This window comes from Bubalus kerabau, chromosome X, assembly GCF_029407905.1.
Source record: "Bubalus kerabau isolate K-KA32 ecotype Philippines breed swamp buffalo chromosome X, PCC_UOA_SB_1v2, whole genome shotgun sequence".
NCBI classification, from domain to species: Eukaryota; Metazoa; Chordata; class Mammalia; order Artiodactyla; family Bovidae; genus Bubalus; species Bubalus kerabau.
Window position 1 is genome coordinate 138,933,859 of NC_073647.1, and position 64,954 is coordinate 138,998,812.

At 39.0% G+C, this 64,954-nt stretch overlaps 2 protein-coding genes across 2 annotated transcripts in view; one reads left to right on the forward strand and one right to left on the reverse strand.

Annotated features, from left to right (window-relative positions):
- Window positions 1–2,509, reverse strand: part of EIF2S3 (eukaryotic translation initiation factor 2 subunit gamma) — a 15,071-nt gene extending 12,562 nt beyond the window's left edge. The window contains exons 1-4 of the mRNA XM_055563080.1: window positions 2,359–2,509; window positions 1,761–1,824; window positions 687–814; window positions 475–596 (exon numbers count right to left, since the gene is read on the reverse strand). Of these exons, the coding sequence (XP_055419055.1) occupies window positions 475–596; window positions 687–814; window positions 1,761–1,824; window positions 2,359–2,427 (383 nt within the window). The 5' untranslated portion in view covers window positions 2,428–2,509. The remainder of the gene's footprint in view (window positions 1–474; window positions 597–686; window positions 815–1,760; window positions 1,825–2,358) is intronic.
- A 20,170-nt stretch (window positions 2,510–22,679) lies between these two features.
- Window positions 22,680–52,720, forward strand: KLHL15 (kelch like family member 15). The gene is made up of 3 exons (XM_055565637.1): window positions 22,680–22,818; window positions 34,958–35,669; window positions 50,559–52,720. The coding sequence occupies exons 2-3, from the start codon at window positions 34,965–34,967 to the stop codon at window positions 51,666–51,668; spliced, it is 1,815 nt and encodes a 604-aa protein (XP_055421612.1). The 5' UTR covers window positions 22,680–22,818; window positions 34,958–34,964; the 3' UTR covers window positions 51,669–52,720.
- The last annotated feature ends 12,234 nt before the right edge of the window (window positions 52,721–64,954 follow it).

Here is a 64,954-nt window from a genome sequence, read left to right on the forward strand (position 1 = left end):
TACAGCTTCCTTGTGGACATCCCCAATCACCATAAACATCACCAGGTGGATATCAGTATCCTCTGATAAAGAATATATAATCATATTCAGAAAATAAATGGGTTACAAGTCCTTGTATTTAAGAGAGGGGATTAAGAATGGCTTTGTTCCTTTATCTAAGACACAAAACCAACACTGTTTAAGAGAAATTTAGGAAGCCTGGCAAAAAGAATCCCTTAAATCCAATGAGCTGTGTTTCTGTCTCATTTTGCTTATGTGATACTTTTCCTTAGGAGCACTTACACATATGTGTCTTAAGGTAGTTTTAAATACTTGACTTTTCAAATTACTGTCATTATGGACCAGAAAAACAAAATAATGGAAAAATAAAGCCATTCAACAATTAGGTTCATTGTTTAACATCTCAATTAAATATCTCAAAAAGTACAAACCACACGACAACAAAATACGAAATGTTAAGTCAAAAAAGGTCACCTGACTAATTTGAAGTTCCCTTTGGTCCCTGGAATGTCTGTAGGAAACTCATCAGGTGTGCTACTTCCACAGGATCTATAACATTCTGGCCGAGGACAACTTGGGTCATCAAGTTTATAAATCTAAAAGTTTCAATGAGACAAGACTTGGATTTGTTATCTGCACACTCAACAATTAAAGTTGAGTTTTTCATTTCACTGTACACAGCTCACCTTAGCATTAGCATAGCCAAGTTTGATTGTAATATTTCTTTCCAGTTCATTTTTGAAACGGACAGTGTGGACTCCAGAAATAGCTTTTACAACTGTAGATTTCCCATGAGCTACGTGACCAATTGTACCTACAAAGTACAAAAAAATTAATTCAAGTGCATTCAGTTACACCACATATTTTTTCAATTTTAGAGTAGAAAACCCAAAGCCATAACTCACTGTCAATATCACTGTAAAACCAACAGTGACTGATTTTTCCTCTTACATATCCCTGATTACAAAAACTCATGATGATACAGGACTGAAGAGAACCTTCCATGTGACAACCTTGTTTTAAACCATACTGAGCATAATAAAAGCTATCCATCTTTAATCACAGAAAACAGTGCCTTCATTTAAAATAAACACTTGTAAAAAAGTGCATGAAACTTTGTATATCAAGGAACTTTTCAGCATTTTCAGAGCGAAGTAAGTATGAAGAGCCCTGACACACAAAAAAGGAATCCATGGAAACAAGAAAAAAACTCAGGTATGATTATAGTAATGCTATTAAGGCTAGTACGTATCTTACAACTTTTTTAAGAATCTCAAGGTACAGCCTTACTTTTAAGGAGGTTTTACTGTTTTTGTACAGACTCTCAAATACCCCAAATTTACACTAAGTCAACATAACTTCTCCTCCAAAGTTCCAGGTGCCAATTAAGGGGGAAAAAAAACCACCCTAATTATAGCTTATGCACATATCAAACAAACTTTCACAAACTCTGCTCTTGCAACATCCTTGTGTGGCAAGTACAATCACATTTCCCCTCTTCTTTACTAGATGACTACATATCACCTTATGCTATTAAAAGTTTTCTTTAAGTCTCTACCTTTTCTTCTCACCTAGTCTATAAGCTAGACATAGGCAACAGGGGCCTCCCACCAAAAATCTAGCAGATGCATTGCTACCAAGAGCTCAACGTCTATTTCTCAAATATCTGCATCTTCATGTAATTCAGGTACTTACACAAAGGCAAAGATTAAAATTATTTGCTGGAAATCAATCAAATCTCCAAGTTATTCTTATCTCACCTATATTAATTGTGGCTTGTCTGCTGATAACTTCATGTGAAAGTGGCGTCAACTTGGAAACATCCTGCAATCAAATATTTCTATGTTAAATCACTGTACATAAGATGAATCAGAATTTTGACTTTACATTGTTACCTACAGCTCGCTACCATTTGAATAGCCCTCTTCTACTTTTAAAGCGCTTTTCCTGTACAATCTTGCATTCTAGAAAGCACTAAAAGTCCTTCATCCTTACACACTGATTATGGGAGATGTAGAGGCTCTGGGTCCCCCAACCTTGAGAGCATTAGCACTAAGGAATGTGTAGATACTTCTTTCTCAAAACTTCCAAAGTGAAGAGCCTTAATGACACTTAACACTAAGTTTCTAGCCATATCATTCGGGAGGCTCGGGGCCCCACGACCGCACAGCCCCATGCCCAGCTCCCTGACAGAAGCGCGTGGGGCAGCGCGAGCGCGGCTTTGGGCGCCGGGCTCCAGGTCTCCCTCCTAACTCATGTTCCTGACCGCCCGGCACCGCCTCGTTCCACAGCCTTGCGGGAGGCCCGGTCATCCCCACTCCTGAGCGCATAGCGCATACTTCCAGAGCCGTGCCTTACCAAAGTGGCGAGATCTTGCCGAGAAAGGTGCGGCTGCCCTAAAGTCACACCAGCCTCACCCCCCGCCATCTTGCATGGAGAGGAAGGAAGTCGGCCGCGTCCCTGCCTGACCGCGCGCAGGACCCCTAGTGCAGGGCTGAGCAGCGGAGGCGGAAGGGCTGGCTAGGGCCCAGGCCTGGGGGAGGAGGATGGCCGCAGCAGCGGAGGCCTCACTGTTTGGACTTGTCTCTTAATTAATTTGTATAGTGCCTGCCGGCAGGCTGACTAAAAAACACAAGGCCAAGTTTCGGGATCTACTCGCGGCAGATCTGTTGGATATTTGTGCAGGCAACGGTGCGGGCAGCCCCAATAAAGGCCCCTAACGAGGCGGGCGATGCCACCGAGGCGCGCGCTGACTAGGGTGAACCCACTTCCGGTTCCCCTAGGGATGGCCGAAAGTTTCCCGGAACCTGGGATTCTTATCTGGGGTGTGAGGATAGACTGTTGGAGTGTCCTTCTTTACCGATTTCCATAATTTATTAAGACGAGATCAGCCCCGGGTCCGTCTCGCCTGTGACGGAGTTCTTGGCCGCGAGGTGGCCGCGTACCGAGCTGGCGGGCGGTGAGGAGGGCGCCCTCAAGCGGATGTTTTGCGACCCAGAAATGGCAAAAGCAAAGTCTCTAACTTGTTCTCACCGAGAGGTTTCTAGAGCCTAGGGGGTGGTCCATGGTGTAGGACTCCATGCTAATGGAGTTAGCACAGGATAGAAGCTAGGTGTCGTGAGAGCGCCCAAAGGTGTTTTGGTTTTTTAGCCGATCCGAATCTCTATTTTCTTTACTCTTTCTCCTTTCTAAATATTCATTGTTCTTTTTCTGCAGCTAATGAAAACTGAAGGTCTTCAAATGTCATGTTTGCGAATACAGACCGTATTCAGCGGAAATTGGGAATCATTTTTTTTTTAATCCCAAGAACATAACAGTCTGTACACACATATTTTTTGGAAAGCTTAAATATAAGAAAATATAATTAAAAGTCACTCTAAAATCAAAAGTAAAATTATTCTTTGGGGATTTGTTTAAAAAAAAAAACAGTGAAAAGCAAAGTGTAGTGAATGTACTAAAAGCTACTTAAAATCTCTTAATGTACTTGAAATTTTTTGTTAAAAGCTATTGCTTTTTTGTGTGACTTCCTGATTTTCAGTAAAATGTGCATATAATAACAATAAACTGTATTCTGTGTGAAAAAAAGATCTGAGAAAGCCCATTTTTTCACTGGACCTATTACCAATAAATCGGTATTTTAAAATTTAAAGATTTTTGAGACTTTCTTAATCCCTTTTTCAATAAGGTTCATTTCTGTTTAAGCATTTCTACACTTTGTAAATTTTCTCTCATGTACAGGTCTTCATTTCTAGCCAGAAAAATAGTGTAAGGAGAAATGAGTATGTATTTAGGTTATCTGTGGTCATTGACTATGTAAGCAAGATTACAATGAATATGTTTTCTATCAGAGAAAGACAAATACCACATATGGAATCTATGGATTCCATATATATGGAATCTAAAATATGACTCAAATGAACTTAGCTATGAAACAGAATCACAGACATAAAGAACAGACTTCTGGTTGTCAAAAGGGAACAGGGTGTGGGGGAGGGATGGTTTGGGAGTTTGGGATTAAATGTGCACTATTATATAGAGAGTGGATCAACAACAAGGTCCTTCTGTGTAGCACAGGAAACTATGTTCAATATCCTATGGTAAACCATGATGAAAAATAATACGAAAGAAGTGGCTCAGTTGTAGAGTCCGCTTGCAATGCAGGAGACCCGGGTTCGATCCCTGGGTGGGGAAGATCCCTTGGAGAAGGAAATGTCAACCCACTCCAGTATTCTTGCCTGGAGAATCCATGAACAGAGGAACCTGGCAGGCTACAGTCCATGGGATCACAAGAGTCGGACACAACTGAGCGATTAAACCTACCTACCTATATGCTGCTGCTGCTGCTAAGTCGCTTCAGTCGTGTCTGACTCTGTGCGACCCCATAGACGGCAGCCCACCAGGCTCCCCCATCCCTGGGAATCTCCAGGCAAGAACACTGGAGTGGGTTTCCATTTCCTTCTCCAATGCATGAAAGTGAAAAGTGAAAGTGAAGTCGCTCAGTCGTGTCCGACTCCTAGCGACCCCATGGACTGCAGCCTACCAGGCTCCTCCGTCCAAGGGATTTTCCAGACAGGAGTACTGGAGTGGGGTGCCATTGCCTTCTCCGACCTACCTATATACATATATATAAAACTGAATCACTGCTGTACAGCAGAAATTAATACATTGTAAATCAACTATACTTCAATAAAATCCATATATTTTTCTTTTTAAATTTATTTTTAATTGAAGGATAATTGCTTTACAATATTGTTGGCTTCTGTCATACATCAACGTGAATCAAAGGTATACATGTTCCCTTCCTTTTTGAACCTCCCTCGCACCTCCCACCCCATCCCACCCCTCTAGGTTGTCATTTTTTTTTTCTATCACACAAGTTTTGGATACAAGAGTTTACCTAAAATAGGAAGTTACATTTCAATAAATGTATTCATTGGTTGATGGTAGATACCGTACCATATATTGTATTTGGGCGGAGGCATTTGTTTCCTAAATTTATACTAGGAACCAAATGTCTTCAACAAAATATAACTTCTAAATTTATAGGTTCCTAAATTTAGAATTTTTATATTATATTCTAAATAGTTACACTGTACCAGCCAATTCAGAAAACCCACTGAGGTAATAAAGATGTGGAATTAGTGGTGATGGTTACACAATTACAAATATACTAAACAGTGAATTGTACTGCTTAAAAAGATGAAACTTATGGCATGTGAATTATTTTTCAATAAAAATATAAAACTTGTTGGTAATAATATATAATATGCTTCACTATCAGAAACTTTTATTGGAAGTAGAAATGTCACTGAAAATAATGCTATAAATAATAATAGTATTAATATTGGCTCCAACCTTGGGAATTCTCTGGCAGTACAGTGGTTAGGATTTGGTGCTTTCAGTGCCAGAGCTCAAGTTCAGTCCCTGGTCAGGGAACTAAGATCCCACAAGCTGTGAGGAGTGACCAAAAAAAAAAAAAAAGGTATACAATTCAGTGACATTTTAGTAAATTTACAGTTGTACAGACAATTCCATGGACAGAGGAGCCTAGTGGGTGACATGTAGTCCATCGAATTGCAAAGAGTCAGACACCACAGAGCGACTAACACACCAAGAATTGTGCAACCATCACGCCAATCCAGATTTCCATCACCCCAAAGAGATCCTTCATGTCAATCCCCTTTGCAGTCAATCCCCATATGCATTTCTGGCCCCAGGCAATCACAAGTAGTCTATCTCTCTATACTGATATGCCTTTTCTGGACATTTTGTACATATCATACAATATATGGTCTTTTTTCACTCAGCATAAGGATTCTGAGGTTCATCTATGCTGCAGCATCTATGAATAGTAGTTCATTCCTTTCTATTGCTCAATATAATTCCATTTCATGGACAGATCTTGATTTTTTCCACTTTTTGGGTGCTGTGAATAATATTTCCACAAACATTTTTATTTATCTTGGTAAATATCTACTTGTGCTATTGCTGAGTCCTATGGTAAACCTATGTTAAACATTCTGAGCAACAGCCAAATTTTTCCAAAATGGCTGAACCATTTTACATTCCCACCACCAATATATGAGGCTCCAGTTTCTCCTTACCAATGCCTGATATTGTCTCTTCTTTTTATTATAGACATTCTTGTAGATGTGGTTTTAATTTGCATTTCTCTAATGAATATATTGAGCATCCTTTCATGTACTTCATAGCCACTCAAATGTCTTCTTTGGTAAAGTCTTTATTTAAACCCATTTTAAAATTGGGTTGTTTATCTTACTGAGTTGCAAGAGTTCTTCATATATTCTGGATACAAATCTTCATCAAATGCGTGATTTGCAAATGTTTTCTCCCAGTTTGTAGCTTGTGTTTTCGTTTTCTTAATGGTATCTTTGAAGAACAAAAATTTCTACCTTTGATGAAATCCAATTTCTTTTATGAATCTTGCTTTGGTTGTCAAATTTAATAACACTTTGCCTAACCCAAGGTAATGAATACTTAGTCCTATGTTTTCTTCTTAAAGGTTTATGGTTTCAGTTATTACCTTCCAGATATGTGATCTATTTTGAGTTAATTTTTGTGTACAGTGTGAGGTAAGAGTTTAACTCCATATTTTTGCATGTAGATATCCAATTGTACCAGCACTATATACTGAAAAGATAATCCTTTCCCTATGGAATTGTCTTGGCATGTTTGTCAAAAATAAATCTGACCATAAAAATGCTTATTTTTGGACTCTCACTTCTGTTCCATTGAGGTACAAGTGTATTCTTATGCCAGTACTACAATGTCTTGACTTCTGTAGTCATATAATACATTTTTAACTATGTTCTTTTTCACAACTGGTTTGGCTCTCCTCGAGCCTTTGAATTCCCATGTAAATTTCAGGATCAGCTCGTCAGTTCCTGCAATAAAGTTTGCTGGGTTTTTGATAGGGATTGTTTTATTTTGGGGGTGGATTATATCCTTTTATTCCTTTGGAAACTCTCAGCGTACATTTCCTAGTAATAATTACTGTGTACTGGGCATGGTGCTGAGTGGTTTGCAGTCATTTCTGCATTTCTTCCTTACAATTACCCTTGGAAATTTTCTATATCCTTACAAAGGTGAAAAAAATTTTTTGATGTGTACAATGACATTTATTTTTCCACAAACATTTTCTGGCCTCTATGGCAGCATGGACAATAGTAGGCAAGCAGGTTCTGGAATCAGAACAGTTCAAATCTTAACTTCTTCATTTTCCATCTATGTAAACTTAAATCATGTACTAGCTACTCTGGGCTTCCCACATGGTGTAGGTGGTAAAGAATCCACCTGCCAATGTAAGACAGGTCAGTTTGATCCCTAGGTCGGGAAGATCCCCTGGAGAAGGAAATGGCAAACCATTCCAGTATTCTTGCCTGGGATATCCTACAGACGGAGGAGCCTGGTGGGCTACAGCCCATGGGGTTGCAAAAGTCAAACACAACTGAGCACGCATGCACCAGGCACTAGCTATTCTGTGTCTCAGCAACTTAATCTGTAACAAAGGGCTAGAAATAGTATTGACCTCAAAAAGGAGTAAATGAGATAATATACATCCAACATTTGACAAAAGTAAGCAAGTTAATACCTGGTAGGTGTTAAGAAGTCATGTATACCAGATTTTGTTCATGACCTTCTTTGTCAGGAACCCTGGAGTAACTGACTGGAGTAAAGGTTAAAGGAAATGAAATCTCAGTACGAACTGAGCGTAGTCTTACTAATTATAAATATCTTTCTTCTAAATATTTGCTTGTTTATCTTCACTTCCATCTTTGTGCTGTCATATAGAAAGGTACAATTATTGGCATGTACTGCTATATTTAAAATAGATAATCAACAAGGATCTACTGTATAGCATAGGGAACTCTGCCCAGCATTCTGTAATAACCTAAATGGGAAAAGAATTTGAAATATATACACGTCTATGTATAACCAATCACTTTTCTGTACATCTGAAACTAACGCAAGATTGTTAATCAACTATACTCCAACATAAAATAAAAATTTTTTTAATTAATTGCCCTAAGGCATAAAGCAAAGCAGTGGGTGATCTAGGATTTGAATCCATGCAGTCAGACCCAGAATCCATGTGTTGAAGCATCATGCTGCAAGTATCCTGCATGGCTCTCTGGTGAAGCTGACCCAAATGCCACAAGCACATGTTGTTTGCTTGTATAAGGAGAATACTTCTGATAGGGATTGCTTTGTGTGGGTATGTGCTCAGTTGTGTCTGACTCTGCGACCCCACAGACTGTGTAGCCTGTCAGGCTCCTTCATCCATGGAATTCTCCAGGCAAGAATACTGGAGTGGGTTGCCATTTCTTACTTCAGGGGACTGTTTTAAATCTGTAGGTAAGTTTGAAGAGAATCACCACCTTCTTGACCTTGAGACTTCCATTCCCAGAGGGCCATCTAGCCCCACCTATACGGCCCTCCCCAGTCATGCTTCCAGGACAGTGGGACTCTCAGCCAGGCCTAGGTCCTGGCTGTTCAAGTGTGCACCCTCTCACCAGCTTGCACTCTAGCTAACCCCGCCCCAAGCAGAAGAGGCCAAACTAACTTACCCAAGTCCCTACATGCCCTGTATGGACAAAGATATTTTGTCCTGAGACAGCTATGCAATCGCTGTGTTTTTTTTTTTTTTTTTTTCCCCAAAGAACTTAGAACCAATAAATAACCTCAGAGCCTAGATTCAATCTCGTCTCTATCCTTAACCACAGTCTCCAAACCCTAAAGCTGTGCTCCTGGCAACAGTCATTACTGGCGGCTTTTCTTCACTTCTTTCATCAAGCAAACACCATATAGCAGCTTTTCATTGCTCCCACTCACTCAACTCGGCCACTCACACTTGGGACGTCAGTGTGTGTGTGTGTGTGTGTGTGTGTGTGTGTGTGTATGCACATCTACTGAAATGCAGAACTGGTGAATATGCGGCTTGTATCGTGAGGCTTCTGAAGTATAGTGCTGCTTTTCACTGATTTATAAAGAAGATAAAAAAGATTAGGAAAAGGGTTCATTCTTTTTAACATTTTCATTTTCAAAGAGGCATTGTCTGTACTGTGTTTCAAAGTAAATATATTTCATTAAAATGATGACATTAATTTTATCTTTGCTTGATAGTGGATGTTTAACAAATTACAGTACTTTTCTAGCTAGACTAGCATATCACACTCTTTGTTTTACTCATCTCCCTGGCTATTCCTTCTCTGTGACAGTTCTCTACTTTTGCTTGGATGACTTCTGGTGCTCCAGACCCCAGACCTTGCTCTATTTCCCCTCAGTCCCTTGGTAATCTCCCAAACACGTCATGAATATTTGGCTTCCATGCTGAGGCTTCTGAAACACAGTGTTATTTTTCACTGGTTTGTAAGGAACACAAAAGTGATTAATTTCTTTAAAAAGTTTATTCTTTTTCATGTTTTCAAGAGGGCCTTGTCAACACTGTATTTCAAGGTAAATATGTTCAGTTAAAATGGACCTAGAGATTGCCATAATGAGTGAAGTAGGTCAGACAGAAAAAGACAAATATCATGAGATCAATCACTTATATGTGGAATGGTACAAATGAACTTATTTACAAAACAGAAATAGAGTCACAAATGTAGAAAACAAACTTACAGTTACCAAGGGGGTTTGAAGGAAGGATAGGGATAAACTGGGAGATTGGGATTGATATATACACACTGCTGTTGCTGCTAAGTCGCTTCAGTCGTGTCCGACTCTGTGAGACCCCATAGACAGCAACCCATCAGGCTCCGCCGTCCCTGGGATTCTCCAGGCAAGAACAGTGGAGTGGGTTGCCATTTCCTTCTCCAATGAATGGAAGTGAAGTCATTCAGTCGTGTCTGACTCTTAGCGACCCCATGGACTGCAGCCCACCAGGCTCCTCCGTCCATGGGATTTTCCAGGCAAGAGTACTGGAGTGGGGTGCCACTGCCTTCTCCGATATACACACTACTATATATAAAATAGATAACTCACCAGGTTCGATGCACGATACTGGATGCGTGGGGCTGGTGCACTGGGACGACCCAGAGGGATGGAATGGGGAGGGAGGAGGGAGGAGGGTTCAGGATGGGGAACACATGTATACCTGTGGCGGATTCATTTTGATATTTGGCAAAACTAATACAGTTATGTAAAGTCTAAAAATAAAATAAAATTAAAAAAAAATTAAAAAAAAATAGATAACTCAAAGAACCTACTGTATAGCACAGGGAGCTCTAGTCAATACTCTGTAATGACATGTATGGGAAAAGAATCTAAAAAAGAGTGAATATATGTATAACTGATTCATTTTGCTGTACAGCAGAAATGAACACAACATTGTAAATCAACTACTGCAACAAAAATTAATTTAAAGAATGGCGACATTCACTATACCATTTACTGATGGTGGATGCTTAGCAATTTACGGTACCTGTCTCTACAGCTTGTAGTGTGCCACCCTCTAGTCTCCTAGACCAGATCCCAAAGTTCTCCTGGACAGCTCCCTACCCTGCATGCCCCAGGTTCTACTCCTCGCACCTTCTCTTTTCTCCCCCATTCCCTTCAAACCTGCTCCTTCTTGAAGTCTTCCAGATCTCAGGAAATGAAAATTCCACCCTTCTTTGCAACCTCCTTTTCCTCTGTCCCTACATCCAGGAAATTCTGTTGGCGCTACCTTCAAGAACATTTACAGAGTCTGGCCAGTTCTCATGTCTCCACTCTGCCTCCCATTTCATTCCACTGTTAGAATACTCTCCTTACCCATCTCCCTGCTTCCACACTTGTTTGCCTAATTCTTTCTTTAACTGACCATTTTGTTTGTGTGTGTGTTATCTTCCAGAGTTTTTTCCCTCTTTCCGTTTTATTGAGATGTAACTGACCTACAGCACTATGTAAGTTTAAAGTATACAGGATAATGACTTGACTTACATATATTGTGAAATGATTACCACAGTAAGTCTAGTTAACATCAATCACTTCATACAGATATAAGGGGGAAAAAAGAGAAAAAAATACATTTTTCCTTGTGATAAGAACTTTCAGAATCTACTCTTTAAGTAACTTTCAAATACACCATACATCAGTGTTAACTATAGTTGTCGCATTGAATATTACATTATGCCTAAGTTCTATTTCTTACACAACAGCCTGAGTGTTAATCATATTACTCCTCTTCTCAAAACCTTCCAGTGGTTCGTAATTTCTCAAAAGGCCAAAGACCAAAGACCTTATAATGACCAACAAGGCTTTACACAGTCTGGCCCCTTATCTCCTTCAAGTCAAGGCTAAAATGACTACCCAATCACCCTAGTTAAAAAGGAAACACCTCTCCTCCTTGACACCCCTCATCTCTTTATCCTGCTCTGTTATTTCCTGTATGGCCACATTCTAAGAGACCGTATAATTACAATTTGCTTATTTGTTTATTGCCTGACTTATGTAGTCTATTAGAGGGTAAGGATTTTCATGCATGTGTCACTGATAGAAATACAGTGCTTAGAACAGGACTTTGCACATAGTAGGCACTCATACACAGAAGAACTGTACAAAAAGTCTTAATGACCCAGATAACCACGATGGTGTGGTTACTCACCTAGAGCCAGACATTGTGGAGTGTGAAGTCAAGTGGGACTTAGGAAGCATTACTGCGAACAAAGCTAGTGGAGGTGATGGAATTCCAGCTGAGCTATTTCAAATCCTAAAAGATGATGCTGTAAAAGTGCTGCACTCAATATGCCAGCAAATTTGAAAAATTTAGCAGTGGCCACAGAACTGGAAAAGATCTGTTTTTATTCCAATCCCAAAGAAAGGCAATGCCAAACAACGTCCATACTACCATACAATTGCACTCATTTCCCATGCTAGCAAGGTAATGCTCAAAATCCTTCAAGGGCTAGGCTTCAACAGTACGTGAACTGAGAACTTCTAGATGTACAAGCTGGATTTAGAAAAGGCAGAGGAACCAGAGATCAAACTGCCAACATCTGCTGGATCATAGAAAAAGCAAGGGAATTTAAAAAAAAATCTACTTCTGCTTTATTGACTATACTAAAGCCTCTGACTGTGTGGATCAGAACAAACTGTAGAAAGCTTTTAAAGAGATGGGAATACCAGACCATCTTACCTGTTTCCTGAGAAACCTGTATGCAGAACAAGAAGCAACAGTTAGAACCGGACATGGAACAACCAACTGGTTCAAAAGTGGGAAAGAAGTACCTCAAGGCTGTATTTTGTCAAGCTGCTTATTTAATTTATATATATATATAAATATATATATTATATATTACATATTATATATTACATCATGTGAAATGCTAGGCTGGATGACTCACAAGCTGGAATCAAGACTGTCAACAGGAGAAGTATCAATAACCTCAGATAGGCAGATGATACCACTTTAATGGCAGAAAGCAAAAAGGAGCCTCTTGAGGGTGAAAGAGGAGAGTGAAAAAGCTGGTTTAAAACTCAACATTCAAAAAATGAAGATCATGGCATCCAGTCCCATCACTTCAGGGCAAATAGAAGGGGAAAAAGTGGGAACAGTGACAGATTTTATTTTCTTGGGCTCCAAAATCACTGTGGACAGTGACTGCAGCCACGAAATTAAAAGTCAATTGCTCCTTGGAAGAAAAGCTATAACAAACTTACTGTATTAAAAAGCAGAGATATCACTTTGCCAACAAAGGTACATATAGTCAAAGCTATGTTTTTTTCTAGCAGTCACATACAGATGTCCAAGTTGAACCATAAAGAAGGCTGAGTGCTGAAGAACTGATACTTTTGAATTGTGATCTTGAAGAAGACTCTTGAGAGTCCCTTGGATAGAAAGGAGATCAAACCAGTCAACCTTAAAGGAAATCAACCCTGAATATTTGTTGGAAGGACTGATGCTGAAGCTGAAGCTCCACTACTTTTGCACACCTGATGTGAAGAGCTGACTCACTGGAAGATCTGATGTTGGGAAAGATTGAGGGTGAGAGGAGAAGTGGGTGACAGAGGATAAGATGGTTGGAAAGAAAGTCAAGTCACTCAGTTGTGTCCGACTCTTTGTAACCCCATGGACTGTAGCCTGCCAGACTCCTCTGTCCATGGAATTTTCTAGGCAAGGATACCGGAGTGGGTTGCCATATCCTTCTCCAGGGGATCTTCCCGACCCAGGGATCAAACTCGGATCTCCTGCACTGCAGGCAGCCTCTTTACCGTCTGAGCCACCAGGGAGATGGTTGGATGGCATCACTAACTCAATGGACGTGAGTCTGAGCAAACTCCGGGAGATAGTGAAGGACAGGGAAGCCCGGCGAGCTACAGTCCATGAGGTCATAAAGAGTCGGATGAAACTTATCGAGAGTGAACAACAACAAAGGCACTCATAAATATTTATGGCATGAATAAGTAAATTAGTAGATTATAATGAACAATTTATTTAATTAACTAGGAGTTAAAAAAAATGCAACAGTGTGAAGATCATTTAATATGTTAATTAGTATAATAACATAATGGTCTTCCCAGGTGGCTCAGCTGGTAAAGAATCTGCCTGCCGATGCAGGAGACCCAAGAGACATGGGTTTGTTCCCTGGATCAGGAAGATCCTCTGGAGAAGGAAACAGCAACCCACTGGAAAATTCCACGGACAGAGGAGCCTGGTGGGCTACAGTCCATGCGGTCGCAAAGAGTTGAACAGGACTGAGTAACTGAGGACACATAATAACATAATACAGTGGAAAGAGCAGGAGGTAAGTAGTGACACAGGAGGGCAGAAGCCCTGACTGCCAAGGTCTACACATGCCAGCCGTCCTGAGTTTTGCTTCTTTTCCCTCTCCCCTTCATGTCCTACTGTGACTCTACTAAATTTTTGGCGGTTCTCTAAATAAATGTGCCTGGCTGACTCTTTCAGGCCTGGAAGGCACTGCCCTATGGGTGTCCTTTACCCATTTCCTTTTCCCCTTTCCTCCTTCCCTTTGGACTGTACTTAGCAATCATTGCCTCTGAGTAGCCTTGCTTGACCCATTGAACCCTAGACTGCACTTTCTCATCTGTGATTGCACACACAGCACCCCATGCTGTCTAAACCTGTCACCGTGTGTTAGGGACTCTGAAACCAAACCTGAATAGTTTTGAACGCCTTTTGGATGACCACAGGTGCAAAGCAGTTCCTCTAACCACTTCTAGCAGAGAATTGTTTGCTAGGGCTTTAAGGATGGAAGTGAAATATGAAGAAGCATTGGGTTTCTGGAAGAATCACAGTGTTGAGTCTTCTTGACAATAAAGATACAAATTATCACTTCAATTTTCCTTTCGGTGGTGCGGTGGCTCCCTATGTTGGTGAAATGACACATTTGTAAATATTTCGAACACAGTTTCATGAGGGGAGGGCCCTTGGAAGGGCCTTTGCTTCTTTTCGCGTCCACAACCCTTTTGGATTTCGTATTCTCCTAGCTGGGCCCAGGGGATGGGTCTGGGGACTCATGAGATTTGGGAAGAGAGATGGGAGAAACAACTGATATGTTTAACAATGGGTTCACACCAAATAGTCCAGGTCTGACTTTGAGATGATCAAAGAGAACATCCCTGTGCAAGGATCTCTAGAACCTGTGACCTGTTTTTAAAGAGATTGAAGTTTCTTTGTGAAGGCTTTAGGCTTTTGCTTTCCTAGGGAAGTGCAGGGAAAATTAAGTTTGTATGTCATGAAGTGCAAGGAGAGAGCTGGAGAAATGTGGAGAGGTGGTGACAGATCAGAAGGCCAGAAGTAATTGGAGAGAAGCTAAGAAGAGCCATTCCAAGTGACACGTGACCAGTGATAACCAAGATGGGGAAACATTAACCAGGAGTCCTCCAACATTCATGAAAACACCAATTTCCTATTAGTCACGCAACATAAAGATTCAAGTTATTCTATTTGGCTGTTAAAACAACAAACTGTCAAGGCTGGAAAATCTGGGAACCCTCAGATTGCACGTTGAAGGCTCCATCTGGGTTAGGGCCTCCCAGAGGTACCTAGTGGTAAAGAACCCACCTGCCAATGCAGGGACAAAAGAGAGGCGGGTTCAATCCTGGGGTTGGGAAGATCCCCTGGAGAAGGGCATGGCAACCCACTCCAGTATTCTTGCCTGGAGAATCCCATGGACAGAGAAGCCTGGTGGGCTACAGTCCATAGGGTCATAAAGAGGACACAACTGAGCATAGCACTCATCTGGGACAGTGACCAGGAAATAATGCTTAGGGCAAGAGCCACCAACTTGTTGAATGGGTCAGTGTACAGGTCATGGAGCAGACCCACAGAAGAAGTTTGTATGGATTTGGGGGATACTGGTGGGCCCTGAAGGACTGAGAGAGACTGGATCCCACAAGTTACCTCTTCAGGGGAGTGCTTGGCAAAAGTTTTCAAGAGGAAAGAAAATGCATGTGCAGCTTTATTAGGTTTTCCTGAGGATGTAACTCTGATTCCCTGAGACTGGAGTGGAGGTTAGTTACATGAAAAGTGATTACCAAGATAATTACTGCAGACTCTGGATTTCTGAAAAGCCTCAATTTATTTAAAGAGAGAGAGAGAGAGACTTCCCTGGTGGTCCAGTGGCTAAAACTCTGAGCTACCAATGCAGAGGGCCTAGGTTTGATCCCTGGTCAGGGAGAATGGCAAACCACTTCAGCATTCTGGCCTTGAGATCCCCATGAACAGTATGAAAAGGCTAAAAGATATGACACTGAAAGATGAACTCTGCAGGGTGGTAGGTGCTCAATATGCTACTAGAGAAGAGCGGAGAAATAGCTCCAAAAGGAACAAAGAGGCTGAGCCAAAGTGGAAACAACGCCCAGTTACAGATGTAACTGGTGGTGAAAGTAAAGTCTGATGCTCTAAAGAAAAATATTCCATAGGAACCTGGAATGTTAGATCCATGAATCAAGGTAAATTGGAAGTGGTCAAACAGGAGATGGCCAGAGTGAACAACAGCATTTTAGGAATCAGTGAACTAAAATGGATGGGAATGGGCTTCTTTAATTCAGATAACTATTACATTTACTCCTGTGGGCAAGGAATCCCTTAGAAGAAATGGAGTAGACTTTATAGTCAACAAGAGTCTAAATGCAGTACTTGGGTGCAATCTCAAAATTGACAGAATGATCTCTATTTGTTTCCAAGGCAACCCATTCAATTACACAGTAATCCAAGTCTATGCCCCAACCACTAATGCTGAAGAAGTTGAAGCTGAACAGTTCTATGAGGACCTACAAGACCTTCTAGAACTAACACCAAAAAAAGATGTCCTTTTCATTATAGGGGACTGGAACCCAAAAGTAGGAAGTCAAGAGATACCTGGAGTAACAGGCAAGTTTGCCTGGGAGTACAAAATGAAGTAAGGCAAAGGCTAACAGAGTTTTGCCAAGAGAACGCACTGGTCATAGCAAATACCCTCTTCTAACAACACAAGAGATGACTCTACACGTGGCCATCACCAGATGGTCAACACCAAAATCAGACTGATTACATTCTTTGCAGCCGGAGATGGAGAAGCTCTATAAAGTCAGCAAAAACAAGACCAGGAGCCGACTGTGGCTCATTTCATGAACTCCTTACTGCCAAATTCAGACTGAAATTGAAGAAAGTAGGGAAAACCACTAGAGCATTCAGGTATGAAAGTGAAAGTGAAAGTGAAGTCGCTCAGTTGTGTCCAACTCTTTGAGACCCTTTGGACCACTAGGCTCCTCCGTCCATGGGATTTTCCAGGCAAGAATACTGGAGTGGGTTGCCAATTCCTTCTCCAGGAGATCTTCCCGACAGGGATTGAACCCGAGTCTCCCACATTGTAGGCAGACGCTTTACTGTCTGAGCCACCAAATCCCTTATGATTATACAGTGGAAGTGACAAATAGATTCAAGGTATTAGATCTGATAGACAGAGTGCCTGAAGAACTATGGACGGAGGCTCCTAACACTGTACAGGAGGCAATGATCAAAACCATCCCCAAGAAAAAGAAATGCAAAATGGTTGTCTGAGGAGGCCTTACAAATAGCTGAGAAAAGAAGACAACTGAAAGACAAAGGAGAAAAGGAGAGATATACCCATTTGAATGCAGAGTTCCAAAGAATAGCAAGGAGAGATGAGAAAGCCTTCCTCAGTGATCAATGCAAAGAAATAGAGGAAAACAACAGAACGGGAAAGACTAGAGATCTCTTCAAGAAAATTAGAGATACCAAGGGAACTTTTCATGCAAAGATGGGCACAATAAAGGACCTAACAGAAGCAGAAGATATTAAAAAGAGGTGGCAAGAATACACAGAAGAACTATACAAAAAGATCTTAATGACCTGGATAACCATAGTGGTGTGATCCATCACCTAGAGCCAAACACCTTGGACTGCGAAGTCAAGTGGGCCTTAGGAAGCATCACTATGAACAAAGCTAGTGGAGGTGACAGAATTCCAGTTGAGCTATTTCAAATCCTAAAAGATGATGCTGTAAAAGTGCTGCACTCAATATGCCAGCAAATTTGGAAAACTCAGCAGTGGCCACAGAACTGGAAAAGGTCAGTTTTTATTCCAATCCCAAAGAAAGGCAATGCCAGATAATGTCCATACTATCATACAATTGCACTCATTTCCCATGCTAGCAAGGTAATGCTCAAAATCCTTCAAGGGCTAGGCTTCAACAGTATGTGAACTGAGAACTTCCAGATGTACAAGCTGGATTTAGAAGAGGCAGAGGAACCAGAGATCACCTCTTGGTCAACACCTCTTGGATCACAGAAAAAGCAAGAAGATTTCAGAAAAACATCTACTTCTGCTTCATTGACTATGCTAAAGCCTTCAATTATGTGGATCACAACAAACTATGAAAAATTCTTAAAGAGACAGGAATACCAGACCATCTTACCTCTCTCCTGAGAAACCTGTATGCAGGTCAAGAAGCAACAGTCAGAACTGGACATGGAACAATGGACTGGTTCCAAATTGGGAAAGAAGTACCTGAAGGCTGTATATTGTCACCCTGTTTATTTAACTTACATGCAGAGTACATCATGGGAAATGCTGGGTTGGATGAAGCTCAAGCTGGAATCAAGATTGCCAGGAGAAATATCAATAACCTCAGATATGCAGATGACACTACCCTTATGGCAGAAAGCAAAGAGGAACTAAAGAGCCTCTTGATGAAGGTGAAAGAGGAGAGTGAAAAAGCTGGTTTAAAACTCAACATTAAAAAAACTAAGATCATGGCATCCGGTCCCATCACTTCACGGCAAATAGATGGGGAAACAATGGCAACCGTGACAGATTTTATTTGGGGGGGACTCCAAAATCACTGTGGATGGTGACTGCAGCCATGAAATTAAAAGACAATTGCACCTTGGAAGGAAAGCTATGACAAACCTAGACAGCATATTAAAAATCAGAGACATTACTTTGCCAATAAAGGTCCATATAGTCAAAGCTATGGATTTGCCAGTAGTCATGTATGCATGTGAGAGTTGGACCTTAAAGAAGGCTGAGCACTGAAACACTGATGCTTTCAAACTGTGTTGGAGAAGACTGTTGAGAGTCCCTTTGATTAAACTAGTCAATCATAAAGGAAATCAATCCTGAATATTCACTGGAAGGAATGATGCTGAAGTTGAAACTCCAACACTTGGGCCACCAGATGTGAAGAGCTGACTCATTAGAAAATACCCTGATGCTGGCAAAGATTGAGGGCAAGAGGAAAAGTGGGTGACAGAGGACAAGATGGTTGGATGGCATCACTAACTCAATGGACATGAGTTTGAGCAAACTACGGGATATGGTGAAGGACAGGGAGACCTGGAGTGCTGCAGTCCACGGAGTTGCAAACAGCCAGACACAACTGAGCAACTGAACAACAGGGAACTAGATCTCACATGTGGTGACTAAGAGTTCACATGCCACAGCTAAAGATCCCGCATGCCACAACGGAGATCCCTCAAGCCACAACTAAGACCCGGCACAGCCAAATAAGTAAATAAAAATTAAAAGACCCTTAAAGAAATGATGGAGAGGAGGGGTTATAGTGGATATACAGTATCCTAAATCTTCAGAATTTCTGGCTGGGAACTTCCTTCCAACTCCACTACCATTCCCAGTCCCAAGCCTCTAGCATGCTTCGGGACTGCTAGATACCTGGTTTGAGGACTGTATTCTTAAAAAGTAAGCCAGCCTGCTAGGAAAAGCAGCTTTCACTTCCCCCATGGGGCTCTATCAGAGTGAAAGGATGCCCTCAAGGCATTAAGGAGCTCCTATTACTTTCCAGTGAGGAAAAGAACTGAAGACAGGAATTACCTGGAGGAGTTAATTTAAAAGATGTGGTTTTACTTTGGTTGGTCTCTTAGAAGCAGAATGCTTCTTATTATATACTAAGACCTTTCCATAAAACACTCACTTTAAAAAACGTATTATGCTTTTTTTAAAATTTTGTTTTAAAACACATTTTAAAAAGTGGTACTGAGGGAGGCATCAGTGAGTGAAGATAACTTTTTTCAGGGGTGGGCTCTACATAGTAAATATAAAGATTGGTGGAAAGACATGGCTCAGTTTCAGAATCTATCAGTTCAGTTCAGTTCAGTCACTCAGTCGTGTCCGACTCTTTGCGACCCCATGAATCGCAGCATGCCAGGCCTCCCTGTCCATCGAGTGGACCCTGGGAGTTCACTCAAACTCATGTCCATCGAGTCAGTGATGCCATCCAACCATCTCATCCTCTGTCGTCCCTTTCTCCTCCTGCCCCCAATCCCTCCCAGCATCAGAGTCTTTTGCAATGAGTCAACTCTTCGCATGAGGTGGCCAGAGTACTGGAGTTTCAGCTTCAGCATCATTCCCTCCAAAGAAATCCCAGGGCTGATCTCCTTCAGAATGGACTGGTTGGATCTCCTTGCAGTCCAAGGGACTCTCAAGAGTCTTCTCCAACACCACGGTTCAAAAGCATCAATTCTTCGGTGCTCAGCCTTCTTCACAGTCCAACTCTCACATCCATACATGACCACTGGAAAAACCATAGCCTTGACTAGACGAACCTTTGTTGGCAAAGTAATGTCTCTGCTTTTCAATATGCTATCTAGGTTGGTCATAACTTTTCTTCCAAGGAGTAAGCGTTTTTTAATTTCATGGCTGCAGTCACCATCCGCAGTGATTTTGGAGCCCAAAAAATAAAGTCTGACACTGTTTGCACCGTTTCCCCATCTATTATACACACACATTTTGGACTTGATGAAATTTCACAAATGAAACCATGAAATATCATAATAAGGAGTGTACTGATGGGGCTTCCTTGCTGATCCAGTGGTTAAGAATCTGCCTTGCAGTGCAAGAGATACAGGTTCGGTCCCTGGTCCCTGAAGATCCCACATACCTCAGAGCAACTAAGCCCATATGCCACAACCACGGAGCCTGTGCTCTAGAGCCCGAGAGCGCAGCGGCTACTGAAGCCCCTGCGCCCTAGGGTGGATGCTCCACAACAAGAGAGGCCATTGCAATGAAAAGCCTGCACATGCAAGAAGAGTAGCCCCCGCTTGCCGAAACTAGAGAAAGCCCACGCAGCAAAGACGACCCAGCACAGTCAAAAATAAATAAATAAATCTTAAAAAAAAAGGAGTGTGTGGAAGACAACAGCTCATGATGTCACCCACTGCAGTTGTATGTACACCTGCTACTCAGAATACAGATACATTTCAGTTCCCGCTTGAATAAGGAACAGAAGTCTCTCTCCAAGAGGTCAGTGCCACTCCGTAATGCATAGTTTAAAATGTATGTCTGTTAGCTAATGTGCAAAAATCAAAATCAGCGCTTTTGGATGTGCAAAGTTGAATCTATGCCGTTTTAAAGTTATTTTATGACTTACAGTTTTTAAAAGCTGGTTTTATACTTTAAATTGGAAAAGGGACGCGTATTTCCCTATTTTAAAAAGATGAGAGTGATTCTCTTATTTTTTCCCACGAAGTAGACTACTTCAGCAAAATGGTACATCGTGTGCTATTCTGGCCTCTTGGGAAACATGACATAGTCAAGTTTGCTAGAAAGAGATTAATGATAGCTTTCAGCCATACATCTCACTGTGACTTCTTCGGGATGTTTATTGGTCTGAAGAGAAAATGGCGGCGGGGGGTGGGGGTAAGAGAAATTTGTGTTTAGGATCAGATATGGGCAATGGATGACTTACAGTTAACTGTAGAACCACTGGCTTCCAACTGTGTTTTTCTGTCATCTACACTTTTCCCACATAGAGATTTCACAACAATAAATTTACAAACCAGTCCTGTAACGCAGTTTTAAATTATTAAATCAAGAGAAGGCGGTATGTAAAAAGCATGAGCTACACCTCTAGAGCCGATTTGTCAGAAACGAACAACCCTTAAAATCAGTGCTCTCAATGTTCGTTCTTGCCATCTATTTTGACGCAAATAGAAACAGAACAGCATTTTTAGATCCGGCATTTCTGTGTGGTGCAGACATGCCGGCTTCTATGAATTTTCTCACCTCTGGGAAATGTACTTCTGAACCGTGTAACTGTTGTGCAACTAGCCAAGTGGAACTATGACGCAACAGTCCGCTGCAAGTTGCCTTTAAAACAATGATGTCATTTGGCGCAGATGTAGTCACGTTTATAACACAGGTAGATACCGCAAAGCACCTTCCATATCGTCCCCGAGTCCCCCACCCCCACCGTGTGCCAGATGCAAAAAAACATTTTCCGGGTTCCCTAACCCTCAACTTGTGGAGGGTGGGCGCACCACAGTGGCTCGAGCCCACCGCTCGTGCAAGTGAAGTGGGACCGCGGCGAGGGGACCAGCACTGCCGAGAGTTCCCAGCCCCGACGGCGAAGCCGCACGGGAAGCCGCGTTGGGCCGGGCCCACGGCCGCAGCGCCGACCGCTTTACTCCTTCCGTGAGGCCCGCTGGCGTGGCGGGCAGAACGTGGGGCCCCGCGGGCGTGGGACAGCCCTGCCCCCATCCCGCTCCCACACCCGCTCCCGCTCCCGCGGCGCCGGAAGTGACGCGCGCTGGCTGAAAGATGGCGGCATTGGCGCTCGACCAGGGGGAAGGTAAACACCCTCCAGGCCGCTGCCCGCGCGCGGGCCCCCTCGAGGCGCCGGCGGGGGCCGAGGGTGCCTCCCGGGCTTGCGTTCCAACTCTCGGCTTCCCACCCTTCGACCGCCCTACCCGCGTGGCAGGCTTCCGCGTTGTACGACGGCGCACCGGGCCCCCTGCCGGCGGGCCCCGCCTCCCTGGGCGGGCCCCGGGCGGCTCCCGCGGCCCGCAGGGGGCGCGCGGCCCGGAGCGGCCCCTGGCTCGTGGCCCCGCAAGCTCCGCCCTTTTCCCGCCCCTTTCCCGCCTTCCTCCACCCCCGGCGTGGGTGATCCTGAGGCTCCGCGCGCTCTGGGGCAGAAGCCCGGAGACGCCGTCGTCGACGTCTTCACCGCCGGTGCTTCTCCTGCTACCCGCGGCCCCCCAGCCCCTCTCTCCGCCCGAGGCCCCGCGTCGGCCCTCCCGCCGAACCCCGCCGGGCGCTGCGAAGCCCCTGGCGTTGGCAAGGCCGACCCCGGCCCCGACGCCGCTCCGCCTCGCCCGACTGTCTCGAATCTCTCCTCAGTGCTGTCTTCTTTCCCAGGACTGGTTTCGTGGGGGCCGCAGGCGCGCAGTCTCGCCCCCCGCCAGAGCGCCCTGGCTCGGCCCGGGAGCGGCTTCTTGTAGACGTTCGAGGAGCCTGCCGAGCGCCGTCCCGGCGCCCGACCGCCCACCGTCCGGCCCATTGGCCCGCTTCTTCCTGATGCAGACTGCCGTCCACTAGAGGCTGGACAGACCCCCGAGGTGCGTAGCCGCCCCTGGCCCTCCGGCCTGCGGGAGCCCGGGCTTCGTCCGCGGCTCCGCGCTAGGTTCGGATTCGGTAGCCCCTCAGCACTGACCCCAGTCGCACATTTGGTTGACGCCGAGATCTAATTTCTCTTTGAGTTTACTTAGATTGTTTGAAATCTAATTTTTTTCCCAAGGAGAAAAAAAAAAAGGAAGAAGCATAATTCAGCCATTTTTTGCAGCACACAGCTGCAGGTACCATGATTATTTTCTCCCTATCCCGCTCCTTCCCTTTAAAAATGCTATTTTTGCCTGAAATAGAACTATGCGAAATGCGAGGCGTAAAACGCGGAATCAGAAGGTCTGGGTTCGACTAGGTGACTCTGAGAAAATCGCTTACCGAACCTCGGTTTCTTATCTATGAAATCGAGTCGGTAATAGCCACATCACAGGGTAGTGAGGACTGTATGAGGTCATATATGTGAAAATAATCCGTAGCTGTAAAGTGTTGTAAAAATGCAAGGCAATTTTTAAAGTAACCTTTGCCAGAGTGGTGAATGTTGTAGTGGCTAACTGTTGCTGCCTCTTTTTTCACTATATTATAAGTATAAGCGATAAGGACGGAAATTAGTAAAGCACTGCTCTGAATCGATTAGATATAGTCACATTGCTTGGCCTTCTTCCTCCGAAATGCTGACTGCTTATTTAAATAACGGTATTCTTTAATTCAAATTTAACGTTTCTGAGGTGCTTTGCTTTTCATTTTTCTAGGCCGCTTATGCCCTTTTGCTTACTCGGAATATTAAACACCTTGCATTTGTTGAGTCTTTTCTATTTTTCGGATTTACATTTTTCTTTTCAAGATTAATATCTTGATAAAATTGTCATTTGGAAAATGGTGTTAAGATGTATACCTTAATTTTTATTGCTTGTTTTTCGTATCTAGGAAACAAGATGCCTGAATATCTCTACTAATTTGAAAATTGTTTTTGGAGAGCTTATACATGCATTCGAATTTCTGTAATAGATCTACAAATGTATAGAAAATCTCAGCTTTTTGACACTTAATATAGTGTTTATGTAATTTAATTCTCTCTTTATTCATCACCACACTTAGTTGGTGCTTGGAACCAGTTTTTCTATGGTAAGGGATGTTAATTTGCACTTTTTATTGCTGATTAGCTTGGCGGGGGATAATGAAATACGTAAGCCTTAAATACTTGTGGGTTGAAAATCGAAATTTTTTATCAGAATTTTTAATATATATATGTAACAGTATGGGATCATTCTTATTTGGCACATTAAAAATATATGGTCTGGCTTTTAAAAATGGGTCATAAAAAGTGAAAGAGAAGCTTTTTAAAATATATAGTTAGTTTTAGCTAATAAATGGGTTTTCTGAGTTTTTTTCCTGAAATGTTTTATTAAATTTATAATCCAGTGCCGACTGTCTTTCTGAATATGCTTTTGTTTTTTTAAAAAAGGCAGAATAATATAAGGCGGCAGGATTAAATTAGCAAAAGGAAGAGCCTACTTTAATGTGCTAGCTTTTATACGTTGGACTTACTGCTTGTCCTGAAGATAAAATTTTGGCAAATCATTGCTTTATTGGGAATTTCAAAGTTTGGCCATCTTTTTGCCTTGATCTGGGTTACCTGGGGGTAAAATTTTGGAACCGGGACTGGTGTGGCTTCATGGGTGTCCAGAAGAACCCCAAACTTGGTTTAATAATCAGCGTGTAAAACTGGTATTGTACAATATAAAGGTGAACAGTAAAATTCATGATAATAATGTAAATTTCTGATTTATCTTTACTTAGAATGCATTAAGCAGCAAATTAAAAGAACACCATGATATGTAGAGGGAGACCTCAGAAGAAAGGAGAAAGCTTTATACTTCAGTAACTTTTTTTTTTTTTAATACTTTAGTACCTTTAATGACACTTTTTTCCAGCTTTTGAACGAGGGGTCCCGCATTTTCATTTTGCCCTGGGCTCCCCAAATTATGTAGCACGTCAGTTGTCAAATTTGCCTTTTCCTATTTTAAATGTTTTGAGAGTGAAAAACATTAACTGTGAGGAGAATCGCTCTGTAGCTTAGGAGACGTTGGATTAAATTATTAGAATATATTTCTTTTGAATTGGTATGCTGTAGTCCATGTGGGCTTCCCTGATAGCTCAGTTGGTAAAGAATCCGCCTGCAATGCAGGAGACCCCAGTTCGATTCCTGGGTGGGGAAGATCCGCTGGAGAAGGAATAGGCTACCCATTCCAGTATTCTTGGGCTTCCATTGTGGCTCAGCTGGTAAAGAATCCGCCTGCAATGCGGAAGACTTGGGTATGATCCCTGGGTTTGGAAGATCTGCTGGAGAAGGGAAAGGCTACCCACTCCAGTATTCTGGCCTGGAGAGTTCAGTCCATGGGGTTGTAAATAGTCGGATGCTACTGAGAGACTTTCACTTTCAGTCCGTGTGGACTTTTTCCCCCCCTAATTTAAAAAAAATTTTTGGCCATGCCACACTGCATGTGGAATCCTAGTTCTCAGACCAGGGATCGAACCTGCACCCCCTGCATTGGAAGGGGAGTCTTAACCAGTGCGCCTCCAGGGAAGTCCTGATGTGTTGTTGTTTTTTTTAACTGAAGAGACATGAAAGGCAGTTATTGGTGAAAGATTGCAGGATAGTGGTTAAACTCCAAGGCTCTGAAGTCAAACTGGCCCCATCTTATTAGGAATCATAGCCTTGGGCAAGTTACTTAACCCCCGTGAGTTTTGATTTATCTCTAAATCAGGGATGGTTACAGAGCATGGAGGGTTCTGAGAGTTAAACTTATCTATTCATCCTATAAGTATTTATTAAGCACTTATTATGTGCCAAGCAGTGTTCCTAGCAAGGTTCTGGGAATACAACAGTGAATACAAAACAAAAAAAGAAAAACAACAGAAAAATAAACTGAGTAAGGAATATAGCCTGTATCTCATTTAGTATACTGTGGAGAAAAAACAGAAAAGGAAAAGGAAGATTTTCTGTTGAATATGGTGGGTGGGTGGTTTTCTCTTTTAAAGAGGGGTTGTGGGGTGGGGGGGTGCCTCACCAAGATAAAACACTGGAGTAAAGACCTAAAGGGAGCCATGTATGTTGGGATTAGTGATCCAGGCAGAGGGAACGGCGAGTTTAGGGGCTTTAAGGTGGGTGTGTTGACTGGTTTTCAAGAAGCAGCAAAGAGGCTAGTGTGTCTGGGACAGGGTGAACAAGGGGCAGGAATTAGGAGATAATTATTATTTATTATTGCTGTTCTAGGAGTCACTGGAGAAACTCTCATAGTTCATCTTTGCCATGGGTATATGTTTGTGTGTATATATATACACACATATACATATATGTATTGCTGGTCCGAAAGTGGGAGGCCTTTTCAGAATTAAAAATTTTAACTTTGCAATAAAGAAACTAGAAAAGGCAAGATATTTCCTCAGGCTTTCTGTTTTTAATATAAGCCCTTTAAAATTCATCTGGCTGAATCACTGAAGCAGATAGAAACGAATAGAAGATTTATTCTTTGTCTCTGATAAGATCATTGAATTTAGTTAATGATTCTGCATCACTTAAAAGATTTACAGGAAATCCGTATCATAACATTAAGACCTTCCAGAAGGTTCAGTTTAGTTGTTTACTTCTTGTGTAAAACTAAGATGTTAACATTATAGTATTGATGATTTCATGTTAGAAAGTAACTTAGAAGATTTGGGGTTTTATTCCCCAGTAGAGGCTTTTCCTAGAATTCTCACTGGATCCAATCTCTAAAGGCTAGGGAAGCTGTTTTCCATGACATCACTCTTGGACTACTTTTACTTGTGAGGAATAAGCAGAGGAGCATTAAATTAAAATCTTCTGATGAAAAAATAGCATTGAAACAGGAGTGGGTTTTTTTTCTCATAAGGGTTCTTTTTATTATAGGATGACTAAATGCTAAACATACCTGAAAAATGAAGTAATTTAGATAACAGATGCCAACTGGGAGGCTGGAGGACCCAGAGCCTTCCTAAAAGCTTAGTTAAATAGTCATTGGCAGTTTGGTTCTGAGTTATAAAAACATTTTGATGGACAAAAAAGAATTTCCAGTACTAAACAAATTAATTAACTTAGGCAGCCTTTTCTCTAATATTAGACTTAATTGTTTCTCAATTTGAGCAGTATGTCTCAGGGTAAAAGGGCTGTGAATAGAGCTAATAAAGTTGGTCTGTTTTTGAATTTTTCTTTCCTTTTAGATTAAGTTGGTCACTTTGAGATTGTTAAAAGATTTTTACTTTATAGATTAAAGAAATTGTGAGGAATTTTATGACTCAGAAATTCTGTTTTTATCTATAGTAAGCCTTGCGTTTTCTTTTTAGTATGCAAGTATGGCATTTTCTACATAGGGTTTAACATTGGTAGGCTAACAGTTTGAGGATAAAGGTAATATGAAATAATTTCAAATTTTCACTGAAGATACGCATATCAACCTCTGAGAATCTAGCTTTGGTACTGAATAAATTAGGGATTTGTATGAATTTTCAAGCAGCTGTGGGGATAGTGTGAAAGCATTAAATTATTGCTTATGGCATAAACATGGAGGTTAGTTAATTTTGAAACATCTCTACTTGCCTACAGTTTTGCCTTCCAATCAGAATGACAGCCTTCTAGCTGAAAAGGAAGCATTTAATTTCTTTGCCTTTGAGTTCCTGTCTAGTTTTACCCTCATCAGACTTTGTTTACTCGTCACTAGAGAGTTTGAACTGTTAGAAATTTCTGTGGTATAAATAGCAGTAATGGTCTTTCAGAGCAGAGGTGGGAAGAGGTTGCTTTGTGTATGTGTGTGTGTATTGTCATTTATCTCTTGTACAGTCAGTGGTGCTTAATTTTTTGGTCTTAGAACGTCATTATATTCTTAAGACTTATTGGAATCTCAAAGAGCTTTTGTTTATGTGGGTTGTATCTATTTATATTGAGCATTTTAGAAATTAAAACTGGGAAGTTTGAAAAAATACTTAAAATGAATTTAAAGTCCCATTACTTGTTAATTCTAAATTTTTTTTTCTGGCCTCACCAGGGCCTGTGGGATCTTAGTTCCTGAGCCCCCTGCATTGGGAGCTCAGAGTCTTAACCACTGGACCACCAGGGAAGTTCCTAAATAGCATTTTTTAGATGAAAAATAACTACTTTCCCAAACAACAAAAAACTTAGAAGAATGGCATAGTTTTATTACATTTTTGAAAGTCTCTTTAATGTCTGGCTTAATAAAAAACAATGGCTTCTTATCATTTCTTATCACATGTAGTCTCTGGAAAACACTGAGAGAATGAAAGTAAACAAGAAAAATCACTTTTAAAATTATTATGAAAGTTGTTTTGATCTCACAAAGTCCTCTGTGGGGACTGAAGCCCCTGGACCACACTTTGAGAAATACTATACCACTCATTCTCATGCATAGAGAATGTGAGGCTTTCTTTTTTCTTTAGTCAGTGCCAAGTTTATGGAATAGGACAAACTCCAGTGTTTCTTTCCTGATAATATAAGTATGCCTTGTCATTTAGTTTAAGTTGGTTCCCCTTTTGAAAAAAACCTACTGTTTGAAATTCTGAAGGCCAAATGTAGAATACAGAAGTGTAGAAGGCCAAGGGTATGCAGGTTTATAAACCCATGATTTCTCTTAATCTGACTTACCTGTTTTCAAGAGTGAGGATACATGATTTTTGTACACTGAGCATTTTGTTTGTTAGTAAATAACTTTTCTCAAAGCTCCTTAACAGATTTTTTTTTTCCAAACCTCATTGATTTTGTAGAATTACTTGATTTTGTTTACTTTTAGTGATTAGTTCTTACAATTATTAATTTATTCCTTAAATTTCTATAATTATCTATATAAATTTTGTGTTTTCCTTTTTTGTATTCTTCTTACACTTTTTCTTGTTATTTGTTTATATGTGTTTTTTGTGTGTTATTTTTGTTTTATTTTAATTTAAGCCTTTTTTTTTTTCTTTATAGCTTCCAGGGTATGGATTGTGAACAAGGTGGTTTTGTTTCACGTGTTCATTTGTAAGTTTGGTTGTTTGATGCCTTAAACGTTTATGTTACAGATCCATGCTGTACAATAGAATGTAATGCAAGCCACATATGTAATTTACAATTTTCTCATAGCCACAGTTTTAAAAAGTAGAAAACAGGTGAGATTAATTGTAATGTTTTGTTTAACTCAGTATATCCAAAATATTATTCCAACATGTAATCACTATTAAAAATTTGTATAATGAGATATTTTCCTTTTTTTGTACTAAGTCTTCAAAATCTGGTGTTTATTTTACACTTAAAGCACATCTCAATTTGATCTAACCATATTTCCAGTGTTCAAAAACCCCATAGGTAGTGGCTTTCATATTGAACAGCACAAATACAAAGAGTAGTTTACTCTTGTTGGGGCAGAAAAGCTAGAAAATTGTGCTTGTGTGGAGAGAAAAAATGGAAAACAATGCCATTGCAAACAAGGTCCAGTGTTTTGACTACCAATACATTTCCTGATCTCTTATAAATTTGCATTGTGGTAAACCTTAGGGTGGTGTGGGGTCTATAGAGGGGAGTTTGAAGGGTGTTAAGCTCCTGTGGTTGTGTGGGTGATAAGGACATTAGGTAAGAGTTAGACAGGGAAGGCAGCATTGATTGACCTCTGGTGGGGTGCTTCCCTCTGGGCTAGACATTTAACTTACCTTAATTTATTTGATCATCACCCCAACTCAATAATAATAGATGATGATTGTTCCTAATATATGGATGGAAACTGAGGTCAGGAAGTTAGATTTCTCCCAGACACACTGATGGTAAGTACTAATAAGTGCTCTGATTTCAAAGATTTTGCTCTTTTCTAGCCACACTATTTTGTATGTTTTGCAAATCAGGTTCTAGCCTTAATTCTGTTTCTAACTAGTTGTATGACCTTGAAGAAAAATATCACCTATGGATATTAGTATCTTCATCTATCAAGTCAGAGTTGGCTTGAGTCCTGGGAGACTTTACTAAGAAAATAAGCTAGGTTTGAAGTGGTGTTGCTAAGAAGGGTTTCTCCACATTAACTGGACTGTTAAAGGGTCAGGGTTATTTTATTCGTTCCAGTAACAGTAAGTGAAGGGGCGTAATAATAGGCCCTAAGGCTATAGTATACTTGAGGACCATATGCTATTCTACGTTGTCATGTGTATTAACTCGTTTATTTCTCACAGCAGCCTATGAGATAGGCTCTATTAATATTAGTATCCCCTTTTTACAGAGGAGGACATTAGAACACAGAGAGGCTAAGTGGCTTGCCCCAAGGTCACAGAGCTAATAAGAGATACAACCAGGATTCAAACACAGGCATCTGACTCCAGACCTGTACTCACTACTGTTTAGAGACTGTATCATGTTGGGCAGTTAACATTGATACTGAGTATTGATATACATGCTTCCCATAAAAGTGTAAGATATTGCTACTTCCCTAAAGCTGTCACACTGATAGATGCACAAAGCTTTTTCATGTAGAAAGAGTGACTGCAAATTTCTAAGCTAAAGTGCTTTACACATCTGTAAAATCATATAAAAGTAAAATAAATGAAAGTTTTATGACTAAAAATCTTTAGAAATCATCATGTTTAATGCCTTTGTAGATATGGAGATAAGGCCAAGAAAGTTTGAGTAACTTACTCAAAGTATTTCTATTTTAAAACTCTCTTAGTTAGGAACCTTGGTTATAGGTAGGAAAAACCCACCTGAGGTAGTAAAGGCCAGTGGGGGGGGATTTATCCTGAGCATGTAAGGATTTCTCTCAGCACCCACTGGCAGGAATGGAGCTGGGCCTAGGAACTGGGAAAATGAAGGCGTTAAGGAGCACTCTCTTTCTTCTGTCTTGGCTTTCCTCTTTTTTCTCAGTTGACTGGCATTCTCTGATGCTCAGCCCACATGACAGGCAAAAGTTGGTGCCCACAACTGAGCAGAAGCTACTCTTTGACATGTTCTAGTTCCAGTCATACACAGTGCACGTCTATTTCTTTTTCTTTCTCTCCTCTTTCTAGATTCTCGACACAGGAGCACTCATCTTAATTCATATTTCCCAGCCCCATCTGACCGAATCTGACATACTGTTAGTGTGTCCATGGAAGCCTGTCTGCTAGGAACCCCCCCTCTGTGGGCTGGGTGCCTAGAGGACAGCAGGTGCTGCCCTTACATCTAAAGACTGAAAGGATCTTTAGCCTTACAGCTTACCAATTCCCTCCCACCTCCTTTGTGCTATGATGTTTACATCATATTAAGTATCTGGAAGCTAGGTTACTTTTTTTTGAGAAAGCATAGTGTCTCCTTTAAAAACTTTCCTTTAGATGGAATCTTTGTCAGAAAGATGAATATTAGCTGTTTGAGACTTTATCACATAGTGATACCTGTTGAATAGAGAGGGTTACTTTGACAAGAAGTGAAATACGTGGTATTTTAGGCACTGTCAAATAACAGATAATGACACAAAGCAGTTTCATCTCAAGTATGTGAATGCTGGTGTTCAGCCTTCCATTATTAAATCTACATTAAAAATGACCAATAAATCTTGATGAGTCAAAGTGATAGTTGGTGTCCTTAATGATCCTGAGAAAGATAGTGAAATACTGAAATTTTCATCCAGTTTAATTTGTTATATTTTTTATTCAAATTATTTTGAAAACTGCTAATTAGTGTGATGTTCATAGCACTCTACTAACCAGAATGTTTAATTATTCAGATACCATGGTGGGTGATGTTCCTTTTGTTCACAGTATGCATTTGTGTATATGTGCTTTATATCAGTTGGAAAATTCTAAGTTTGTTAAATTTGCCTTTTTTAAAAATATAAATTTATTTATTTTAATTGGAGGCTAATTACTTTACAATATTGTATTGGTTTTGCCATACATCAACATGAATCCGCCGCAGGTATACACGTGTTCCCCATCCTGCCTTTAAAAGTAATTCAAGAAATAAAATCTGATAGCTTGCTTTAATCTTGAATGTGTTAGTAAAGTAGTTCTGCCAAGCATTGATTACAGTGTCTAAAATATTTTATATCGATTTTCCAAATTATAGACAGCTCTCTTGTGTTCTCCCTTTCCAAAATGAAAGTATAAAGCTTTTGGATTAATGGATTACTAATAAAAATTTTGATGTAAAGTATCTTGTGCATACTTTACTGTCTTAAGTAGGTTAACGTAAGTGAGCATGTAGTATAATTAATAAGACTTACAGGTAAGTTAGGGACAAATGGGGAGAAAGAGGTACCTAGAATCCTCTTGATAAGAAGGGAATACAAAAGAAAGAACTGATTGGGGAGAGGAGAGAATTAGGATTCTGTCTAGACATGATTTTGAGATCCCTGTGGTGTACCCAGAGATACCTAACAGGAGATGTGCTATGTAGTACTAGTGTAAGGATAGTGATTGGGACAGTGATGGTCAAGGCATTGGTAAAGGTAAATGTTAGTAGAAACCATGGGTTTAGATGAGCTCTTTGAGGGAAATACAGTGTTTAGATGAAAAGATAAAAGGTGCAAGAATAGAATCCTGGGGAACACCCATGTTTAAGGGATAGCTCAAGAAAAGTAAGTCCAGGAAGGAGACTGAGAAATAAGCAGCCCCAAAATAGGAAGAGAACTAGGAAAATAGAGGCCTGAAGCTGAGAGAGTGATGAGCCAAGGGAGTAAGTCATGCTGCAGAAAGATCCTGAGAAACAAGGGACTATGATGTAACCACTGGATTTGACAGAGGATTTTGTAGATTTTTTAAAATGAGCTTTTTGAAAGCAGTAATATGCTTTTATTGAAGATAGATTAGCAAACACAGATCAGCCAAAAGAAAAAAAAAAGACTTGCCAGATAGTCTCCCGTCCAAAATAACTTTTTTTTTAGCATTTTAGTTTATTATCCTTTCAGACTTTTTTCTTATTTATTAACAAAGGGTTTTTATTTTCTTGGAGATAACCCCAGACTGGGATAACTACTGAATAAATGGGTTAATATGTCAGGGAGTTAAAATAGAGTGTCAAACAAAGTAGTCAAATCCAGTGATAGCTTGCCCAAAGATTGGAGATACAGTGCCTGTTAGTACACTAGTCTGTGAAAGCGCGCCGTTTTTACTCTCGGCAGCTGAAGGCTCTGCCAAACCCAGGGTGCGGAGGGGATTCCTGAATGGCACACACCTTTATGTCTAATAGTGCCTGGCACACAGAGGTGCTCTTTTAGTTAACAAAGGGGAAGGCATCTGTGATAAGAGTGGTGAGGCTGGCAGTGATGGTCTACATGAAGAAGAGGATGGAGCAGGTGCCAGCAGTGACTGGTTCCAGCTGCTTCGCTGGAGGGCTCGTGGCCCACCCAAACACCCAAGCAGGGTAAGGAAAGAGGTTGGGAGTTGGGGGTCTGATACCAGAAGATCTAAGCTGGAGAAGGCCAGGTAAAGTTTGGAGGTGACAGACCAAATGAAAGGGGAGGAGAATATTCAGCCAGAGAGTGGGCAGTTGACAAGATTTCAGGTGTGGATCAGTGGTGAGGCCCAGCAGATTTGAGCATAAGATTTTAAAATGGAGTAAGAAGGGAGGTGACAAGAGTTTAGATGATCAGAGAACTTCACCTCTCAGTTTTTGGGTGAGCGATCTTAGGTGAACATTGAAGAGGTGGAGAAAAGGACTCTTAGCCAAGTAACACAGGCATCAGCAAATGTGGAGGGAAGAGAGATCAGGATATGTGTATGTGATAAATAACAGGGAGCAATAGAAGGTGGATTTTAACTAAGAGAGAAGCCATATTTTAGAAAAAGGACAGTAGAAAGCCAAGAGAAGGCTCAGGAGGTAGATTGTAAGCTATAGAAGAGCATTTTGTTCTAAGAACATAGAAGAGGGTGTTTCATTTTGTTTTGTTTTGTTTTGTTTTTAAATCAGACTGCAGAGAAAATTTTCTGTGACCAGCATGATGCTGTAGGGGAGTTTGTTTACACTGAAGCAAGGTTCCACAGGGCACAGTGGAAAGGGTTGGGAGGGAATTCGTGGATGAGGATGTGTCATAGGGGAGGAAGCTCAGAGGTATGTGAGGGTGAGAGTTGAGGAGAGGACAGATAGTTGGCCTGGTGGGGGGGGGGGTTGTGTGAAAAGAAGAAAATTACTTAGCTTCATAAGACGTCTGATAGACTGAATTATTCTGCCTAAGAGATCTAATTATAATTCCACTATTTTGGCTTCATTTCTCTGATATGCAAAAATGCAGTTTAATTTCCTTTAAAATTGTATATTTATGTTTTAAATATATAAGGAATATAAGCTCACTGTTTTAAAACAAGGTTAATGAGGTAAGTAAGTATACTCAAAATTTCCTGAAATCCCACTACCCCAGGGACATAATTTTGGTATATATTCCTCCAGACTTTTTCTCATCTAAACATATATATATGTGTGTGTGTATTTAATATTTGAAAATATACTGAGCATACTGTAGTTACCTGCCTTTTTTTCACATAACAATGCATAGTAAATGTTATTTGTCAGAATTAGGTATATTGCTGCCATCATTTTTAGTTACTACAGTAATCCATTATAGGACTGTACCATACTTGTTTCTGTTGTTGGGCTTTTGAATACTTTCCAGTTTTTTAAATCATAAATGAGGCTAGAAAGAAAAACCTTTGTGTGTACAAGTTGGCATATCTATCTGATTATTTTCTTTGGGTAAGTTTCAAGGTCAGTTTAAGTTTGGGTAAGTTTCAGGGTCAACAGTATACTTTTTGGTTTAATTTCTTTTTTGTCTCTCTCATGATTTAGCATTTGGCTAAGAAATTCTTTTTGGTTGATGATTTGGGGACATGTTTAAATATATTTGGTAAACAGTGTAAAGTCACTGTGATAGGCATATATTTGTAAGTTAATAATTTACTGTTGTTGAATAGATATTTAATAGATTTTTTTCACCAGGTAGGGAAGCCAAAAATATTAACCTGCAAATCTTTAAGTTGTCTTCTTCCAAAGGGTTTGTATATGTGAGACTTAACACAGTAGAATTGAGATAATTTTAAAAATTGTTTAAGTTCTAAGTTAATAATATCTTTAGAATGCATGGAAATGATTAACACAGTTTTCTTTGATTACTTTTTTTCCAGGTGATCCATGGCAGGGGACATGGAAGGATTCTGTTCCTCCATCCATGACACCAGTGTCTCTGCTGGGTTCAGAGCACTGTATGAGGAGGGATTGCTTCTTGATGTCACTCTGGTTATTGAAGACCATCAGTTCCAGGCCCATAAAGCACTCTTGGCTACCCAGAGTGATTACTTCAGAATTATGTTTACTGCAGACATGAGGGAGCGGGATCAGAACAAAATTCACTTAAAAGGTCTAACTGCTACAGGCTTCAGCCACGTCCTTCAGTTTATGTACTATGGAACTATAGAACTGAGTATGAGTACAGTTCACGAGATTCTTCAGGCTGCCATGTATGTTCAACTTATAGAGGTGGTGAAGTTCTGCTGCTCTTTCCTGTTAGCGAAAATCTGCTTAGAAAATTGTGCAGAAATTATGAGACTCTTAGATGATTTCGGTGTAAACATCGAAGGAGTCAGGGAGAAGTTGGATACTTTTCTGCTAGACAACTTTGTACCACTCATGTCCAGGCCTGACTTCCTGTCTTACCTGAGCTTTGAGAAGCTCATGTCTTACTTGGATAATGATCATCTGAGCAGATTCCCAGAGATAGAGCTGTACGAGGCTGTGCAGTCTTGGCTGCGGCATGATAGAAGACGCTGGAGACATACCGATACCATCATTCAGAACATCAGATTTTGTCTGATGACCCCATCCAGTGTTTTTGAAAAGGTTGGTGCATTTGAAAGAAATCGACAAGACTCATCATTTAGTTAATAAGGCAGTATGTCTTTAGAGATAAGATTCCCAGGCTTGGTTTGAGCCAAAAAGGGAATGAATAGTTTTTAAGAATAGTTACACATAAGAAGTCTAATTTGTTGTAGCTTGTGTATTTAGGTTTTTTAAAAACACATTTTGTGGTTAAAGGATGGACCAGGTAGGTGGTAAAGTAGTTTCACTTAGAAGGTACTTTTAAAGTTGAAGTATAATTATTTAATCTAAAAGATTGTAAGTTTGCTTTAGCTTCTCATTCTTTTCACAGAGTAATTAAATCTGAACTGGGTCAGTCTAGCTCTCTTTTTAAAAATTAATTTAAGTGATACATACTGAAATTAGAGTCGAGAGGAGTTTTATAGTTGTGAATGTTAAACATTAACACAACCTCTTATTCCTCTAAAATGTAGTAAGGAGGAACATAAAATAGATGTTGAAAAGCAGTAGGCCTTAGTGGTGATTTTCTTCCCTTCTCTTACCTAGTTCTGCATCCCCCTCTTTGTCCATTCCCCACCTCACCCCGCTGCCCCGCACTGTGAATACTAACTACATTTAACCATGAAAACATATATTTGTCCAAAACCGTTGTTTCTGGCATTTCAAAGCAAATAAGACTATAAATCTTCTATCTACATTGATCAAACATTCCTGTGTACCTTTTCCCATGTAATAGTTCTGCTATCTTAAAATTGTCTTTCTCCAAAACAGCCTTGGCCTTTTTGCATGTAAGCATTTTTCATTTTTTACCAGTCTCAGTTGTGATCCTTTCTTGCCCAAAGGAGAGAAAGCATTTTCGGTAATTGCTTAACTTAATTGGTTTCTAATCACATGGTTACCTCTGAGGCTCTGTTTACCTCTTGCATCTTTTCTTCTTTCTAGAAAGCATACTTAAATCTTTGGTTGACACCCTTCATGTTAGGTAGTTCCTCAGTTTTAGTTACCAGACCTGGTGATAAAAATACAATATTTGCAAAGAAGGGTTGTTTATACCATTTGAAAAATAAGCAAATTTGTGCCTTCAGATAACACTCAGCAGCCTGGGATGTGTTTTTTTTTTCCCCTCTGAAATGGTGTGAAATATCATTAAATTATACTTTCAATAGATAACTCAATTTTGTGGGATTTTATCTTTATTCTCAGAATGTACTGATACGGCAGACATAATTGAAACTAAAGAATACACTTCTTAATTACTTTTTGTTCAGTGATAATCAGCCCCATGTCAGCAGTGCAAATCATTTTTCTCTGCTGTTTTGACTTTTTTCTTATTGTTTTTATTGCCTTCTTTTCCTGGGGAATCCTGTTTTGTCTTTACATGTTAGATGCAGATGCTTTCCCACTACTAAAGCAAACAACCTTGCCCTCCCCAACTTCAGTTTAGATGGAGGTGCTCATGAAATAGAAAATAAAATAAAATTTTCCCTCTTGAAAGACATTATGATGGATAATTGATAGCAGTAAGTGATTTTTTAGTGCTGAGTTGCAAGAGAGAGGTAATTCTACACAACCATAATACCATTATTGAAATTAACAGTCTTTCCTTAATATCGTGTAATATCCCAGTTTATTTTCTGATATTCTCAGTTATCTCCAAGATGTCTTTTTTAAGCTGTTTTTTGAAGATTTAATCAAGGTTCATATAGCACATTAGTTATGATGTCTCTCTTTTAATCTGGAATGGTCCCTTTTTTTTCTTGTTTATGATGAGGATACTCAAACATACAAAAAGTTGAAAGAATAGTATAATGAATAGCTATGTAACTATCACCTAGATTCAAGAACTGTTAACATTTTACCATATTTTCTCTATATAGATTTTCCTTTGCTGAATCTTGGAGAATAAGTTGAAAATACAACATCTTGTCTCTTAATACTAACATAACTCTTCTAAGAATAAAGATGTTTTCCTACTCAAGTTCAATACATTCCACCCAGGAAAATTAACAGTAAGACCCTAGTATCAACTAATAGCTAGTTAATATTCAAAGTTGTCCCACAAATGCCCTAGAATCCAGTCATGGTTTATGCATTGCTTTTAGTTATCATGTCTTTTTAATCTTTCTTAATCTAAAACAGTCCACCACTTTTTTTTTTTTTTTGAGAAAAATCAAATTAGCTATTATCTTAGTGTGTCCCCACATTCTGGATTTATCAGGTTTCCTTGTGTTGTTGTTAACTTAGTTGCTCTCTTCCTTATATTTCCTATTAACACATCTAACGTCTAGCATCCTGTATTTTCAGGAACAGTTACAGGAAAATATTGTTGTAATGCCAGAGAAAGTCTTGGAAAACCGCTTAGCAGCTCTGATCAAACTTAGAATTTACCATTCTTTTTTGTATTAGGAGGCTAAGTAGCCCCAAATCATCAAGGACTTCATTCACACTATTCTGTGTTAGGTTTCTTTTACATTCATAAAGTTCCCCTCCCTTTAAAAAATTTGGAACTCTTCCATTCAATTTATAGAAACTGAAACTAGCTAAAGTGTTAAAATTAAAAGATTATTCTTTCTTACTTAAAAAAAGTTGTATATTTATAACTCTAGAACTGCTCTGTTCAGTACAGTCACCGCTTGTGGCTTTTGAATACTTGAAATGTGACACATCTGATTTGAGATTTCAAAGATTAAAAGATGACAAAAAGGATATAAATTACCTCATTACTAACTTTTATATTGATTTATATGTTGAAATGATATTTTGGATATATTGGATTAAACAAAATACATCATTACGGTCAATTTTACCTTTTTACTTCTTAAAATATGGCTGATAGAAAGTATAAAAATTATATCTCTGGCTCACATTTGTGGCTCAGATCATCTTTCTGTTGCACCAAGCTGCTCTAGAAGTTCAAGGAGTTAAGTTGTGCTTTAGAAACTCTAAAGGTGCATACATTAAACAGCCTTTTTCACATATTTAACCCCTCTCCTGGAGTTCTAGCCTTTAGAAATGTTCTGTTAGGTTTAGTGTTCAATTAACAGATACTTTATGGAGTGGCTGATGCAGATAACTTGAGAATAGCATTTCTTTGTCTGAATCCTTCCCCTGGTCCCAGGACAATTCAAAAGTGATTGAACAGAACTTGGTGAAGGAATCTTGAGAGATTTTAATTCTTCCTTGGGTAGTTAACGCTCGATCAGATCTGAGCAGTGGCTTTGTAAGGGGTCATTCTGCCTCTCCCCAAGGAAGAGCCCCCACTGATTCCAGGGACCTGGATCATGCCCTCTAGATCTGCCAGAGTCTTTAGGTTTATTCTTTTCCCCTAGTCCTCTACTAGAATTTTCCCCCAGCTGAAAACAGACTGTCTTAAACTTCTGTACTGTATACTCTGGGATAGGATCTTCACCCAAGAGACCAAGACTCCCAGATTTCCACACCAAGTTCCTTCGAGGCAGTGATTCTCCTAATCTGAACACCTTACACATACATGCCAGGCCATGCTCTACACATAGGCAAAGTCAATAGGTTCTCTCTGTTTTGTAGCTAGGGAAACAGGCTCAGAATGGTCTGGGAGTCTTATCCCAGAGTAGGTGGCACTGTCCAGACTGGAACCCAGGTCTGCTTGCTTCTCAGTTCGAGCTACTGGAGTAGGGAGAGGAAAGGATTCTGTGGTGCAGGAAGCATGTAGTTAACCCTGTGGCCCTGCCTGGGTGGCTTAAAAGTTGGTACAGAGATGTGAAAATCCTAACATGTTTGCATGAATGAAACATAGCCTAAAAATTTTAATGGCACTGAAAAAGGTATAAGATATGGAAATAAGATATGAAAGCACAATTCTGGAGTTTTTACTGTATAATCAAGGAAAGCTGAAAATAAATTTAAGGATCTTGTCCTTCTGATATAGTTGTTAAGGAGTTCTTATGATTCGTTTTATCTATAGTGGATTCCGAGTTTTAATACTAGACATCAATTTCAGTTGTTACATAACGTAAGTGTCTGTGGCATATATTTTTGCCAACTCTAATGGTCTTTGCATCTGTTGACAGAGATTAGGCCTGACATTTGTCATTCTGAATTTCACTGATGTGAAGATTTAAATAGTTTTAAACTTTGTTCTCTTTGGTCTTTTAGTTTTTAAGAAACAATTATTGGTTTATCAAAAACATTTTATGAAGTGAACATATATTTGGCAAAAAGCACATGTACTTTTTTGTACAGAAGAGATCTTTTTAGCAAATTTGTTACGTTAGTCATTAAAATATTCATATATTGATTTATCTTCCATATCATAAATATGCATAAAGTAAGATTTAGCATACCATTGATGTCCCTAGAAATTGTATTAATCATAATCATAAAATCTTAAAATTTTTCAGAAGAAAATATTTTTGAAGGAATTAGGTTATATAGATGAATTCTGCTTTATTTCAAATATTTCGTTTTATAAATTAGTTTATGATATTCAGATACCTAATGTGCTTTTTCCCTCTGATCTGTTAAATGTAATTCACCATATCCCCCCAAATTGAGTTTATATAAACTTTTGAAGAGCAAAACTAATGTTTTAATGAGAAAAGATGTTAATTCTTCACTGAGACTATATTTGGATTTAACAAATCATATCTACATTTGATAAAATTTGTTGTTACAAGGATATTTACAGCCTTGAGATAATTTTGATAGTCCATTAAAAGATAAATTCATTACTAGTGAATATTAATCCTAGGATCAGAGTGAAATTTTATGCTTAGAAAGGCTGCTGCTGCTAAGTCACTTCAGTCGTGTCCGACTCTGGGCAACTCCATAGACGGCAGCCCACCAGGCTCCGCTATCCCTGGGATTCTCCAGGTAAGGACACTGGAGTGGGTTGCCATTTCCTTCTCCAATGCATGAAAGTGAAGTCGTTCAGTCGTGTCCGACTCTTCGTGACACGGACTGAACTGGTAGGACTGCAGCCTACCAGGCTCCTCCGCCCATGGGATTTTCCAGGCAAGAGTACTGGAGTGGGGTGCCATTGCCTTCTCTGGCTTAGAAAGGCTAACACTTTTTTAAAAATGTCTTTTACTTAAGGAGCAGAATGTGTGACTTTAAAAGCTACACTGTAAAATGGGGATAAGGTAGGTGTCCTGGACTCACCTTGAAACTGATAGAAAGAATTAAAGTATTACAAGTTTACCTTACTAAGACCCTTATAATACCTTCCTAAGAACATGGTAGCTTTCAGAACTGGTCTTCACAAAGCACTGATAATCTTCCAAATATTTCCCTATCAGTGTAGTTGGCTTATATAGCATTAACAATGGACTGTGACACATAAGGAAACTTATTAATGTGTCATGCTTGGGTGGTGTGATATTCTGGTTAATTGAGGCACAACACACTTGATAGATGATACAGATTAATTCTACTTTATTCCATTTGCTTTTAGCAAGGACACATCTATAAAAAGTGTAGGTGGTATGCACCCTTCAGAATTCTTTCATTTAGGCACTGTAACATGTTTTGACTAATCTCGCACTTGAGCAATCCAAAATTTCTGTCCAGAAACCAAACCAATAACTCTAGTGTTACCACAGTTTGCCCAAAAATTCAAAAAAAGTAATTACTTCTAATGAGTTAAGCTACAATCAGACAAATCTAGAGGAAAAATAAATTTCCTTCTAACCCTCACAGTTTTAAAAGAAACAAGCAGTGCTGTATTTGACAGTAAAAATATTTTAAAAAGATAATAACCTGGATTTCAAATGTGAACTTTGATTAGAATTTCTAATAAGCTTGAGTTGTTTTTGAAAAAGTTTAAAATCCCCTTCATATATTAACAGGACTTATATAGCTATAAACTTGAAATTACTTAAGTCAACTATCAGCTCACTTGCCCCTTGGAGTGAAAGCATGAGATTAGCAGGTTTTTGTTTGAAACGAGGTCAATGGGTTAAGCATACTTTCTCATTAATTTAAAATCTTTTTCTACATGTTTCCTTTTTGCCGACCTCTCCCTTCCAGCCCCTTGGACTTGGATGATTGTAATTAATACGCATACAGTTCTTTAAAAATTACCCAGGGTATTTTTCTCAAGTCTTCTGCCCTTTGTGTATAGATAGGAATGTTCTTATTTTCCACCTTTGATTTGCATTCACTCCAGGTTCAGGTTCCTGGAGAGTGCTGGTAGTCTAGGTATTGACTGGTGTTCATCCCCTGAAAGAGACTATCTTAAGCTGACAGGAACTTACTAAAATTGGAGTTAAAAAAATTCAACCTTATGTGCTAATTTTCCTTTTAAATAAAAGGGAGATGAAAACAAAAGCACAGAATTGGAAATTAACTGTAGTAAAAGGAAAGGAAGACATGGAATGGGGATAGCATGTTTACCTGTAAAAGGAGAAAAAAATTTTTAATGAATCGGGAAAAATTAAGAGAAGGGGAAAAAAAAACCTGATAAACAGAAATCGAAAAGGATCAGAGAAGTCAGAAAGTGACTGGAGAAAAAGTTAGGAGCAGGAAAGGAAACACAGGGACATATTACGATTTTAGGCTTTAAAGTTTTAATTCTCAAATGTAATATTTGCCCAGAAAATGTTCTGTGTCATAGATAAGCCTTGCTCATTCAGAAGTTAGTTTTAAACTTTTGACTTTTTTCTACTCTTCCATATTTATAAATAAGATATTTACATAGTTGAGAGTATTTCCATAAATAGGAAAAAAGTGTGTAAAAAAATGTTGTGAATTCTAGAACTTAGTTGTGTTCTCTAAATAGTAGTATAAGCAAATGATAAGATGTTCTTAAGTCTTTCAAAATTTTCTACCTTTAGGCTTGTGTACTCTATAATTTCTAGTGGTGCTCTATTACTATTGCATCAAAATTGGAAGGAAATTAAGCTTTCTAAGCACATTTATTTATTTGGCCGCACAGCGGGGCTTGTGGGATCTTAGTTCCCTGAATAGGGATTGATCCTCGGCCCTTGGCAGCAAAAGCTCCAAGTCCTCACAACTGGACCACCAGGGAGTTCCGTAAGCACATTTATTTATAATTAATTTTTTGGAGTATAGTTGATTTACAGTGTTGTATTAGTTTCTGCTGTACAGCAAAATGAAGCAGTTATACATATTCATGTATCCACTCCTTTTTATATTCTTTTCCCATATAGGTCATTATAGAGTATTGAGTAGAGTTCCTGTGCTATAGTATGTATATGTCAATCCCAATGTCCCAGTTTATTGCCCATCTACCCTCTTGGTAACCATAATTTGTTTTATACATCTGAAACACATTTATTTTTGAGTTAAACATTTTTCACTGTATAGAAAAGTTGAGCAGATAAGAGGGCTCACCAGATTGTGCTGAAACTCTTATTAGAATATTGTCCTCAGGGAGTCCTCTCCCTTGCTCCCATTTGCCCTGGTCGCTTGCCTTCTGAAGCTCTGTCAATATTTTAGACTTGCCTGCTTGGAGAAGACAGGATGGGTAAATCCTTTTTAAAGTTTGCCTTTACCGTTTGGCATTTGACTGCAATTACAGTATTACTAAGAGGATTTGTGCTTAGCAGGAACTGATATTTTTAAAATAGCCTTATCCCTGGTCATTATTCAGTTTTTCAGGACAAAGGGATTAATTAAAGGCCTTTTGCAGCTAGCTTTTTTGTGATGATTTTGTTTCACATAAATCAGGATCAACTTCATTTCTGAGCATGATTTTATAAATAGACTTCTGATACCAGGATAGATGCTTTTGCAGTATAACATATAAAGATTTCCACATTTTACTGAATATAAAAATCAGTATCAAATGGAGCTGTGGTTCCCAAAGACATAATTTGTTTTCCCACTAAAGTTCCATGACAGTCACTGCTTTATTTCCGGGTATTTGAGAATATTGGATCATGTAGAAAGGATGATAAAACTGACAACCAGGACTCAATCTTCCTTCCACATGACACCTTATACTCATCATTCCAAATATTAGGTTAGTAGTTGTGAATGTTTCCATGTCTATTCATGCAGCATATTCCTTTTTATAATGTGAAAATACCTAAACTGGAGGCTTATCCATGGTCACACGGTGGCCTGTGCACAGTATCAAGTCTTAGACCTGGGATCTTGAGTTCAGAGATTATTCTAACCCTCAGTCCCCACCCCGTCTACCTCCCCACAACTGGATAAACTAATAAAAGACATTTTGTTTTGGTTTAGTATAAGTGTATTGGGCATTTAAAAAATCCTTTCAGAAGGTGAAACAGCTGATAATACCTTAAATCAGTTGGCTGAAAACGTAAAATAATTTTTTAGACTGTACCCCTTTTTAGTAGATATTTTTAAATTGTAGATTTTTAATAAAAAAAAGTAGTAAGCTCTATGGAAATGCCTGTTTTAATTGTATTGCCTGTTTCATTTTAATTCTTTCAAAATTAAGAATAGTATAAACAAATTACCTTTAAAAGTTAAAAATTTACTAAGTGGATTATACAACATTTTGACAGTGAGGGGAGAATCATGGAATTTTTACCCAGTGTTAATGGCTAGCTAATAATTCTTTGACTTAATAAATATATTTCTAGGAACCACATTTAAAATTATTAATTTCTCACATTTTCTTTATGTGCATGCACACAATTACATTAAACTAAAAGATTATTAGAGGAGGAAATGGCCAATTTAAAACTTTTAGATCACTGTTTTTAAGAGGTACTCCAAAAATCACTGTAGATGGTGATTGCAGCCATGAAATTAAAAGACGCTTACTCCTTGGAAGGAAAGTTATGACCCACCTAGATAGCATATTAAAAAGCAGAGACATTACTTTGCCAACAAAGGTCCATCTGGTCAAGGCTATGGTTTTTCTAGTAGTTATGTATGGATGTGAGAGTTGGACTGTGAAGAAAGCTGAGAGCCGAAGAATTGATGCTTTTGAACTGTGGTGTTGGAGAAGACTCTTGAGAGGCCCTTGGACTGCAAGGAGATCTAACCAGTCCATCCTAAAGGAGATCAGTCCTGGATGTTCATTGGAAGGACTGATGCTGAGGTGAAACTCCAGTACTTTGGCCACCTCATGCGAAGAGTTGACTCATTGGAAAAGACCCTGATGCTGGGAGGGATTGGGGGCAGGAGGAGAAGGGGACGACAGAGGATGAGATGGCTGGATGGCATCACTGACTCGGTGGACATGAGTTTGAGTGAACTCCAGGAGTTGGTGATGGACAGGGAGGCCTGGCGTGCTGCGATTCATGGGGTCGCAAAGAGTCAGACACAACTGAGCGACTGAACTGAATTGAAAATACTTTCACTTCAAAATGCTTTTCATAATACAATTTTTAAAGTATCAAAGCATGAAAAGTGATAATATATTCTTTCCAAGTTTCAAAATAAGACAGCTTTTTAAATCCTAGAAAGGATAAGGAAAGTAGTTCAGAACATGAAAGAAGTGTCGTCCTTCCCATATTATTTCTTTTGAGAGCATCTGATATACAGATAGGTAAGCCGTTATATGAAGAGCCAATGATGAGAGAAATGCTTTCTCTGTTAAAAGGTGAGCCACACATTTCTTTTTGGATAGTCCCCTTCATTAATGCGTTTTAAGTGATTGCATTCACGGAGAAGGTTTTAAGGTTTCGGCCCTACGCTTTCTGTTCTAAAGCAGAGTGTCTGTAATTACTTTGTCTAGGATTTTCAGAGAGGCATTAATTTCCTGTTTCTGCCATGAAAGGAGAAGCTAGTTATGCTTATGAATTTTGTGTGGTTTTAGAGTAAAATTGAAGCAATACGTAGCCCGGAGAAAAGGGCAAGGTAGATCTAGAACTTCTATCCTTGGCAGAGAGAAGTATGAGCTAAACTTCTTTGGTTAGAAGATCTCTTATGGTATAATAGCTATCTCAAAAGGCACAACTTCCATTATGGTGGACTTAGAGGTAGAACAAACTGGGTAAAGGTGTAACTTTGGGACTTCAACATAGTGCTGAAGTGACGCTTGTGAACCCATTGGAACACAGATATCAAAGGAGCAATGTAGAATGAAGAGGGAGAGGACAGAGGGGCCAGAAGATTGGGTATAAACAAAGAAAGACTAGGAAATAGACTGTAGGAAGCCATTAAGCTGGTCCTGTTCGATGTGATCTGCAAGAACCTGGGATTGGAAGGTGGAATGCCATTACAGGCTATGGTGCCTAGTCCTTGTGAGACACTGGATAGGTGGTCATACCTGAAGTTCCTTCAGTGGCAGTATGCTTAGAGGTGTACTGCTCTTGACTTTGGGAACATGGACCTGTACCCTTTTTACTAGAGCCTTTGTGAAAAGCCAAGTCCCTCACGAGCTCATTAGTAACTATATGTTGTACACATATTAAGTGCATTTCCCCCCTGCGTAGAATACTGACTGTGAGTCCATTTTTATTTTTTGAGAATATTATGTATACAGCTCTGCAGGTTTTGTCATTTGACATTTTAAATGTCTGTGTTACTGCATATGGATTAATCTCATTCTTTTCGATTGCATATGTTATATAAGAGTTTGTTCAACCAGTTTCATATTGATATGTGAGTTATGCTCAGTTTTTGTGCTCTTACAAATAATAAGGCAGTGAACATCCATTAAGTTGTCAGTCCTGATTACAAAGCTTTTCCTTATATTGGCCTAAAGTCTTTCTTTTAGCTTCTACTTACTGGTCTTGAAAACAGGTGCCATCTTTCTCCTGCGTCTTCTGTTGAATTGAAACATCCGTAGTCTGACCACTCTTCCTATGATTTGGATCCGTTTGCTGTCTTCTGGACATGATCCACTTTGTCATCTAAAGTACAGTGGTGGAATTGAGCACTGTCTTAGTTGTGGTTACACCTGAACAGAGAGGGTGGGGTTGTCTGTTCTTTTAACTTGGTCCACAATTTTATTAGTTCTGAAGACTGTCATACCACATTTTTGGTTCATAGTGAGGGTAGTCAGTTAAAAGCTTTACATTTGAAGTTTGTGGATCCCTGGAGCATTTGATAAAAGCTGTGGACTTCCCACCTCCCACCCCAAATGAATTAACACAGTCATTGTTGGAACTTGGAACTTCACGTATTTCATGGGTCCCTAGTGTTTCTGTTTTGTTTATGATTAGGCTTTGTTGATTACTTTGCCAAAGTCATAAGTTCTCTCATTCTCTATCAGTGTTGTTACAGCATCAAAAATTAAACCAGAAATGGTCAGTCTTGGCATTACTTGGTGAGTCTGTGTTGCCTCCTGGTTTGTAGTGCTTTCTTACATGCAAGTGCTAACAGTTTTTCACAGTTCAGGATCAGTCTCTAGCTAACTGGTTTGTAGTTCAGAAATCTGTCTGGTTTCTAGTCCTCTCCCATTTTTCATGATTCCACACAGATTACAGAAAGCAATTAAGCAGCCTTATCTGTGAAGCCTAGGATCTCAGGACGTGATTTGCGAGATCAAATGACTTGAACTTGGTGAGAATATCTAGCTGGTTTTTCTTTTTTTCTCAGCCATCTTGGATTTAAGTTTCTTCTTAGTCATTATGTTTGATCTTCAGATTGGAAAGAATATAATATTCTTAGCCGAGAATGGAAATAAGATAGGAGGCTGTTTCTCTTTATCTTTGTAAATATTACATTAACCATGTCACCCAGGGGGGAATTCACTTTTTCCTCTACTTTTTTTTTTAACTTTAGCCTCTAAAATGCCATTTATTCACTATCTGGCACTTTGTAAAGTCACAATTCATCCTTAGGCTTTAGCTTTGTTCACAATATTCTTACAGCTCCGTTTCATTCTTCATAATACTTGGTTTATATGCCTGTCTTTTTTTTTTTTTTTTTTTTTTTACCATCTGTTGTAAATGGTTTTTTAACATCTGAATTCCAGAAAGCTCTCTGTGCAGCACATCAGATTTTTTAGATGCTTTCCCCTTTTCTTCCCCTCATCAGTGTGTTTTGCAGTTATGCAGTCAGCATTATACTTTGAGAGCCTCCAAGCTTTTTCAAGCTTCTTTACAGTTCCTGATCTTGGAATTGATCCTAATTTTCCTTTGAAAATCTTGAAATCTGACTATCCAATATGGGCAGCATTCCCCTTCCTTTTCTTTCTTGATCTCCAGACAATATGGCTGCTTCCTTTAAAGCTTCCTCCTACTTGCATGTCACCAGTCATGCTTTCCTGGTGAAGATTAGGTACAAAGTACCAGTTTTTCTAATTTCTCCTCCAGTTTCTGGAAGACTGAATTTGTACACAAACCAAAAGCACATCATCAGATGCACTAATGTAAACTGAGTGATACTCAAACAGATGTCCCCTTGTCAGTAATAATAGCTAATAGCAGCTGTAATGTTTTCTACACAGCCACATGACAGGCACCATACTAAGTACTTTCCACATAGGATCATCTTGCCCATCTCCTACCTTAGGGTTATGAGGTTTAGGTAATACTGTTGTCCCAATAATACAGATGAGAAAATAGGCTTAAGAATGTTTAGTCACTTGCCCAAAATCACACAGCTTGTGAGTGGGAAAGTCAGATATTTCCTAAATCAAATTCTTAATCACTGTACTGGGCTGTTTGATGCAGTTCTGAATTACTATGCTGATTCTATTACTTTAAAACCTATTTAACTGTCAGTCTACTGGCTGTGCACAGTAGGCACTTAAATATTTAATTTGAGGTTTATGTTTCTTGTTGATTTCCAGGATATTGCCTTTTAGCTCTTAGAAATCAATAAGAAAAAGATGAGAAAAATGGGTGAGGCACACTATTAGTTTATAGAAGAAACAAATGGAAAATGAAGATTGGAAAAGATGTCTTTTTTTAACTAATCAGACATTTATGATGGTTTTAGGAACCCCACTGTTTGAATGACAAGACTCTGTAAATGTGACACATGAAAAAGAATGCAAAAATCTGGAATACCAGAAATAATCACTATTAACACAAGCAAACATACACAAAATTTTATTTAATTGGGATACCAGAGTACTATTGCCTTTTAGAAAATATATTGTGATCGTCCCATGGTAACAAATAGTCTGTTTTAACTGTTTGTATCTGAAGTAAAAGTAGTAGAGGATAAGACCTCAGAGCTTAATCACTTTTCTCTTTACTGAAATTGTTTACTGTTATTATTTACTCTTTTCTCTTAGAGGAATTATTAGACTAATTCATTGAAACATGTTAAGTGTTTTTTTGTAGTTGTTAATAAGCATGTCATTTAAAGAGTTTTCTAAAGAGTGATGGAAGCAGTGTTATAACATACTAGAAATTGAGCCTTAGAATAAGACTGTCCTGGTTGAAGGTTCAGCTCGCAGCTCTACTAGTTTTAGTCATGTAAATAATTTGGGCAAGTCACTTAACATTCTAAGCCTCAGTTCTCTCACTAGGAGACTAGTTATCACTCTCTCAGAGGAGGAATAATTTAACATGAGATGCACACATAAAGCACCCGTTGCAGCAGTAATGTCAGTTTTCTCTGTTTTACAAAGACATGGAGTTCTCAATCTTTTTTCTGCCATTTACCCCTTGGCTAGTCTGGCAAGACCCATGGAAGGACCCCCCCCCACCCACCCAGAATAGTGATTTTAAGTACATAAAATGCTTAGGATTACAAAGGAAACCAACTATACTGAAATACAGTTATCAAAATACTTCAAGTAAACATCTGTAGTGCTTTCTGTTTCAGATACGTTTTTTTGGACTACAGTGGGAAGTGAATGAGAAAGATAGAAGGGAAGAGAAAGGAGAGATGCAAAGAAGGAAAGCAAGTTCATAAATACATATGCCTGGTTTTGACTCCCTCCCAAGCTGTCATCCCAGATTTCCAACAGGCTCCTAGACATTTCCACCTCAGCATCCTTGTTTCCCTTATCAGTACCACTCTCCCTATCACCTAGTTCTAAATCCTCAAATCACATTTGAGTCCTCATTTCTTCATCTTATCGCTACTTCAAATCAGCCACACACTTCTGTCAATTTTATCTCCACAGTGTCTAATTCTACCATCCAAATGGTAACCATCCAAATCCTAACCCTCTTACCTCATCCTTGTCATTATGATACAGACTCTTTCTGCTTGGTTTCCAACTTCCTACCTCTTTCACAAAATATCCCCTGAATGTTTTGGACCAGTTTGATATTTTCTTTATCTAAAGTTCTATAGCACTCAGATGTGCTATACAGCTTCATACTTAGCTGTCAATTGCCTCATTTACTTAAAATTGGTAGATGTATATATTTTTTATTTCCCCAAATATATTCTAAGTTCTTTGAGTGAATGGACCACATCTTCTGCTTTTTAAAAAAATCTCCCCACAGTAGTTAGCATAATACTTAAAAGTTTCATAAGATCTTAGCAATCATAATCAGGTAGTTCCAACTCTAAAAACAAAGGAAAAAGTTTGACCTTTTGTTGTCAACTGAACTATTACTGTAGAAGTTGATGATACTAAACCAAGATTTTATGTCTAAAACCAACTGAGAATTTTTTTGTGTCTTTAAATTTTTACCAACTCAACTAACTTAATTCCTGAGATTATTCAGTCATGATTGTTCTTACAGTGTTCCTTATGGTTAACAAAACCATGGCCAAGGTTTCCTCTGCTGTGAAACCTCTGCTTGTCCTTCTATAGCCACCACTTGTAGCCCAGGGCCTGACATAGGTGACTAATAACATTTTGTTAGAGGAATTTAGCTTGTGCCTAGAGAATAACTTGTTTACTTGAAAAAGATTGGGAATGTGCATTAATTACTACAAATACAAATTATAAAAACAAATACAAGAGATTTGTTAAAAATAGAAAGTATATGATCTTAACAGGAAATCAGTTTTAGGAAAGTAGCTTAAAATGGTAAGCTATTCTTAGTGGGCTTTGATATTTTGCCATTGATGTTCTTTTTTCTTTTCTTTTTTTTTTTTGTTAAATTCTTTTACTTGTATTCTTAGGTTAAGACATCAGAATTTTACAGATACTCTCGACAGCTGCGCTATGAAGTTGACCAAGCATTGAATTACTTTCAGAACATTCACCAGCAGCCTCTGTTGGATATGAAATCAAGCCGCATCCGCTCTGCCAAACCCCAAACTACAGTATTCCGAGGCATGATTGGACATAGCATGGTTAACAGTAAAATACTTCTCTTAAAGAAACCAAGAGTCTGGTGGGAACTAGAGGGCCCACAAGTACCTCTGCGTCCAGACTGCCTTGCTATCGTCAATAACTTCGTGTTCTTGTTGGGTGGGGAAGAGCTGGGTCCAGATGGCGAATTCCATGCTTCTTCCAAAGTGTTTAGATATGACCCAAGACAAAACTCTTGGCTCCGAATGGCAGACATGTCTGTGCCACGTTCAGAATTCGCAGTTGGTGTTATTGGGAAGTTTATTTATGCTGTAGCAGGCAGAACCAGAGATGAGACTTTCTATTCAACTGAGAGATACGACATCACCAATGATAAATGGGAATTTGTGGATCCTTATCCAGTTAACAAATATGGACATGAGGGGACAGTGCTCAATAACAAGTTGTTTATCACTGGTGGAATCACCTCATCTTCCACTTCCAAGCAAGTATGCGTGTTTGACCCCAGTAAAGAAGGGACCATAGAACAGCGGACCAGGAGAACACAAGTAGTTACCAACTGTTGGGAGAATAAGAGCAAAATGAATTATGCCAGATGCTTTCACAAGATGATTTCATACAATGGCAAGCTTTATGTCTTTGGTGGTGTCTGTGTGATCTTGAGAGCCTCTTTCGAGTCTCAGGGATGCCCTTCCACAGAAGTGTACAACCCAGAGACTGATCAGTGGACCATCTTGGCATCCATGCCAATTGGTAGAAGTGGCCATGGTGTGACTGTGCTGGACAGACAAATAATGGTTCTTGGAGGCCTTTGCTACAATGGTCATTACAGCGATTCTATTCTCACCTTTGATCCGGATGAAAACAAGTGGAAGGAAGATGAGTACCCACGGATGCCCTGCAAGCTGGATGGTTTACAAGTATGCAACCTGCATTTTCCAGAATATATTCTGGATGAGGTCAGACGTTGCAACTGATGACATCTTTCTCCCTTTAAAAAAGCCAAACAAAATCCATTTGTGACAAAGTAGTTAATTAAAAAACATAAGAAAAACCTCACCAGTTTTACTATCAAAGCCATTGGTCTAATATCGTAAAAATGTTTTCATTCTGTGCTAGCATCCTTTTTTTTCTTTTTAGTGGCCTCAAACTCATGCAATAAGTCAGTTGTAAGCGCTAGCTCTTGAAACTACTTCCAGAAGCAGTTTAATAGAACAATTCACTTATCTGGGAAGTTGATGTTATGCTTTAAACATTTCTTTCAAATGTCAGTGTAGGAGTCATGCATCTTCTAAGAGAAGACCTGATAAGTGTCACTGGATGTAATTTCAGTTCCTATCTCTAGCTGAAATCTTTTTGAACATTTATTTCAGTCTGTTAGACTTTTTGATTTTATTATTTAAGTTTAAAACTCTTGACCTTTTTGCATGGCTTTTTGCTGAAAACGCAAAAGTATAAATTTTCTACAAGATTAACTTTTTTATATTCAGAACACTATTTCTAAGCTGCCTTCTCTTATCTGCATTGTGTTAGTGAAAGCATATCCATACTTGCTTACATCTTATGAATATATAAGGCACATCCCCTTTTATGCGTGGTTAGGATTCTATATTTTTAAGCTAGTGCACTTGCACACACAGTTTGCCATACGTGTTGTATTTTAGATGTAACGTCTTTTCATGTATTAACATTTTTAGAAAGATAATAACTGGAGTCCTCGTTTCGTATCAGAGTAGCCTATCTTCAGTCCATACTGATTCAGTAATATTCAAACTCCTTATATTCCTGAAACGTATGGTTTTATGAAAGCTAACATTTTATGTTTTACTTTCAAAAGTAAACATTAGTGTTCCTTATCGATGTATGTCTTCTTTTTGAAAATGTTTTTCTTTGCAGTCTGTTTAATGTTACCCTGTTTTTAGTGAAAATTGGAGTGGTATGTGACAAGGCCTCGCCCTGCAGCGTGCAAGCACTTTTAAAGAGAATTTAGGTAATACCAGACTCCTAAATAAAGGCCCCTTCAAAGTAAGTGCAACTCCCATTCTTTGCATTCAATAAGGCTGCTGCATCTGTTATTGAATGGAAAGTAGCAACTTGTGGAAAATTTGAGCTCAGTTTTGACTTCGAGGTAAGGAATAGAATTATAATATTAACTGGTCATATCTTCTTGTTTATTTAGTACAAAATATTTAGCGGCGCTGGGGATGTAAGCCCTCAGCTTTTGTTTTATTTACTGAAAGCTACTAGCATGAAGGATAGTAACCTCCAAGTTCAGAGTGGATCAAGAATAACTGTTCAAAATCATTCTTAAGTGTTTGAGGATTAGCCGCACCTTTCAACTCTTTCAACTCAAAGGAAAAACATATAGTTGTCAAAATTAAGCAAGAATAACCAGGGAGTGGATCATTCAAATTGATGCCATTTTATCCTGAGTAGAGTCTATATCTGATACTAGATCTACACTGGCAAAACTTGCCAGATTTTAGATGTTGGTGCAATATTGCAATGCCTTCTATACGGCTGTTGTAAAAAGTTTCGAGTTTCACTTTTTTTTTTTCTTTCTTTCTTTTTTTTTTTTTTTTTGCTGCTGCCACCACTGAACATAAAATGGAAATGCGAAATCATGGTAAAAAGGAAACGCGAAATCATGGAAATGTGAAGACTTGTTTCATTTTTGCGATTAAAATAGACAACTGAAAAAGACCTGATTTTAAAACTCCACGGCTTGAGGCATTTGAGTTTAAGAAACAGTCAGGTACAGAAGTAGTTTTGTTTTTTTTAAAGCAAAACATTGGGATTGGTTTTAGAAATCAGGTTAATATTCTTCATATATGAGACAGATTTTTTATTAAGTGGTCCTCATTGTTGTCTTTTGCTGAAAAAGACTGAGACAGGGTACCCCTATCAGGCTTTTACACTCCCGTGGTGGTTCTCTTTAATTGCTTAGATATGACTCCTGTCATAGAGAAGGCAATGGCACCCCACCCCAGTACTCTTGCCTGGAAAATTCCATGGATGGAGGAGCCTGGTGGGCTACAGTCCATAGGGTCGCAAAGAGTCAGACACGAGTAAGCAGTTTCACCTCACCTGTCATTTTAGTTTCTAAAAATTAAATTTGATATCTTGTTTCCCATGGTTATATGGGTAAAAGTCTTTTTATACATCTGAAAAATCATTTTTAATCATGGAAAACTAGCAATTAGGTGAGCCATTTGGTTCTTTTTCTAATGTATTAGTTGGTGTAGTGTTTTATATGTGTGCTATCTTGATTTAAAGAAAATAACAATAATGTCTTATTTTCCTCATTGTTGTCTTTTGCTGAAAAAGACTGAGACAGGGTACCCCTATCAGGCTTTTACACTCCCGTGGTGGTTCTCTTTAATTGCTTAGATATGACTCCTGTCATAGAGAAGGCAATGGCACCCCACCCCAGTACTCTTGCCTGGAAAATTCCATGGATGGAGGAGCCTGGTGGGCTACAGTCCATAGGGTCACAAAGAGTCAGACACGAGTAAGCAATTTCACCTCACCTGTCATTTTAGTTTCTAAAAATTAAATTTGATATCTTGTTTCCCATGGTTATATGGGTAAAAGTCTTTTTTTATACATCTGAAAAATCATTTTTAATCATGGAAAACTAGCAATTAGGTGAGCCATTTGGTTCTTTTTCTAATGTATTAGTTGGTGTAGTGTTTTATGTGTGTGCTATCTTGATTTAAAGAAAATAACAATAATGTCTTATTTTCCTCATTGTTGTCTTTTGCTGAAAAAGACTGAGACAGGGTACCCCTATCAGGCTTTTACACTTCTGTGGTGGTTCTCTTTAATTGCTTAGATATGACTCCTGTCATAGAGAAGGCAATGGCACCCCACCCCAGTACTCTTGCCTGGAAAATTCCATGGATGGAGGAGCCTGGTGGGCTACAGTCCATGGGGTCGCAAAGAGTCAGACACGAGTAAGCAATTTCACCTCACCTGTCATTTTAGTTTCTAAAAATTAAATTTGATATCTTGTTTCCCATGGTTATTGGGTAAAAGTCTTTTTATACATCTGAAAAATCATTTTTAATCATGGAAAACTAGCAATTAGGTGAGCCATTTGGTTCTTTTTCTAATGTATTAGTTGGTGTAGTGTTTTATATGTGTGCTATCTTGATTTAAAGAAAATAACAATAATGTCTTATTTTCCTCATTGTTGTCTTTTGCTGAAAAAGACTGAGACAGGGTACCCCTATCAGGCTTTTACACTCCCGTGGTGGTTCTCTTTAATTGCTTAGATATGACTTGTAGCCCTAGTTAAAACCCACTCCAGTGTTCTTGCCTGGAAAATGCCAGGGACGGGGGAGCCTGGCGGGCTGCCGTCTATGGGGTCGCACAGAGTCGGACACGACTGAAGCGACTTAGCAGCAGCAGCAGCCCTAGTTAAAGTAAGATGGAACAAACAATTGAATATTCTTGGTCTTCATTGTAAAAGCACAAGGCCAAGATGAAAGTTCATGTTTTGGAAAATTTGTGAAATCTTAACTTGAACTAATTCTGGGTTCAGCTTCACACGTGAGTCATGTCTGACCTGATGTTAGCTGTAATCAGTTTTGAGCTTTAAGAATAGTTGTTATTGCTTGGGTTCTGAATGTATGAGAAAACTCTTCTGTTTATTTGTAGTTCTGACTTAGGTTATTTTAAATCCATGATTAACATACATTCCCTTTTAAAATTATGGTTTAATTGCTGAAAGAGATTTATTTTTGTTATACTAGACTATGGAAAATTTTTTCATAGAATTTTTTTCAAGTTTATTTTTTGTGTGCTTCATTTGGAACCATTTTTGTTTATATACATTGTATGTGCTCAAAATAGTTTTTTTTTTTTAATTCAGTAAGAGATTTAAAACTACAGTGTAACACGTTGTGATCTTTGTGTATTTTCACTTTACATTTTAAATGCCAGACTTTACAAAAATAGCTGATCTTTATTAATTGCATCTTAATTAGAAACGTTTGTTCTCTTCCATGTCTTTGACCTTCTAAGTTTTTATTTTAGTCTGCTTAAAGAAAATCCTTGCACTACAACCTTTTCATAAAATTCAAGATTCTCACATTGAAGGTTTTGTATTGGAAGAAATACTACTGGTTTTTAAAAAGCAAGGCTTAATTAATAGAATTATTAGCATTTCTTGAGACAGCTTTCTGTGTCCTCATTACTCTGTGTGAGTGTTACTATAATTTGTGAAATATTGACTGAGCCCTTCACTTATCTTTTCTGAAGCAGCACCTTTGGACACCTCATTCTGGGAAGCCTGCTCGAGTTAGAGTAAAGGACACACACATTTGTGTGGGGAGAAGTGGTAAAAAATGGAGAGTTGTGTCTTAATTACATGAAACTAAGCTTTAAAATATTTTATAACAAATTATTTGAGCTGCATAATCTAAACATGTCAAACGTTCAGTGGGACTATTTTTATATATGTATATGTGGTTGTAGGTCATAACATTTCAGTTTATAATATAAATTGTTATTTCAGTTTATAAGCTATCTCTCAGAAAAGACTAGCTCTTTTGAGAATACATAATTTAAAGTTTTAGAGTGAAGTAAAACACAACATAGATAATAGTAAAATTAGATATAAATGAGGGCTATATGGCAGTAAAACTGCTAGTGCCATTTTTCCTCTTTGCCTATTACACATTTTTTATTTTATTTTTTTTGTACTCTGAACATTTTTAGGGATCATCTATCAGATTAGAGTTGGTTTGGGAATAAGTATCTTCTAAAAAGAGATTTATCTTAAAAATGAAAGTCCTGAAAAATTAGTTTATCAAGAGTTTATAAAGTCAAATATTCCATAGACATAGACTGGAATAGGTAAACTCATGAAAGTCGTATCCTTTCAGTATACCAGTATAACTTCAATATTACATGAGTAACATTGAGAGAATGCCATTAGCTTTGTTCCCCCTTAATATTGGATTTTCGTTTCACATCTTTGGGAACAACTACATTAAGAACCTTATTAATCAGTATATCAGTAAGGATTAGGTGTTTGCTTTCCGAAAGAATGTTCCAGTGAGGTGATCAGAGAGGTTATTTTCTATCTAACTTGTTTATGCCCTATACCTCTTGGGCATACTTTGTCTATAGAAGAAATATTTTGACCTTTAGGTACCTTTTGGGCCAGTAGTCAAGTAATCCTAGGACTGATTTAAAAATCTTAGACTAATTTAAGGTTTGCCTTTTATACCTATTTTGAAAGCCTTTACATTTCTGTCAGGTAATTTTTCCCATGCCGTGAATATAATCTATTCAAAACATGTTTATGCTATCCATTCTGTTTTTAAATTGAAAAAAATGTTAAAAGTGTTTATGAAGAAAAGTTTAAATAAAATATTTTCAATCTTTAAAATATACTTCCATCTCTTATTATTTACTATCTTGATATAATCTATCACTTTCAAAGTCACTCATGACTTGATTAACAGTATACATTTTATATGCCTTCAACCTGCCAAGGAAGTGCCACAAAAATGTAATTTCTACTGATGCTTTCAGCCACAGATTGAAATGAGAGCATTTGAGTGAAATTATTTACATTTACATGCAATGGAAATTTCATAATGAGGCCAAGTAATTAAAGTTCCACTAGCAGAGTTTTGCAGAATGGAAATACAGAACTAATAAATAGCATTTATAAGCCCTCAAGCTTTAGTTCGGTGATTTTTTATTTTCTTTAGCATTTTTGCCTCATTGTTCTTAAGGCATTTCTGAAATTAGGGAACCCAGCAGAAATGAATCTGCTACAACACAAGCACTTGGGTATTTTTAGGCACGTGTGTGCCTCCATGGATCTTGGCCTCAAGCCACCTTTCTAGCCTCTTTTGTTATCACTTCCTGCACTCCTTTCTGTTGTGATCTTTGTATGTTAATTTCCAGCTTCAAATCACTTGCCTTCTTTCCCCTTCCCTGCTTGCAAAATCCATTTATTTTGCAAAGCCCAACTCAAATACTCTTCTCTCCTCCTGAAACCTGTGTTACTTCCATTGAATTAATTGCCTCTTCTGTACTCAACACATTTATAGCTCTTATTTCATTTTGCATACTAGTTGGGTATAATTCCTTCCACAATTAGATCATAATCTCCTTGGATGAAGGGACCTTCTTTTATTCCTTTTTGTACCCTCATACCTAGCGTGATACTTTTTGTACTTAATAGGCACTGAGCTAAATGTTTATCACAGCATGTGACTAATTCTACCTGAACTATAGAAAGATGTTGTAGACATTCAGAAGAGGGAGATAATATAGTTCCCCAAGGTTTTTGTCTCTGCTTTTTTCTCAAGTCTACTGCCTGTCCAGTTTCACCCACAGCTCTGGCTTCACCTACCACTTTTATTCTAATATCTTGTAAATCTGTATTTCTCAACCGAGAAATATCTCCAACTATCTCATGAACATGTCTTACATGTTTTATAGGAATCTCAAACTGAACAAGTACAAACTTGAATGCATTATCTTCCCCCCCAAACTTGCCCCTTGTCCTGTATTCCCTGTTGTTATTATGTGGCTCTATCACTGCCTGAGATCGTTACAAGTCAGAAACCTGGAATTGTCTACCCTTGCCTCTCCCACTTCTCCCCAGTCTTGGAGCTTTCTCTCCGATCTTCTACCTCCACAATCCATTTTTTACTCTGCTGCCAGAGGGAGCTTTTAAAAGGTTAATCTGGTCCTGAGATTCAGCAGCATTTAATAATCCCCCTTCACGATGAGAATAAGATCCAGACTCCTTAGCATGCCCGTTGGACCTGTTCAGTCTCTTGTGCCCAGTTCTCCAGCTATGCACGATGCTGGGAGTTCCCTGAATATGTCATGTTTTCTCCAGTCTTCCTTCACACATGCTCTTTCCATCTTCCTTTCCTGGCTAACCCTTTCTTGACCTTCAAGAACTAGCCCGAGCATCATGGACTTTTTCTATCTTTTTGAACTGTCCCCTATGGATACCTAGATCACCTCTTCTGACACTTGATTATGACTGTCTTCTTTAACTGTACGCATTGAGGAAAGATTCTGTCTTTTTATTTTCCAAGAATCTGATAATGTCTGGGACAGGGTAAGTCTTCCTTAATAAAAATAGAACCCAGAAACTTGGAAGGTCACCACTGAAATACTCCTGGTGAGGAGGGGCAGTTTTATTAGAGAGCTTGATTGTCTGCCAAAACTGACCTCCCTGAGGAATTTCACTCCATTCAGTTTCCACTACCACTGCTCCTATGTCTAAAAGGTTGATGCATACTGCTATACAGTTGTTAACAGATAGTTCTTCCCTTAATATCCAATATTTCTGACCCAGGTTGAAAACTTTAAATAAAACAAGACCAAGGAGTGTTTTGTAGATCATTAATCTCCTGAAATGCTCTGGGTGGAGGATGGGGCAAGTGTTCAGTGGTCACAATAATCTTATTTCATTCTACATTTCATCTCTTGAGAATCTCAAACAGCAAATATAAACATCTCCTCTGAGAAGTCCTGATGTTAATTCATTTTTATTTGGTTTAGCTAGGTGTAAATCAAACATTTGACCACTGAGCTCTTTTTTTTCATGGAATATATATGATCCATGATTGCTCTTGCAAAAGCCTGGCTAATGAGTAACTGAAAGAAAACAAAAAGGACCACTGATTCAGGCACTCTGATCTACAAAGTAGGACTTACTCCTGCAGCTCCAGTTAGATTCCAGGCTTGAAGTCAACATCTTGCCAAGATGACGTTACCCTGGAGATTTCACATCCCAAGGAAGGTCCCACCTTCTCCCCCCAGTAGTAAGATAAGTTTGTATAATTAATTTGTACAACTTGTATGATTTAAGGAGCAGGACTTCCAGAATGGCCAAGTAAGGAGCTCAGCAAATCCTCTCCCTAAAAAGCAATGATAAAAGTGAACAAACTTGAGACTTCCATGAAGGTCCAGTGGTTAGGACTCTGCACTTCCAATGCAGAGGCATGGGTTCTATCCCTGGTTGGGGAATTAAGATCCCTCAAGCCATGTGGGGTGGCCTAAATAAATAAATGAATAAATTTTAAAAAAGCGAACAAACTTGTCCAAAAAAAAAAATGTAAAGACTCTGGAAACTGACCAAAGGCATACAACAACTTGAGAAGTATTTATTTGAGAAAATGTACTGAACTTGAGTAAGAACGATGGGAATCTGATGTTTTAGCCTGAGGCTGTTTCCATTCCATCTCCCTGTCCTGGAACTCGGTGGCATGGAAATTCTACCAGGGTCATCAGAGGGGCCCTGCCTTCCTTTGGAATGGAGCATGGAGAATCCCACGTGTCATTGTGGCTAACACTGCAGCTCGCCTGAGGTCTCAGTAGTGATCGGGTTTAGCAATAGACAGTGGACAGGCCAGGAGATCTTGGGAATTAGATAGCTCCTGGTGCTCCAGGAAGCTGTGCTCATGGACAGGGCCATGTGTATCTAAGGGGAGTCCTAAGAAGGCCCTATGAAGCTACTTGTCCCTGGCTGGATGTGAGGTCTTGTAAACGCAGAAAATAAAAACTGCAGCAGACTTGGAAACTGCTCGAACTTTGAATGCATTCCCCAGGCCACACACAGATTGCTCAGCAAAGAGCAGAAGCCTTACTGGCTTAAGGTGTTTAAGTGTAACTTCTGAGCAGTCATTGGTTGACCACAAAGCTGTGTCGACTCGGGTGATCCCTGGGAATCCAAGCTTAAAAATAAAAATGAATTAAAAAGGGAGAAAATGAGCTGAGCCATCAGCGGCTGTACATGGGTGAGGGAGGCGAGTGGGGAATGGCTTCCATAGAATTCCTCCTGGTGAGTCGCTAAACACAACAAACCAAAAAAACCACACACAAAAAATTTTTTTTAAATAAGTAAAACAACCACACAGAATCCAGGGTTGCTAAAATATATTATCTATAATGTTTCTAATGAAAAATTACGAGACATGCAAAGAAACAGCAAAGTGACCATACCCAGGAAAATAAGGAGTCATTAGAAAGCTGTCTCAGGGATCAGAGTATTATGGAGATGAGTGAGATTAGTTTTATATCCTGTATTCCACATAAAATTTTATTGAAAACAATTGCACAAGTCATTAAAATTTCTTTGAAAATATTTGTAGCAATTGCTTAGTGTTCCGTAATATGGCTATACATAATTTATCTAACTATGCCCCTATTGTGACACTATACTACATTTAAAAAATTTCTTTCATTTGATATATTCCATGCTTTTGATTGTTTCCTTTATGTAGTTTTATAAGATGGAATTAAAAAATGAACTAAAATCCTTGACAAATATTGCCAGGTTAAGCACCAGGAAAGTTGTACAATATTAAACTCACATCAGCAGTGAATATGAATTTCTCTATTACCACATCTTGTACTTATAAATAAATTAGCAATTTAATAGGTGAAAACTGTATTTTAATTACTATTTCTTTGATTACAGTGAATGTTGAGTGATATTTCCCATGTCTATTTGCCATAATGTTCTATGAATTCCTGTTCATGTCTTTTATGCATTTTTCACTGGTATTTTGGTGTTTTATTATGGATTTTGAAGGATTCTTCATCAACAATGCTTTGTTACACTTGAGTATAGTATTTCAAATGATGACTAGGTATCTTTAATTACTGGCGATTATTAAAAATCATATAATCAAATCTCATTAAATGTGGAAAACAAATAAAACAATTTAGAGAACACAAAGGGATGGAGAGTATACTGATGGAACAAAATGATTAAGAATCAAATATATTTGAGAGATAGGAGAAGCTGATAAAAACATTGAGAAAAGCATGGTATACATTACAGATTCAAAAGAAACCTTATTCAAAAGTGAACAAACATACCCCTTAGATCTGGGGTATGAGAATTTTCTTTGTAGGGTGCCATCTTCTCTAATGGAAACATATATTCACACTTGTATTGAATACCTGCTAGGTGGGTGCTAGTAGGAGTGAAAGAAAAGATCTCTTTGCTCTCAATCTAATGAGGAAACAGACACCCATAAGTCACTTAAGGCAAGAAAAGGTGCCAAGTAGAGGGAAAAACAGGATGCTGTGGGAGCTCAGTTCAGTTCAGTCGCTCAGTTGTGTCCGACTCTTTGCGACCCCATGAATTGCAGCACGCCAGGCCTCCCTGTCCATCACCAACTCCCGGAATCCACTCAAACTCACGTCCATCGAGTCGGTGATGCCATCCAGCCATCTCATCCTCTGTCGTTCCCTTCTCCTCCTGCCCCCAATCCCTCCCAGCATCAGAATCTTTTCCAATGAGTCAGGAAGTTAGTTACTATTGATGAGAATCAGGTTTATGGAGAAACTGGCATTTCTAGTTGGTCATGAAGATTAACTTGGATTTCTCTAGGTGGAGAATACGAAAAAGAATTTTAAAGAAAGATTATGCAAAAAATCTGAGGAGGTCACATGAGGCGGGAGGTTCTGATCCAGGCATGCAAACAGATCCAATCCATCATGCACCCGGTTTTCTATTCAAGTGGATTCTAGTACTGGTAGAAATAATCAACATAGAAGAGCACCTAGTAAAATTTGTTAAGATGAAAAAAATGGCTCATTTTTATCTAAGGGCTCATTTAACTCATTAAAATTACTTATCTCTGAGAATTTAAAAAATAGCTACCATAGAAAATTTAGGCTCTGTAGAAATAATCAACACAATAAAACTGAGAATGGCAAAAACTTTATACAATTACATTTGTAATCGTAGGTTGGGCTCCCTGGTAGCTGACTCCATCTGAGACTAGAATGTGAATACAAGTTATCTAAGAGGTCATTCCAGAAAGCATCACTAGGGAGGTGGGAAATAAGACAGGGATGGGGGTTCTTTCCTGATGGCTCAGTGGTGAAGAATCTGCCTGCCAATGCAGGAGACACGAGTTTAATCCCTGATCCAGGAAGATCCCACTTGCTGCAGAGCAACTAAGCTCGAGAGAACAAGGGAAAAAAAAAAAGACAAAGATAGGGATGAACCAGCAAAGGGTAAAGGGTGTATCATCAAGCAGTTTTTTACTGGGGGTGACTGGGTTCAATTCCACCACCCTCCCCAGGGTACTGGGAAAAACCGTGTAGAACATACCTGAGTCATCCCCACCAGAGGACTAGGAACCTGGGGTACTGATTGCCATCTGTCACTGGCTTAGGGTTACTTGCAGGCACATTAAGTCCCCAGCACTTCTGGCCCGGGGTGTCTGGCTGAGAGAGCCCTCAGGTGGGGAGTTGCACATATGTATTCGGAAGGGTGAGTGCCAAGGGAGTATGGGGAAGGCAACAACTACTATCTGCTACATTTGTTATTGACTCAAAACTATTAGAAGAATCACCTATTGACAAAATTTAGGGCCACAAAATTTGCATGTCAAGAAATTGGTTGACATTATTGCCATAAAAGTAAACTCACCTTGTAAGAGGTTAAAGCTAAGATTTTTTATTGGGACAAATTTTAAAACATGTTTCCATGGTAACATTTTTATGAACAAGAATTTTCCAGATGAAAATAATTGCAGCAAAATGAAAGCAAGTAAAAAATTTAAAAACATTTTACCTGCATTATACAGAAAAAGGATATCAAGAAATTAAATTGATTTTGAGTTTGCTCAGGAAAATATGTTCTTCGTTAAATTTCATCAATGTTGGCATGATTTTGATTAGAATGTTTGTACTCACAAACATGGAGTCACAGTGTCCTCAGGCTCAAAACAAGAGGAGGGTAGAAACATCCTGTTCCTGAACTGCTAGAGGCCAAAAAATGAAGAGGATTTGTGCCAGGGGAAATTGCATGGGTAAATGCAGAGTGGAAAAGCATATGGAATGCTTTGGGAATGATGAATTCCTCACTGACAGAGCTATGGGAGCAGATGTTAAGCAAAAAAAAAAAAAAAAAAACCATATTCATGAATATTCTGTGGATCTGCAGAGTTCTTTGTTGAAAGAGGATAAGAGAAAAATTGGATATTACAGCCCTCCAGTGAAATGCCTCACGACTTTTCACTAATATCCCATGACCTTACAGAAATGAATAAAAACCCATTAAAATAATGAAAGATTGACAGACAACATAATACAAAATTGTGAGCAGCCTTGAAAACTTTAAGGCAAATGGAGTTAGACTGAGAAAAACAGATCTATACTTAACATTATGGAATACTCAGGCTTCCCTTCCTGATAGACAGCAAATCAGAGAAAGATTTTTTTTTAAGGTATATTGTTCTTGCTCCACCAACTGCGTCCTGACTCAGAGATTTGTGCCTTTACTAGCTAGAGAACTGGCCCTTCAATTGTCTCGATTCCAAGGAGCTACACTGTAAGGGAAGCAGTTTTGTTGCTGAGTTTTGCCTCTTGCCTTGAAACCCCTCACCTCCACCAGCACCCTCTGACCCCTTTGGCCCCCATCTCCACTCCTCAGTCTACCCACTGTCTTTTTGTATTTTCACATTGAGACAGAACAAGCCCAGTAATCAAGTAGGTAGGAAGTAAGAGCTGAGGGGCTGTGGTACAAAGCATATCCTCCCCCATTAATCAGTGTAGATGACCACAGACAGGAAGGACAGTTGCACTGGCTTCCAGTACCAGAGAAGGAGACGAGAGGAGGGCAATAAGCATCAGAGTTGAAAGAGGCACAATGAGGGAAAAGCCTGTTAGAAGCTGAAATGTGGACTGGAAGCTATGCTCATCACCTTACCCACTTTCCAACTGCAAATGCATCAAAAGAATGGAACCATTACCCAATGGATAGAAGTTAAGAGTAAAGGCAACCCACACACTGAGACTGGAAAGGTCTTCCCTTGTTTGTGTATGAATTAAGAGAAAAAACAAGTTGGGGTTTACAAAGACTATGGGATAAAAGAAATAGTTGGGAGACTCAGAGAAAGGAAATATTTGTGAAAAATTATTTGCTTTCAGATCCAGAAGAAATAAGTAACACTGCTTGGCATTTTCAAAAGATTGCAAATAATCATAACCTCTGTGCGTGAGGAACAAAAGGTCACAGGTAAATGAGCAAAAGTTGAAAAGGTCATTGACTCAAAGACTGTAAGAAAAGGCAACAAGAGAATTAAAATCCATATGAAGTCAGTAAAAATAGAAAGGATGTTGTAGAAAATTCACCTGCTGATGTGAAAGTCATCTTTGAGATGCTTTCCCAGAGTGCAGGAGAAAATGACAAGGAGATTTAGTTCTCACTACACGCTTCATGAATATCTACTATGGAGCCAGTCACTGTGCA

Excerpts from the sequence above, each read along its gene's own strand:
- KLHL15 (XM_055565637.1), top strand. The coding sequence starts at position 34,965 with ATGGCAGGGGACATGGAAGGATTCTGTTCCTCCATCCATGACACCAGT. Across the intron at positions 35,670-50,558 it reads CATCCAGTGTTTTTGAAAAG|GTTAAGACATCAGAATTTTA; the intron begins GTTGGTGCATTT and ends TTGTATTCTTAG.